General features: G+C 38.7%; 2 protein-coding genes and 1 long non-coding RNA gene across 3 annotated transcripts; 2 read left to right on the top strand and 1 right to left on the bottom strand.

Annotated features, from left to right (window-relative positions):
- Window positions 1-38,797: 38,797 nt before the first annotated feature.
- LOC113317911 (putative vesicle-associated membrane protein 726) lies at window positions 38,798-42,120 on the bottom strand. The gene is made up of 5 exons (XM_026566024.1): window positions 41,715-42,120; window positions 40,340-40,481; window positions 40,107-40,227; window positions 39,866-39,928; window positions 38,798-39,250 (listed from the first exon to the last, which is right to left on the bottom strand). The coding sequence occupies exons 1-5, from the start codon at window positions 41,902-41,904 to the stop codon at window positions 39,107-39,109; spliced, it is 660 nt and encodes a 219-aa protein (XP_026421809.1). The 5' UTR covers window positions 41,905-42,120; the 3' UTR covers window positions 38,798-39,106.
- A 10,297-nt stretch (window positions 42,121-52,417) lies between these two features.
- LOC113316053 lies at window positions 52,418-53,195 on the top strand. Its single transcript, XM_026564286.1, has 2 exons — window positions 52,418-52,462; window positions 52,791-53,195. The coding sequence occupies exons 1-2, from the start codon at window positions 52,439-52,441 to the stop codon at window positions 53,193-53,195; spliced, it is 429 nt and encodes a 142-aa protein (XP_026420071.1). The 5' UTR covers window positions 52,418-52,438.
- A 1,872-nt stretch (window positions 53,196-55,067) lies between these two features.
- LOC113317159 lies at window positions 55,068-56,140 on the top strand. Its single transcript, XR_003343296.1, has 3 exons — window positions 55,068-55,083; window positions 55,709-55,784; window positions 56,048-56,140. It is a non-coding gene; the product is annotated as an uncharacterized LOC113317159 (long non-coding RNA).
- Window positions 56,141-72,089: the final 15,949 nt, after the last annotated feature.

The raw sequence follows: 72,089 nt of genomic DNA, 5'->3' as shown, positions 1-72,089 counted from the left end.
GATGTACTCCGTTGTAGCGTACTTTGATACTCCAACCTTTAACATCGCACCACACGTTGATAGAGATAACTTCATAACTTAGCATCCTAAGGAGAGATGTAGTGTGCGTTATTGTAACATAATAAGTTTCTCCACCTCTAATATTGTACCACGTGGCTCAGTAGATTTTTGGTATCTACAGTTTGCCCATTTTCTTGAGGGTTGTTCGAAGAACGATCCTTAAGAAAAAATCTTGATCCTCCTTCGTTTATTTCGCTGAAGTATCATCGAAGTATCGAATAGGTTTGCTGAGACACCTTCGAAGTATTTTGCTGAGGTACCTTTGAAGTATTGAAGTAGTTTTTCGATGTAGAGAAGTATCGAAGTAATTTACTATGGTACCTTCGAAGTATTGAAGTATCGAAGTAATTTACCGAGGTACCTTCGAAGTATAGAAGTATCGAAGTAATTTGCTGAGGTATCCTCGAAGTATAGAAGTATCAAAGTAATTTACTGAGGTACCCTCGAAGTATAGAAGCATCAAAGTAATTTGCTGAGGTATCCTCGAAGTATATAAGCATCAAAGTAATTTGCTGAGGCACTCTCGGAGTATAAGATTCTGATTTTAATATTATCACACAAATATGCGTATGTTTTTATATATGTATGCATGTATGTATGCATGTGTGTATGTATGTATGCATGTATGTATGTATGTATGAAGTCCACACCTTCGTTAGATGAAAGCTGAGATTGGGGTAGTGGTTTTCACCCTTTTAAAAGCAGAGCCTTCGCTCGCTGCTTAGGTATTTTTGCTAACTTTTGGGCTAGCCGTCATTCGATCAAGATATAACGGGGACAAAGGGTACCCCTTCTTAGCATGCAACTAAGTATAATCTGAGTTTGAGCTTATTGATTAGGCGTATATCATTTACCTTTTAGTTTTTCTGTCGGCTAAGGTGACTCTAAGATGTATTTTTACTTTCCTGGTATGGAGTTGTCTCCTGGTGTACCTTCGTTGTTGTAACTTCACTCCATTGCAATGGAAGTATACCTTTTGGAACCTTTATCGTTGGTTAAGCTTTTCGCCGTATTGTTATACCTGCGTAAATAAAATACGTACATACGCCATTTGGTATTTTTCACGTTTAGGTAATGTGTGTTATAGCATTTTGCTTGCTTTGTTGCACAATATTTACGTGCATGACATAGTATGTCAAGTTTGTTGCACAATCAAGACATCGCTCGGTGTTAGGGTATGATTAACCTTTGGTGGAACATTCATCGTCCTACCTAAGTATCCTTTGGCCAGAAGGTATCGTGGTGGCGAAGGTTCCTACGTGGGCAATAGTTTTCTTGTAGCCTTACGCGTTCAGTGCGAAGACTCTTTACTTCGACAAGGTATCTCCATAGGGGATATCTTAATTTTTCTTACTGCCTCATGAAGGGAGTTATTGCCCCGAGGATCCGAGTATTGACATATCCGCAGTTATGTCTTGCCTTGCCGCATCGTCAATTCTGACGGTGGGTGTCATTTCGAACCCTTCGTTTTTGTCGTCAATTCTGATGGTGGGTGTCAATTCTAACCCTTTGTTTTTGCATGTTTGTTTTATTTCACACGCATTTAAAAGCTATATTCCAAGTCCAAGCTTTATATTGATTGCTATGTATATAAGCATACCTTACAATTGTATTACCTTCACCATGTATTTGTTGTTTTTAATTGATGTTGCAGAGGCGCCATGATTGATGTATGTTTGCCCCCTTTTGCTTTTGAAAGATGGTTCTTGCAGCTTTTGAAAGGAAAATTATATGTATTTATGGAGCCTTATTTTATGGAGCCTTATTCCGTGTAATTTGAGGTTTCCTCCTCGTCTTTGTCAGCTACATGTTCGCCTTGGGTGCCACAAGGTACTTTGCTTGTATTGAGATGCCCCTTGTAGGCTTCGTTATGGTTGTAGTGAGTTGCTTTTGTAGGCTTCGTTCCTGTATAGAAATACAAATTCCTTTGGCACGCTGTGTATTCGAAGAGTACCCTATAGAATTGAATTGTTGCTTCTTATTAGTATTGAAGAATTTCTTCTTGCAACGAACTGTCCCTTGCATTAGTCTTTGGCACTTCGTATGTTCCTCAGGTTGGAGAGTTGGGGTATACATATGTATACATACTTCGTTCTTTGCTGCATTTGAGTTGTGCACTTGTGGGTATACAAATGTATACAGGATCCGTGCATTTCTAGACTGAAAGCATCGAAATAGTGGTGGTTGACAGGTTGCGTCTGCTTATGCGTTGTCGTGTGACTCATCGTAGCTGAGTATGGTTTGTAGCCTCTTTGCGTATGCGTACGCCTATGCATACAGGCTTTGTTGACTTGTACATTTAATTCGTAACTTTGGATTGAAAATACTATTCTTTGCAATGGTGAGTCTGCCTTTAACAGGCTTCACTCACATACATGCCTGACGGTGGTGAGTCTGTCTTTAAGGGGATTCGCTCCCATGTATGCCCGAAGCTGGGGAGTCTGCCTTTAAGGGGCTTCGCTCCCATGCATACCTTCGGATTCAGACTTAAGTTGTAAAATACAACCATTGTTGATGTCTTTGGCTCCAATTATTATGACCTCCACCTTCGTTTGTAAGTCTGTTTTGGGGGGATTGACCTTCGTTGATGATGTTGATGCTACATACCTTACTTTTCCCCCAGAAATTCGCAAAGCGATAAGCTTAAAAATTTTAGACAAACGAAGCTTTGTCCTTCCATGCGAGTTTTATTTTGAACCTTCGTCCTTATGTTTCATCTTCGTCCTTAATTGCTCACACTTAGATAGTATGAGTCAAGGACAGTCTTTGGAGCTATCACCCTCCGGAGCGTTGTTAGTTCTTGTATCCTTTGGCGAGGGGGCTCCGGGAACCTTGAAGTCTTCGTTCTTCACTTCGTTGGTGTGCTCCCTTCTTCTTTTCCTTTCATGTTGTTGTTCGGCGGCTCTTTCTTCGTTCATCCTTACCTCTACTAGGTTGCATAGCCTTGCATCCTGTTGATCTCCCTTGATTTCCATATGAAAATACTCGATCCAAAGATAAGCTCCACTTTTGCCCCTGGATGCTCGTACTTAGATATGTACGAGCCAAGGGAAACCTTCATAATAGTCTTTGACTGTTGAGAACGTGAATGGACACGTTCGAGCCAAAGATAACCTTCGTATTTTCCCTTGGATTCGCATACTTAGATACGTACGAGCCAAGGACACTCTTTGTAATTTTCTTTAGCTGTTGAGAATGTGTATAAATACATTCGAGACAAAGATAAGCTCCATCTTTTCCCCTGGATGCTCGTACTTAGGTACGTATGATCCAAGGACAGCCTTCGCAATTGTCTTTGGCTGTTGAGAATGTATATGAATACATTCGAGCCAAAGATAAGCTCCATCTTTGCCACTGTATACTCGTACTTAGATATGTACGAGCCAAGGGAAGCATTCGTTATTGTCTTTGGTTGTTGAGAATGTATATGTATACATTCGAGCCAAGGATAAGCTTCGTATTTTCCCTTGGCTGTTCGTACTTAGGTATGTACGATCCAAAGGCAGTCTTCGTAAGAGCCAAAGATAAGCTACATCTTTGCCCCTGGATGCACGTACTTAGGTACGTACGATCCAAGGATAGCCTTCGTAATAGTCTTTCACTGCTAAGAATGTGTATAAATACATTCGAGCCAAAGATAAGTTCCATCTTTGCCCCTGCATACTCGTACTTAGATATGTACGAGCCAAGGGAAGCCTTCGTAATAGTCTATGGTTGTTGAGAATGTGCATAAATACATTCAAGCCAAAGATAAGCTCGGTATTTGCCCTTGGATACTCGTACTTAGATATGTACGAGCCAAAGGCATTCTTCGTAAGAGCTATATATAAGATCCATCTTTGCCCCTGGATGCACGTACTTAGGTACGTATGATCCAAGGACAGCCTTCGTAATAGTCTTTGACTGCTAAGAATGTGTACAAATACATTCGAGCCAAACATAAGCTCCATCTTTGCCTCTGTATACTCGTACTTAGATATGTACGAGCCAAGGGCAACCTTCGTAATAGTCTTTGGCTGTTGAGAATGTGTATAAATACATTCGAGCCAAAGATAAGCTTCGTATTTTCCCTTGGCAGCTCGTACTTAGATATGTACGAGCCAAAGGCAGTCTTCGTAAGAGCCAAAGATAAGCTCCATATTTGCCCCTGGATGCACGTACTTAGGTACGTATGATCCAAGGACAGCCTTCGTAATAGTCTTTGACTACTAAGAATGTGTATAAATACATTCGAGCCAAAGATAAACTCCATCTTTGCCCCTGTATACTCGTACTTAGATATGTACGAGCCAAGGGAAGACTTCGTAATAGTATTTGGCTGTTGAGAATGTGTATAAATACATTCGAGCCAAAGATAAGCTTCGTATTTTCCCTTGGCGGCTCGTACTTAGATATGTACGAGCCAAAGGCAGTCTTCGTAAGAGCCAAAGATAAGCTCCATCTTTGCCCCTGGATGCACGTACTTAGGTACGTATGATCCAAAGACAGCCTTCGTAATAATCTTTGACTGCTAAGAATGTGTATAAATACATTCGAGCCAAATATAAGCTCCATCTTTGCCTCTGTATACTCGTACTTAGATATGTACGAGTCAAGGGCAGCCTTCGTAATAGTCTTTGTCTGTTGAGAATGTGTATAAATACATTCGAGCCAAAGATAAGCTTCATATTTGCCCTTGGCGGCTCGTACTTAGATATGTACGAGCCAAAGGAAGTCTTCGTAAGACCCAAAGATAAGCTTCATTTTTGCCCCTGGATGCACGTACTTAGGTACGTATGATCCAAGGACAACCTTCGAAATAGTCTTTGACTACTAAGAATGTGTATAAATATATTTGAGCCAAAGATAAGCTCCATCTTTGCGCCTGTATACTCGTACTTAGATATGTACGATCCAAAGGCAACCTTCGTAATAATCTTTGGCTGTTGAGAATGTGTATAAATACATTCGAGCCAAAGATAAGCTCCATATTTTCCCTTGGCTGCTCGTACTTAGATATATACGAGCCAAAGGCAGTCTTCGTAAGAGACAAAGATAAGCTCCATCTTTGCCCCTGGATGCACGTACTTAGATATGTATGATCCAAGGATAGCCTTCGTAATAGTCTTTGACTGCTAAGAATGTGTATAAATACACTTCGAGCCAAAGATAAGCTCCATCTTTGCCCCTGTATACTCGTACTTAGATATGTACGATCCAAGGGAAGCCTTCGTAATAGTCTTTGGCTGTTGAGAATGTGTATAAATACATTCGAGCCAAATATAAGCTCGGTATTTTCCCTTGGATGCTCGTACTTAGATATGTACGAGCCAAAGGCAGTCTTTGTAAGAGTCAAAGATAAGCTCCATCTTTGCCCCTGGATGCACGTACTTAGGTACGTATGATCCAAGGGCAGCCTTCGTAATAGTCTTTGACTGCTAAGAATGTGTATAAATACATTCGAGCCAAAGATAAGCTCCATATTTGCTCTGGCTGATCGTACTTAGATATGTACGAGCCAAAGGCAGTCTTCGTAATTGTCTTTGGCTGTTGAGAATGTGTATAAATGCATTCGAGCCAAAGATAATCTCCATTTTTTCCCCCTGGTTTTGTTTACTTAGATAAGTATGAGCCACGGAGCAGTCTTCGTTATTTTCTTTGGCTGTTGAGAATGTATATGAATACACTCGAGCCAAATATAAGCTTCGTTTTTGCCCCTGACTTCGTAATTTTGACCTTTGTATTTCCGTTTCCTGAGAGTAAAAGAGAAAAGGGGGTAGGCTACGTTCCTAGTATCCCCAATACGGAAATGAAAAAAATTAAAAATTAAAACTCTAGTATAAAGCTTAACAGAGATATGTTTGCTGAGTTTGTATTTAATAGAACTGTCCAATGTTTGGGACTTAGTTCCTAAATGAACCTCAGATTCAAAAATGGCACAGAGTACTGCAAGCTGAGTAAAAGAAGGCGTATGCGAAAGAAAACGACCCTCAACTCATAAATAACCTTAGGGACTTTACTCCAAAACTTTTTACTGAGATTCCTTCGGAAACGGAGGTATCCAAATCCAGAGAAGGTTTGCTCGGATATTAAAAAATGACAGAGAATATCGCAAGTTGAGTAAAAGAAGGCGTATGCGAAAGAAAACGACCCTCAGCTCATAAATAACCTTAGGATTTTACTCCAAAACTTTTTACTGAGATTCCTTAGAAACGGAGGTATCCAGATCCAGAGAAGGTTTGCTCAGATATTAAAAAAATGACAGAGAATACCGCAAGCTGAGTAAAAGAAGGCGTATGCCAAAGAAACGACCCTCAGCTCATAAATAACCTTAGGGATTTTACTCCAAAACTTTTACTGAGGTTTTCTTGAAGACAAAGGTATTCAAATCCATAAAAGGTTTGCTCGTGTGCAAGCAAATAATAATAAAATAATAGCTTTTAAAGCTTTGAAAAGTGTTTTTAATGGTGTTTCATAACCACTTTTTATAGATCCGTAAGATTTCAAGTTTTAATACTCGAAAACTTGTCAAAGAATGATAAATCTTTACTAGAAAGTAAGATCCAACTCTCTTATTCTTAGATACGATCTTCTAACGAAGATCTAAGGAAAAAAGGTGATGAAATAGAAAAAATAACGAAAATCGAGAGCTTTTCGGTCCAGCTCGTTTCTAGCGCCTAACTGTGACTACTAATTTTCCCATAGTCCACGTAATATGAACAGCTCAGAGAATCTGATACTAAGTAGTATGGATACCTCAATTGAACTGATATTGTTGAGTAAATCAAAGATATGTTCGAAATAAGATCTACTCAGAAGATTATACACTAAGTAAGTAAAGATACTTCGCAAGATAAGATGTTAAGAAAACAAAGGTATCTCTGTAAAACAGAGATAAGTAAGCAAATAAGCTAAATAAAGAGATATCTCAGATGAACAGATAACTCAGAAAACATGGATAGTTCAGAATACAGAGATAACTCAGAAAACAAAGGTAACTCAGTAAGTAAATCTCTAAAAGAGAAGATAATGTAAGTGCATCCAAGTTATCAACACACAAGAGATTAGTGGTCGGTTAATCTTAACCTACGTCCACGGGTAAAGATGATAAGTTTATTATTGATCTTGTTACATTTGGGTGGAAGAACTCCATTAAAGAAAGTATGAAGCTCTAGTAAATAAGAGAGAAAGTAGAGAGATAAGTCTTTTCTCTAATCCTATCTCACCCCAAAAGTCCCCTTTCTTTGTTGGTGAAGCTTGGTATTTATAGCCTCTTCTGCTCCAGATATATCTTTGTTGTATTTGGGTCCATCACATCCTGATATATCTTCCGTACCAATGGTACCTTCGTTCACCGCAAGCTTTATCCAATCGGACTCTGCCACCTCAGCTGACCCACGTTCCTTTGGGAACTACCCAGCCTTAGTACAGATTGTACCTTCGTTGGTCGCCCACCATCTCCAATCAGACGATGCCACCTTAGCTTCCCCCACATGCCATCGTGAACTGTGAAACCTTCATACAAGTTGCACCTTCGTTGGCCGCGTACCTTCGCCAGTCAGAGGATGCCACGTACTCTGAGCCCACGTGGTTGACGACTATGCGTTTGTACTAAAAGTTGTGCAGACTGCTCAGCTACCTCTGACAGACTGACACACCCATGTGCCTATACTACAACCTATTGTTTAATAATTAAGCAATCTTGGTAGTGACTTGGTGTACTCCGTTGCAGCGTACGTTGATACTCCAACCTTTAACATTGTGCCACACATTGATAGAGATAACTTCATAACTTAGCATCCTAAGGAGAGATGTAGTGTGCGTTGTTATAACATAATAAGTTGCTCCACCTCTAACATTGTGCCACATGGCACGGTATATTTTTGGTATCTACAAGCCCTGAACTGAAAACCACCATCAACATTAAGTCCCCTGCTTAACACGTAATAGTGACATTGTTGCGGGGTAAGCAATGGATGGTGACATATGACATGGGATAAATACAAAAAAGGATAGGCTTACCGGGAAAATTCGACCTTCGACAGTGTGTCGTACGGCATCGGCGTATCCATGGGGCGTCGGTATAGTGGGTCCATCCGCCTTCCTTCGTGTTCTAACCAAAGGATGAAACCTTCTTCCATTAGAATTCCTCCAAACAATTTGTATAAAAGGGTGTCGACCTCCCCTCTTTTTTCTTTTTTTTGTATTCGTTCGTTTGCTCCAAATTCCATCCATGGAAGCTAACGTTCCCTTGTCGCCGCCGATAGCCGTTCCGTCGTCAAGCGTCCACTAGCAGCAAGGTAGGTGCTTCTTCCTCCTCTTCCTCGTTTCCTCTTCTTTCTTTTTTTTACATGTACGTGGATGTGAACCCTAGCCTTAGGTGTAGCTTTCATGCACTTGGAAACTTATCCCCATATGAATGATATCTCTCTGTTAGCAATATTGTAATGAGCTTCAAAATTAGCATCAATAACAGAGTAATCAACATCACTGGAATCACCGGCAAAACGAGCAAAAGAATCATAGATGAATGTCGTTGTTTGCTCCTTTCCCTTTTTTTTATTGTTTGCAAAAACCTATCTTTAGGTTTCGACCGTGGGTGTAATACCCACGAAAAATTTTGCGTTTGAGAGGGCGTAAGTCCCCCACTCGACCAGCCGTGGGCGTATATCCCGCGGTCGAAGAAAAATTTGCGCGCGGCCTCTTCCATCGTTCTTGCTAGTTTGTTATCCACATAATTCCCATCTTTGAGCTTCGACTATTAGTGATTATATATAATAAGTTATGTGCATGATTCCTCCTTTAGCATGAAGTAGTGACTCTTTTCCGTTTTGCTTCATTGTAGTTATTTGAAAGTGAACGTAAGGAATTCTCGTTAAGATGTCACCTGGAAATATTTCTGCCGCTAAGCTGAGACGTGTTAACAACTCCAAAGATATGCCAAACATAAATGATGAGCTTTTCCTCGTGCCTTATCAGAATGTTAGATTCCATCACGGTCATAAGATAACCCTCCTTACAGGTTCAAAGAATGAAGATGATGCTCCGTCAGTTTCTCCAGCGCGTGTGATGAGATTCTGTCTTTAAAAGAAAGAGTATTCAGCTTCTATATTGATTTCAAAATTTGCCATAATCCGCTGCGCTCTTATGAAGGATGGATGAGGCATATGTTGAGAAATGAGCGCATCAAAAATAACCTGACCAAAGCACAAGTTGTTGAAGCTGTCATGGCGTCTGCAATACTTCGCATTAGGAAAGATGTTGCAGGTTTGATCACTTTTATCTCTCGATGGTGTCCTTCCACACACACGGCCATATGTAGGTGGGGAGAAATGACCATCACTTTAGAAAATGTAGCCGTTTTGCTGAGTCTTTGATTTGCAGGGAATCTTGATTTTAAGTTGTCCACTGAATAAGAGGTGATGTTCGCCACTCTAGTGAATAAGGCGGAAGGATATAATCAGAAGGAAAATGATGAAAAATGATTTTATACTTGGTGGGTGTCTGAATGGTTTCCTTTGAAACCGAAAGTAGGCCAAGTGTTGGATGATATACTCAATGTTACCGCGTTCTTATCCTTGTGGCTATCTAAAGACGTTTTTGATGATGGCTCTGGAAAGAAGGCTATAATACGGAAGCTCGTCATGTTTGCTATTAAGCTGGAGCAAGGTGTAGTCCTCCCCTTAGGCAGCCTATTCCTTGGGTCTTTGTCCTCTCATCTGGATTCCCTGGAAGCAGACATGTATGTTTCTAACGGATATATGAAGGTGGAGTCGCATATTCACATTGCTTTTCTTCAAGCATGTTTATGGGAGCACTTTAAAGGTTATGCTCATATCCCTGCAACTTCGTTCTCCAGTCTGTATAGAGGTTCCAGAATACTCCGTTGGCAGAAGAGGCGTCCAAAGCCTGGGTTGAATCTTATTGATTTTTTCGACAGCGTGCATGCCATAGATTTTCTCCCGTGGGCACCGGTTCATTATTCTGTAGTCCAGAAAAAAACCTTTGTCGTCGTTCCTGATATAGTGTTGCACACCGATGGAGAGGATATGAATTTTTGAGAGACCATATTTATGCGAAGCTTCACACCAGGATATATTCCATATTTATTTAATGAATCCTTTGCTGCAGTTCCGTATAACATTGACAGGGCCGCTCGTCAGATGGGATTTGATCAGGGAATCCCGTTTTGTCGCCCGCCAACGCCTTCGGCGGATCTTTTGACATCTGTTTTCGATACTAGCGGCTTCACAACAAAGAAAAGCCTACCGTTCTTTCTCCCAGGAAGAAAACCATTAGCGACTGATAAGTATAAGGAATTCTGGAGAGAAGAGCTCTTAACTTTTCAAAAATTCGCGGAAGAAGTTGTGACAATCCCACGCGACAGGCCTTCTCTTGAAACTTTGAAACAACATAAGCTGTTGAAGTCGCTTCCTTCGGCCAAACGAACCAGGGCTCGTGTTTCCGAACAGAGTGAGGGCAGTCCCCAGAAAAAAGAGGCAAGGTCGAAGACGCATGCAGGCGGCATTCGAACGACTTCAACAGCTCCGGTAATTTTTAATTCATCCAATATGCAGGTATATACGTGATTTCTCTTAACCAGCCGATTTTAATTATTTCGAGGAAGCCTCGCTAAAAATATTCTTTCTTTAAAATCAGGGTTTCGGGAATGAGAACGCTTTTGATAGACTCGCACGTAGTGACAACATGGCGTCTCTAGAAGAGAAATCCGGCGATACTGAGTCTCTCGAAGATGAAGATGAGGCTGAAGACGAGGAAGGTTCGGAATTCGGCAGTGATGAAAGAAGTACTTATAAGCGTAGTAGAGAATCTAACTTTTCCAGCGAGCCGGAAGATGAACTGGTACGTCTTCTACACATTTTCTGAAAAATGGTTTGTTCTTTGACTTGAAGTAAACATTAACCAGTGATATTGCATGACGAAACCGTAATGGAAAATAATCTCGAGGTGGAGATGGATGATGATGCAGGGAACATTGCCGCCCCTTTTGATGATAATGGAGATGTTGCGTCCATGGCTATAGATGTTACTGCCTCCAAAGAACCTTCCGGAAATGGTACGGCATTAGTTGTGCGTTCCTTTGCTGGAGCCACTTTTGATCCCCCTTTTGACGTCCCCTTCACAGACCATGTTCTGGTTGGAGGATTTAGCGCGTCGTCTAGGTATGTGGAGTTGTACACCAGGATATGGAAGAATCATGGTCACATTGCCACTTTCAAGAAGATTAAGTGTCGTTTTCCACTGGTTAAACGTGTCGAAGAAGCTCTATCTTCTATTCATGAAATGTGCAGCGCAACTGTGTGCATCGTTTATGAGGAAATATTTCAAAACTGGGAGTTCCACCGGGATATGTTTGTGAACTTTGAGTTTAACGCCTCCTGGTTCTGTGAAGGATTTTCCAAAATCCAAAAGTTGCAGACTGAAATGACTGAAATCCCTTCCGCGGATTTTATTAACCAACAGGAGGCAGAAGTTGAGAAGTTATCCCAGGAGTTGAAGTTGAAGCAGGATGCTCTCTAAAATATGAAGGACGCTTTCGCCAAAAAGAATGAGCCATTGTTGGACGATTTCCCTTGAATGCTTTTACTTCATGAATTTTCTCCTCTTAGGTTTTTTTGTTTTGAAAAGGCAAAAAACGCATCTTTTATGGTTTTGATTTTCTGGTTATGAACTAGTAGGTGATTGCTCGGTGAGGACTTTTGAATTTGATTTACTCTTAAAATGATTTTGTGAGTAATTTTCTGGAAGTAATAATATTTGGATGAACTAACAAGTTGGAATGCAAATAGCGCAACTCTTTTGGAGAAATAGTGAATGTTACATGAAAAAGGGAAATACTAGAGTTATATGATATTTTTAGAATATTTGTATTATCGGCTCTATTCTCAACATGATCTGACGTATGCGTCGAGCCCCCAGTGAATTTCAAAACAATTGGTTGTGTATTGTTGTTTTACGAAACTTAATTGTTCACGAGAGCCAATAACAAAACTGGCTTTCCTGGAGAATCGCTTCAAATCCAGGTTATGACGCGCCTCTCAACAATGGGGAAGTCTCCAACCAATTCTTTTTTGTTGACTGCACGTGTCGTCTTGTAGAGAAATGGAGGATCTCCAGTTAATAGACGTAACTCTCCAGAGTTAATCTTTTCCTGGACGATGCGCTTCAGGTCGTTGCATTCACTGGTAGGATGATGGATGAACCTGTGATAGTGGCAATACCTCGAATATGTCGTTTATCGATCAGTTGGGGAGCGCCACACAAGAGGTAGTTCAACTACTCCGTCTCGTACCCAATCTTCAAGCAACTCCAGAACTTTCCTCATTGGAAGCGGGAAGCGCGGGTACCCTGAGTATGGTTTTTCTCGCATTAGTGGTTGTTTTCATGAGAACTCTTGTGGGCCTTGATACGAAGCTCGTTTCGAGAGTGGAGTTGAGGCACGAGTGTGCGTTGATATAGGCGCGGATTATTTAGTTTGGCGGTTTTGCTGAAGTGCAACTTCTCTCGAGGACCCTGCATCAGTGACAATAGCACTATGAAGTGGTTGAACTGAATACCGTTTGTCATCGCAATTCTTGTCTTCATGGAGGCCTTGGTAAATTTCCCCTTCTTCAGGCGCTTCTCTGTTCAGTAAAGCTAGAGCGGTCGTGGTTGTGGATTGTTGAACAACTCTCTGAACTTCTGTGAGGGTCTTGAGATACAGATTTTCCAGCAAAGCTTCATAAGCCGGTTCTTTACCCTTATCTTGTAGGTATTGTGACATTCCTGGCGAGTCCCTCCCCTCTTTGTCGTTGGCTGGATTTTGTTGATTGTTTCCTTTCGGCTCATGTCCGATGTGGCTACGCATTCTGTCTGCATCGTCATTGACGGAGGCACAGACTTCAGATAAAGATTCAACATTTTTTGTGTCACTTATAAAACTGGTGGCACTTCTAAAATTGGTGGTGTCTTCCGAGCAAATATTTGCTGATTCTTGCCACAACTGGTTTGCTATACTCTTTAAGAGACAAAACGTCTCATTTTGCAGCTTGACGATATCGGCCTGATTCGCAACAACGTGCTCCAGCATTTTCGTCATATCTTCCATGGTGATTGGATTTCGAGCATTCGTGATTTTGGAAGAGTTTGGCTGACCCGGGTACATCATAAAAGGGAAAGTTGTATCAGAAATGGAATTGAAAATTGAAATGAAATTGAAAATTGATCTTGAGATTGAGAAAATTGAGAGTTCGTCATATCTACCCTCTTGAAATTGAGAAAATTGAAATGAAATTGAAAATTGATCTTGCAACCGAGAGACTAATCTCCCACTGTGGTCGCTAGTTGTTTTGGGGTAAAAACTGATTCTGTTGTTTTTGGTAAATTTGGTTGTGTTGATAAGAAACGAATTCAAACCCTAAACAAATGTACTGCACATGAGTACTTTAGATTCGAGAGATAAATTTGTAAGACTCTGGCCTAAACCAAGAAATGGTCGTTCCAGATTCAATTCGGTCATAAAATGAAGGAAAAGGGTTGATCTTAGGGAGGGAAGCGAAGAAGGTGTTGAGATAAAAAATGTTGAATTTTTGAAGGTGTGGCTGTTTTATGACTTGTATCAGAATGTGGAACTCGCTTGCAGAATGTAATCTATCAGTTCTTGGTGTTTTCTGGATACTTGTGTTGATAACACTTTTTTTTTTTTGAAATAGGTTGAAAACCTATTTATACAAGTCATTGAGCGCACCCTGATCTCGTAGGAAGTGGAGGCAGTTAAGTAGTGGAGAAGTGGGGTTGTGAAAAAGGTGGTGATCATCACATTTCCATTATGAGGGAAGACTGGTCACCCTTTCACCCACTACTCTGTCTGTTAACTGTATGTCCTTTCCTAACACTTTCTCGTAATGGACGCTTTGCACACCGCACGTCGTAAATAGCCAGACCAATACCCTAGTGCATCCCCCAGTTTGTGACACGTTTGATGTCTCGAGTATTTTGTAGGGAAATATATACAGCAGGCTGTTGAATGAGTTAAGTCATGAGACTCGCTGTTTAAAGTAGCATATAGTGCTTTTAGGACAAATAATAAAATTATTTGTGAGATCAATATTCATAAAGCATCGTTTATAATTGATGCAAATGAAGCATCGCTTTTAAAAGAACTGCTGAAAAACAATCGATGTGCAGGAAGCATCGTTGTTTTAGAGTTCGTCCAAATTAGTTGCGAATTGAATGTCTGGAAAAAAAAGAGCGTGACCGGACACCTCTGGGCGATCGTTTGGGAAACTATGAGCAAGCCACAACTTGGCCGATCGTTCCCTGTGGAGGAGGGATGGTCGGTGATTACAGCGTTACCCTGTTGTCCTCCTGAAAATAAATCTAGACCATCCGACTAGGCTAGCGAAGTTGGATGGACGAGATGATTTGCGGCAGTTGCGTACTACCGTTGATTGAATTTAGGGTTTAGAAACCGTGTGGCCAACCCTAATTAGGCTAATCGATTCAAGGCACTGGATATTGGTTTGAGTAGGCCGATTGGTCAGATGCAAAGGCGAGCTGCCGGTGATCATGTTGACATCTATTGGGTCGCCTAAAATCGGATCTAAGCATTCAATTTGTCTTGTGAAGATGGACGGACGTGATCGATTTGCGACAGTAGCATGCTGCCGCAATGCAAATTAGGGCTTCCAAAACAGTGCGTTCACCCTAGTGTGATCAAGCAATTTGGTGTGCTCTTGGCTTTCCATGAGCAAGTCGATTGACCAGGGATGGAGTTGGGTCACCGATGAACACGCCAACACCCTTTTGATTATTCGAATAAAGATATAGATCATCCAACTAGGCTAGCTAAGTTGGGCAGATGTGATGAATTTAAGACCGTTATTCGGCCTTAGCTCGTTTGAGCTCCTTTTTCAACAACGCGATCACCCTGATTCTGGCTAACGTTCATAGGTGTTGCGGGTGAACTAAAGGAATTCCGATCGGCTGGGATGCTAGTGGGCCCGCCGGTGGAAATTATGGAGGTTTCCTAGTTCCGCTGGGAAGAGGCTAAGCTTGTTGAATTGTGTGGAAAAATCGTGTGGCCGCGGTTGCTCTTTAAGACTGACATAAACAGTCTAGATTTTCCTTAAGGAATTTATGCGCGTCGATCGTGCTAACTTTTAATTAAAAGGCGCGTTGATACGAAAAATCTCTTTATCAGAGAGTGGTGCATCCTATGTGAGTATTTTCATGCAGATCTCAATACTGACACTTCGGGAGATTCGTGCTACTCTGCTGCGAATGAACATTAATCGTCATGTCATGCCAACATTGAGAGTTCATCTGGGGAACATAGCATAGGAAAATACTAGGCGGGAGATGCATTAGTGAATAATGCTGGTGGAATATAAAATTCATAGGACGTTTGGGATTGTTGTTATATGCACCATTCTGAGTGAATTATATATATATATACAAATATATTGAATTTCTCAATACATTTGTGAGCGAAGAGGTTTACGCACTCATTACTTTCAAATGTCTTTTGTTCCTTTGCAGAATGACAACGCATTAAATATTGGGTTTCACAATTTTAACCCCAAACTGAAAACCACCATCAACACAATAGTTCTAAACTCTATTTCAATCATTGAAACTTTCTTAGAGGATGACTATAGCTATTTTTTCACACACTATTAGCATCAGAGCAATTTTCAAGTTATTGAAATAATCATAACGAAACATTCCAAGTCTACACCAAATGATTGTATCACACAAACCGTGTAAGATGTTACTCGGAAATTTTCATATGATCATCTTTTGACTTTTTTCAAGAATATAGGATGAACTTGGTTGAAGCGAAATCTTACCAACACATATTTCGAGAAATATGTAAGCGAGTTAATCTCAGCTCGAAATCTCAAATATGCATAATCGATAACTATATAGTAATATGCCTTTGGTATCAATATAGGAGATAGAGCATAAATAGACTTTCCAAGTGATAGATGAGTTTTAGTCTCCAATACCTTTTGTTGATGAAGTTCTACAAGCTCTTCTTAGTAGTTCTTCGTCTTCAATTGATGAACGCCATGAAATCTGATGCTCAACTACACAATTTATCCTAGTATGAGACATCATTATAAGTAGACTAGAAATCAAGACTTATAGTTTTTATAATTAACATTGACAAACAAGCTTGAGATAGCAATGCTTGAGAGTTCCACCGAGCAGTGCTCTAACAAATAGATTGGTTGAAAATGGCGATCTGAATACCAGATTATTTTCACACAAAGGCAACCATCAATCGCATAATAAACCACATACACCAGCTGAAGGATGATCATGATGTTTGGATACACAACCAGAGGAAAATAGCGACCATGATTGTGAACCACTTTGAATACCAGTATAATGCACCGCCACCTGTGATATATACAAAACTTTTCAACAATATTGCACCAAGATGATCGACTAACCAGTGCAACGCATTGATTATGCTGCTAACCAATGAGGAAATCCACAAAGTTCTACTCAGCATTGGATCAGAAAAAGCACCAGGTCTGGATGGATATCCAAGTAAGTTTTTCAAAATTTATTGGGAAGCAACAAGCCCACAGATCATTGACCTAGTAAAAAACTTCTTCGAAAATGCTGAATTGGAAAACCCTTTCAATCACACCAACATTACCTTGATACCAAAACAGAAAACCCCAACAAACCAAAGGATTTTAGGCCAATTGTACTATGTAATGTATTATATAAAGTCATATCAAAATTGTCAGTCAACCGACTAAGACCTTTACTACAATACATGATCAACGCATATCAGAGTGCGTTTATACCAAATAGAGCAATACATGAGAACATCACCATAGCCACGGAAATCTTCGATCATATATGAACACCACCACCAAAAAAGAACCCCAAAATAGTATTAAAAATAAATATTCAGAAAGCATATGATAGTCTTGGCTGGGGCTTTGTGAAACAAGCATTATGTTCTCTGGGATTTCTGGGAAAATTTATTGAATACATATCATTATATGTATTAGCTCTGTCACATACTCAGTGAATGTGAATAACACACCACAGGTATTTATCCAACCAAAAAGGGGGCTAAGTCAAGGAGAACCCCTATCACCATATATTTTCATATTGTGTGCAAATATACTGTTGTTGATGGTGGTTTTAGCTTAGGGGTAAAATCGTAAAACCATATATCTGACATGACGTCACTACGACCACTAGCGCATTTATCGAATCAATCAGCATGCCTACGTAAGAATTACCAGGGTACCTTTGTTTTTATATATACATGTGTCATGTTCCACGGCAGAACCCTTAGTATTGACTGACATTATCTTCGTATATACCAAACCCTAATTCTCGCACCACCGTGCCGATGGCAAACCATGCCAGCCACATCTCCGCGTCAAGGAATGCCAACCATGCCATCCGCACCACCGTGCCAATGGAAAACCATGTCAGCCACGTCTCCGCGCCAAGGCATGCCAACCATGCCAGCCGCACCACCGTGCCAATGTAAAACCATGTCAGCCATGTCTCTGCGCCAAGGCATGCCAGCCGCACCATCGTGCCAATGGCAAACCATGTCAGCCACGTCTCCGCGCCAAGGCATGCCCACCATGCCAGCCAAGGCATGCCAACCATGCTAGCCGCACCACCGTGCCAATAGAAAACTATGCCATCCACGCCTCTATGCCAAAGCCACGCCGACCCTACTACATGCCGATGGCTGCCAAAACGGAGGGTTGCAATGATCAACGGCAACCCTTCCATCTGAGATGCATATCTTAGCCGTCCAAGGTTGCCAGCCAACGCGTGGTAACCTTTGGCCCAATGCCAAGCCCTAATTTTGGCCGCGTCCAAACTATGCCAAAACCCTAGTTTTTTGGCCGCGCCTAACTATGCCAAAATCCTAGCTTGGTCATGCCTAAACCGTGTCAAAGCCATGCCGGCCACGCCTTCATGCCGCTGGATGCCAAAGCGAAGGGTTGCAACGATCAACGTCCACCCTTCCATCTAAGATGCAGATCTTAGTCGTCCAAGTCCGCCACCGAACTAAAAGACTTGTGTTAACATTTTTGCCTTGACGCCAAATTCTTTGGCTTGTGCCACCATAATATAACTTTGACCATGCCGCCATCCCTCCTGAATTCTTCCTGGTTTTTACTGTCGGGCTGTTTTCACCACCCAAACGAGCTCAAAACCTAAATATTCTCGCGAAAAGAGATAGAAAATTCTTTTCCAATCGAAATGGAGGGGCAGATCGTCAAAATCCGAGTCTGTACGTGAATTTTACGACGATTCTAGTAAAGGGCGCTAATTAGGGTTTCGGTATGTCAAACCCTAATTTAGACACAGCCGCACACTGCCAGCAGCTCCACTTCACACCAAAGCCATGTCGTCCATGCAACCATGTCGCTGGATTCCAAACGAATGGTTGCAACAATCGACGGCTACCCTTCCTCTTGAGATACGAATCTCATCCATACAAACTTGCCACTAATCGTTTTGTGGCAATCCTTTGGTCACGGCACCAACCTGGCTACGACGCCTATCCTTTGGTCACGGCACCAACTTGGATAAAAACGCCAAATCATTTGGCAACGCCTAAACCGCGCCAAGGCATGCCGACCATGCCACATGTGCCAATGACATGCCATGCTAGCCACCTTGCCGCGCCTAAACCATGCCAGCCTTTCCTTCACGACGTTGGCTGCCAAAACGAAGGGTTGCAACAATCAACGGCCACCCTTCCATCTAAGACGCATATCTTGGCCGTCCAAGGTCACCAACCAACGCATGGTAACCTTTGGCCCAAACCCTAGTTTTGGCCACGCCTAAACCACGCCAAGGCATGTCGACCATGCCACATGTGCCAATGGCATGCCGTGCCAGCCACCTTGTCGCGCCTAAACCATGCCAGTCTTTCCTTCACGACGTTGGCTGCCAAAACGAAGGGTTGCGACAATCGACGGCCACCTTTCCATCTAAGATGCGGATCTTAGCCGTCTAAGGTTACCAGCTAACGCATGGAAACCTTTGGCCCGACGCCAAGCCCTAAATTAGTCGCGCCCAAACAATACCAAAACCCTAGTTTTTGGCCGCGCCTAAACTATGCCAAAATCCTAGCTTGGCCATGCCGACCATGCTTTCATGCCACTGGCTACCAAACGAAGGGTTGCAATAATCAACGACTACCCTTCCTCTCAAGATACAAAATCTCGACCGTCGAAGGTCACCACCGAGCCGACACGTCTCCCAATCTCAACTTTCCAAACAGCAGCAACATGTTACATGTTTTCCACGAAAACACTCGAGACATCAACACATGTCACAAACTGGGGGATGCTCATTGGGGTATTGGTTTGGCGGTTTACAGCGTGCGGCGTACACTAGATCGTTACAAGACAGTGTCATAAGGATGAGGAGGTTAGTAAATACATGGAGTAATGGTGAAACGCTTTCCTTCATTATGGAACATCAATTCCAGGCGTTACCGGTTACCACCTCCTCCCATTTACTCACCCGTTTCTATTTCTTACGAGACCAGAGTACGTTTCACTTCGAATTGTATAAATAGGTCTTACCTTTTTCCACCGAACAACAAGTTTTGGTCAGGAGCATACAACACTCAGAAATCACTTGTTAGCTTTCTCATCTGTTAGCTTTCACTTTCTGATACAAGTCAAACAACTACTCTTCCAGAATCAACTATTCTGGTCTCAACACTCTCTTCGCTTCCCTCCCCAAAACCAACCATTCTCCTTCACTTTGTGACCGAAGCAAGTCTGGAACGGCCATTTCTTGGTTTAGGCCGGATTTTTACAGATTGATCTCTCGAATCTAAAGTACTCCCTTGCAGTACATTGTTTAGGTTTTAAGCTCGTTTCTCACCCATAACACACAAAATTACCGAAACAAGCAGAAACTGTTTTCACCCTCAAACAATTGGCGACCACAATGGGAGACTGATCTTTCGGTTACAATGTCAATTTTTAATCCTCGATCTCATATTTCGACCCAGACATCAAGATGGTAGAAGCAAACGATCCGCTCAGGGATCGACGACTCGGCTACCAGACGACCCGCTTATTAGTCTTGACACGGCAAGGGGTGACTGGGGACTGCCTAGAGGTTAAAAGCAAACGATCCGACCAGGGATCGAAGACTCGATTATCAGATGACTCAGAGACGACTGGGGACTTTCCACAATCACGGCGGTGTTTCCCACAAAACTCGATCTTACACCCGGAAGATTCCTTTTTCATCAAGAGATCCGAAAAACCGAGTAAGTCTTGCCTAGAAAAAATACATGGTTTACTATTTCAAATTTTCACGGGAATGATTAAACCGATAGCCATGTTATGTTTCACCCCATGTAATCTACCGACACGTAACGTTCCGGTTCCACAAAATTCCTGAGATATTTATGCTACTTATAATCATAACCAAAACAATGTTATCCTAAAACCATTCATTCCAAAGGATAATCCAAAACCCTCATAGATAACGGTTATCTATCAATTCAAACCAAACCATAAACCAGGCATTTTCCTTTCAAACAAAAAAGAAGAAACCCTAACGCCCAGTTCTTTGTGAAATCAATGGCAGTCACCTACCCGTGCGTGCCTACTTTGCAGAATAATGATTACCCGTCACTATTCATGAAGTAGCTGACGTTACTACGGTGATATTCGAAGAGGAATTGTTTATGATGAAATATTTCTACAAGTTTATGGAACGCATACCTACGGCTAGGGTTTACACCAGTTCAGAAGAACAATATTTCTACAAATTTATGGAAGGCATACCTATGGCTAGGATTTGCGCCAACACAAGAAAAAAAGAAAACAAATGGAAAGAGGCAACTGGGACGCAAGAACAAGCCAACGCCCATTCCAAGCCGATCCAGCGCTAACAACTTGCATCTTTACAGCGCCAGCAGCTTGCATCTTTACAGCGCCAGCGACTTGCATCCTTTCCAGCGCTAACAGCTTGCATCTTTACAACGCCAGCGGCTTGCATCCTTTCCAGCGCTAACAACTTGCATCCTTCCAGCGTTGCTCTTGAACGCCCAGTAGAAGGGAATCAGCATTCCAATTTCATCACACGTAAAGATCATGAATGACTTCTCCAAAATCGAGGCAAAGAAGATCATCAACCCCCCTGAGTTCACAAAGACTCTCTTCCTGTCAGGAGCTGCATGATTTCCGGGGACTTCGCCCACAAAATCGTGCAGTCTATGATGAAACACTTATGTGAGATTCTGCATTTCCCCAAGGCACAGCGTCAAGACATATTTGCATCCCTCAACCGCACTGCATCAGGGAAGCAGCTGTTTCCAACCAGAGAAGTCGTTCCCAAACCCCAACCTCTCCTGGAAAGCACGATTGATAAACGGAACTGGGGACTCCTAACCATTGTTCGCTTGAAGGGTGTCCAGTTTGAAAATACGCTGATTAACGCAGACGCTCTGCTTCAACGTTCGCTCCAACAACCACTTCACTTCAACGTCCTCCAGCAGCGGCTCCGCTTCAACGCTCGCTCCAGCAGCCGCTCCGCTTCAGCGTTCTCCCCATAAGCTGCTCCAGGATCCGAAGCCGAAGCTTCAGCGTTTGGCTTTTTAAGTTTCAACATCCTCTCCAAGGTCCGAAGCTTCTTCAACGCCGCTTATTCCTGCAAAAGGTCATACCACCACATTCCCCATGTCAAGGATCATGATCACAGTCAGCCATTATTCGTAGTCATGGCCGCCTTTTAATCCATCCCGCCAAAACTCGTGATCATGGACAGTTTGCTCGCTAACGCATCCAGCCAATCCTTTTACTTCCACGGATTCCCATACAATTCCAGCCAACCTACCTTGTTACCACGACAATGCAGTCTCTTCTGATTACATCTGCTACCAAGAACTATTGTCGTCCATTTGTTGATACCAGCCAGAGATTCACCACAGCAGCAATCACTACAAAGATGGAAAAATGTAAACCATACTTGGGGACTGAGGATATACACGGAATTCCTTCACTGTCAAAGCTCAGAATACACAGTCAACCAAAAGGCCATAGCCACAAACAAATTCATCTACTCTTCAAGGGTGCAGTGCAAGAATATCATCACCTCTCTGTATAGAAGAAGCCTTTGACACTCTACGAGTTCGCGGCAGATCCCAAGACTTCCCAGAGGAAACAACTTCAGAAACTAAAGAAAAGCGCGATTGGGCACTGATCATCGTAGTCCATCCCGACGACCATCAAAGATTTGTGAGATAACTCCAGAGACGCGGCTGAAATATTTTCCTGAAGAAACAGAGGGAGCCACGATAAACAACATAAATCTATCATTTTCTACCTCTTCGCTACCCAGAAAATTTCATCCATGTGATATTCTGAGCATCCCGACATCACATCCAGAAGAGTACAATAAGCTTGCATCGAATCATGTGGACGTGGATTCAAGGCGATGCAATGAAAGTATGCTACACATGGGGATTACCAACATGGGACTCTTTCACTCCCCTCAACCAGGATAGTACAAGATTCAGAAGATGGTTCGAAGGATGTCGCTTGGAACAAAGTCCTTGAAGACTTTGATAGCATACATCGGTAACGGAACGTCTCCCAACTCATCTATTTTATCCAGTGGCGTCGGAAGATTTCGACCATACTGTAGATGGTGGATTTTCGACAAAGGCTAAAATCGTAAACTCATAATTATACGAAGATCTGATTCAGCAATCAGAAGTGAGTATCGAGACACGGGCCTCTCATCGAATTCTCAACGGAGAGTACTTTCTCTCAGAGTACATGTAGATATGTAGTCTCACGACTGGACAACGACATATCTCATGAATACTGAATACTTTCGGTGATTATTTCTATATAGTATCACGAGATGGACGGCTCCTAGACAGCTTGCTCTGCTAGTATAGAGCGACAACGTCTTCAGGAGCAAACAACAAGTTTACCCTGACTATATAAAGGATATGACTTACCGAAAAGCTCATGTCGGGATAATTATGCTCCTAGACAGCTTGCTCTGCTAGTATAGAGCCACAAAGTTAATTATTCCTAATTAAGATTAATTCTGTCATGACATTCACTACTGAATTCCCAGAATAAATTATTGCTCCTATTCCATAGTCGAATCCACGACTGGTCCCATGGAATGGCAATAACAGTTGCTCCTATTCCATGGTTGAATCCGCGACTGGTCCCATGGAATGGCAATAAACAATTGTTCTAATTCTATGATCAAATCCACATCTTGATCTCATAGAATAACAATAACTATATTATCTCATTACTCCGATTTCATGATCGAATCCACAACTGGTCTCATAAATGGTAATAGATAAATCTTAATTACTCTGATTCTATGGTCGAATCTACGATCCCATGGTATGGTAATTCTCACTTTATTATTATGAATTCGTAGTCGAATCCTCAGCTGATTCTATGAATTAATAATAAATATCTTATTGCTCAGTTTTGTGAATTATTCTCCACCGAATTCCACAATTAGTAATAAATAATCAACAACTGGGCGTCTGAGCTACCTCTAAGTAAGCCGCGATTCAAATGGTGAAGGTGTATTCAACGACGATACACTAACAGTCACCGCACGAACGAGTATTTCAAAAATACAACGAAACGATGAACCTATGCAAAATAGAGAAGAAAATAATAAATAATTAAAAATATTGACCAGGATGCTGGGAGCACGGACACACGACCGACCGACCGTGTCGTGGTCAATCCCACGCCAGTTTTATATTTTTAATGCATTTTTATTATTTTCCATGATTTGATGAAAATTCTCTCATTTTATCAAATCTCCTTCGTCTCGAGGAAACTCCTCGGTTTCATGGTACTTCCATAAATCCATAAAAAATAATATAAAATTAAGAAAAGGAGTGTGGGGCGTGACCATTGGCCAACCGGCCAGTGCCTTGGTCCCAACCGGCCCCACACCCCACGGTTCCTTATTATTTTATTATTATTATTATTATTTCTCTAATTTCATGAAAAAACTCCTTGATTTCATGGTATTTTTGCACAAATCATCAAATAATAATAAAATTAAATAAATTAAATTATGAAAACTTGTGGGACCGGGCCTTGGCCGGCCGGCCATGCCCTAACCGGTCCCACACGCCCCTTTGTTTTATTTTTATTATTATTATTATTAGTTTTCCTTGAATTCATCAAATTCCTTGATTTCATGGTATTTCTCTCAAATTAGGAAAAATTCCCTCAATTCATCAAAAATACATGAAAAATACACAAAACAATTAGGGAAACTCGTGGGACAGGCCCAAGCCGGCCGGCCATGCCTTCCACGGTCCCACACCCCCTTGTTTTTATTATTTTAATATTTTTTGCTTCCTTGAACTCATGAAAACTCCTTCAATTCATGGAAACTCCCTAAATTCATCAAATTTCTCAAAATTCATGAATATTTCATAAAATCATCAAAATATTATAAATTAAGGAAAAGGCACCACGGGACCGTGCTCACGACCGGCGACCATGCCTTGACCACGGCGGTCACATGCACCCTCATTCCTTATTTTATTAATTATTTTTCATCATCTCATGGTGTTTTCCTCAGTTTCGTTGAAACCCTAATTTTGTCATATTTTCTCGAATGGATGCTCAATTGCACGCCAGAAAATATCAAAATTCTCAGGACTGAGATGCAGACGCCTTGGGGACACAAGAACGCTATCTTGACCGACCAAGATTGGCTCTTTGACTCACGGAAGCCGGTCCCATCAATTTTCACAGTTTTGACCTAATTTTCACAATTGCTCGTATTAGGTCCAAAACTCTTCCAAACACTTTGGATTTTCATGAAGTGATCGTCAGGCGGTCACGTGACAACCCAGGGCCGGTTTCATGACTCCATGTTCGGTCCCTCGCCTCGTCATAATTAATTAGGTTTTCACGCCTAAGGCTCAGACGAGCATTTTGAATAAATAATTAAGCCAGCATTTAATCATTCTTCCACCAACAAATCGTCAACTCTTCAGGAGTTTTTCGTATTTGCTCACGTGAGCATATGGACACTACATGGTTGATCCGCGGTCCCATGTAGTCGCTCCCTCCTTCGTCCCATGGTTGAAATTCTGACGAACCATGAATTGATCATCAATTGATCAAATTAGGGTTTCTGAATCCAAGGATCATCATTCCAGATTCCAACCTTAATAATTTTACGACGACCTCATGGTCATTAATCTTATTAATTATGCTCGGTTCAACGACCAGTATTCTAATTAATATTTTTGGTACGCTGCCAATAATCCATCAGATGAGCAACACATGCTCAGACGATTAAATATTCAACAATTCATCATATGAGCAACACTTTCTCAGATGATAAATATTTTCTCAAACCAAGGAATATTGGTTCAACAATCAATATTCAACGATCCATCGAAATGAGCAATACTTGCTCACTTCATCGTAAGAACTATACCTCTGTCTCATGACATGTTCAACTCATGAGTTTCAGAACATCATGTTCAACTCAGAATCTACATGGACTCATCGTCCCATCAAACCACGAAATCATCAATTGACTAACAAACCACGAGACATCAATCGTGTCACTTGGGGGATATCACTTAGGGTTTTGGAATGTGAGCAAGTCGTGCAATCAGTTGAAGGAATTCACGAGGTAGTGGGTGGAAAATCGACCAAGTCTCCACACGTTGAGCAACTGGTTTCAAACACGATCTCCACTTCCCCACTCCTTGATTCCATCAACTGTCACACTTCATGGAATCATGGTGTCTACGACTTCGGAAATATAAATAAGTCTCTGAATCATGATTGAATCATCGGCATCATCAGTATCATCAATCTCACGTCAGACTGACAACACGAGATCATCAACTCATCAATTGAGCAATTTCAATCATTCAGAGCTTATCATATTTAGAATTCACACACCCACAATCTTTGATTACCATTGATTCCACACATTTATCAGCTTGCCTCCTACAGATCAACCCATCCTCTATTGTGACCGAATTTACTCTGGAACGGTCATTGTCTTGATTTAGGCCGGAGTATTACAGAATGATCTTTCGAATCTAAAGCACCCCCTTTGCAGCGGTGCATCTGTGTGAGGTTTAACATTTCACTCGGTTCGAGGAGTCTCCTCCGTACGGTCGTCTCCTCAATTCCTTAAAAACCAACAAATCGTTTTTCCCCATCTAAACATACAAGCATTCACATCACATCATCATCACGGCCAGAAAGTCTAGGCACTGAACAACCTAAAGCCTAGGATTGACCAGCAACGTAACCACAATCTCCAATATTAGCCCTAACATGGTCGTTGTCGAGTACATATTTCATTCATCCGTCCTAAGAATGCGATGGAGTTCGGTAAATTTTGGAATCCATTGGAGAGACACTGCAGACAAAGGCGCGGATCCGGACGGGAAACAGAAAACAGAAGAAGGTCAATATCTCTTTTCATGCTGACGGAGTTTCTAGAATTTGAACAAAATAAAGATTCCTTCTTGCTCCATGAAACGGATGACTAGGCGCGACTACGCCACCTCGGGCCCACAACATCCCTCCTGAATTCTTCCTGAATTTTACTGTCGAGATGTTTTCACCTCCCTAACGAGCTCAAAACCTAAATATTCCCACGGAGGGAGATAGGAAATTCTTTTTCGTTCATAATGGAGGGGTGGCCGTCAAAATCCAAGTTCGTACGAGAATTCTACGGCGATTCTAGTAAGGGGCACTAATTAGGGTTGCAGCATGCTAAAATCTGAAGCAAGTTATTATCTTCCCGAAGTCAGTCTCACCTTCCCAGGGAACTGAAGCAAGTTATTATCTTCTCGAAGCCAGTCGTCACCTTCCCAGGGAACTGAAGCAAGTTGTTATCTTCCCAAAGCAAGTCATCATCCTTCCACGGAACTGAAGCCAGTCGTCATCCTTCCGAGGACTCAAGCTAGATCCACTCCAAGTCCAAGCCGACCAATGCTGACGACTTCCATTCCAAGCCAATCAAGTGCTAACGGACCCAACTCCAAGTCGACCAATGCTGACGGCTAATCCCAATCCGATTCAATGCCAGCGTCTTCCCTTCATGCCAAGTCTATGCTAGCAGCTCCGCTCCGCGTTCCAAAGCCTAACCCGGAAGGCGCGCAACCATTCCAGATTGAGGCCAAAAGCTTGCATCTCAACCGGCCTCTACCACTCCGCAACCTAACCTGCGGTACCACGAGAAGAATTTATGCAAAGCGCCAACACGAGCATAACGAACTCTCCTTACCTCTCGAAAAAGGTTAGCCGGGTCTTCCTGACCATTTTTCATGACTCGTCATTTCGATTTTGTCCTTGCATGTCACCATCTTATGCTTACCTCGCAACAATGCTCCTGTTCCGAGCTAAGCAGGGGACTTAATGTTGATGGTGGTTTTAGCTTAGGGGTAAAATCGTAAAACCGTACATCTGACATGACGTCACTACGACCACTAGCGCATTTATTGAATCAATCAGCATGCCTACGTAAGAATTACCAGGGTACCTTTTTATATATATATATATACATGTGTCATGTTCCACGGCAGAACCCTTAGTATTGACTGACATTATCTGCGTATATACCAAACCCTAATTCTCGCACCATTGTGCCAATGGAAAACCATGCCAGCCACGTCTCCGCGCCAAGGCATGCCAACCATGCCAGCCGCACCACCGTGCCAATGGAAAACCATGTTAGCCGCACCACCGTGCCAATGGCAAACCATGCCAGACACGTCTCCGCGCCAAGGCATGCCAACCATGTCAGTCGCGCCACCGTGCCAATGGAAAACTATGTCAGTCACGCCTCTGTGCCAAAGCCACGCCGGCCCTACTACATGTCGTTGGCTGCCAAAACGAAGGGTTGCAACGATCAACGACCACCCTTCCATCTGAGATGCAGATCTTAGCCTTCCAAGGTCGCCATCTAACGCGTGGTAACCTTTGGCCCAACGCCAAGCCCTAATTTTGGCCGCGTCCAAACTATGCCAAAACCCTAGTTTTTTGGTCGCGTCTAACTATGCCAAAATCCTAGCTTGGTCACGCCTAAACCATGCTAAAGCCATGCCATAAGGATTGGGGTATTGGTTTGGCCGCGTCTAACTGGGGGATGCTCATTGGGGTATTGGTTTGGCGGTTACAGCGTGCGGCGTACACTAGCTCGTTACAAGACAGTGTCATAAGGATGAGGCGGTTAGTAAATACAGGGAGTAATGGTGAAACGCTTTCCTTCGTTATGGAACATCAATTCCAGGCGTTACCGGTTACCACCTCCTCCCATTTGCTCACCCGTTTCCATTTCTTACGAGACCAGAGTACGTTTCACTTCGACTTGTATAAATAGGTATTACCTTTTTCCACCGAACAACAAGTTTTGGTCAGGAGCATACAACACTCAGAAATCACTTGTTAGCTTTCTCATCTGTTAGCTTTCACTTTCTGATACAAGTCAAACAACTACTCTTCCAGAATCAACTATTCTGGTCTCAACACTCTCTTCGCTTCCCTCCCCAAACCAACCCTTCTCCTTCACTTTGTGACCGAAGCAAGTCTGGAACGGCCATTTCTTGGTTTAGGCCGGATTTGTACAGATTGATCTCTCGAATCTAAAGTACTTCCTTGCAGTACATTGTTTAGGGTTTAAGCTCGTTTCTCACCCACAACACACGAAATTACCGGAACCAGCAGAAACTGTTTTCACCCTCAAACAACTGTCTTCAAAGTTGGCAAAATGTCTAAACCAGGAGGGACGGTGGATGACCTGCTCGTCACCTGCTTAGCAAACCAAAAAACATGTGACAACCTCAATAACATTTTACGCTCCTACTCAACTTCCGCGGGCCAGACAATCAATACAAAAAAGTCGATACTCATTCACCATCCAAAAAATCCACAAACGACAAGATAATGGCTATCCCACACATTCAACATACCAACAACCCACAACCTACCAACATATTTAGGAGTGCAATTTAAACAAGGGAGGAATTTGTCACCGATTTTTGCTCCACTTCTGCAAAGGTTAGAAAGGAAAGCAAAAGGATGAATGGAAAACTTTCTAAACCAGACGGGACGGTGGATGCTCCTAAACTCATCCTTAATCCCAACATCAAATCATGTGATGTAGAATCAACTACTACCAGTACATGTCCACAAAAAAAAAAAAAATAGATAAGATAACACAGAACTTTTTTTGGGGTCATCATACGAATACAAGGAAGATGTATATGATACAGAAGGATAAACTCAATCTCCCAGCCAGACATGGAGGTCTTGGGATAAGAGACTCAAGGAAGCACAATTTTGCTTTACTAGGAAAGAGAGTGTGGCAGATACATGCTAAACCAAATAAAATATGAAACAACGTATACCGAGAAAAATACATGTAGAACCAATCAATCTTTCCAACCAAGCCAAAGACACCGGATGGAGCAACTTTACATGGAAAAATATACATAAAGTAGCTTGGTGAAGATACTTTGTGTTTTTTTAAGCGTTTGAAAAAATATTTAGTTAGTAATGATACTAGCAGTGGCTAAGGGAGTTTTATCTTTGAAAGATTAGGTGTAGCTATTCAAAAAGGTGTTGTTGCTCATCTTGTTGTTAGGCTACCAACCAAAGAGCCGTAAAAACCTTGATAACATTATCTGTAATGTATCTTGGATTTCTATAGGAGAACTATACGGTGCAGAAGATGGAAATCAACAAGGATAAACGAGAAGTGGATATCCATGCATGCATATCCAACAATAGCGGGAGATAATGGACATAACTTGGTTATTACTCTTTTTGAAACCCCACTCATTTAATTGGAATGTTTTATTGCTTAACCAAACATTCACACTAACGATTACAAACACGGTTAGATGTCCACATCTCAGAACCGTCAATCCCAGACAAATCAATATGGCATCACTCCAAAAATGGACAGTATACGGAGAAAAGTGGGTATGAGGTATTAATGATAAACCAAGACCAGAACACCACAAATACCCGACCACAAAACAAGGCGTCATTCGAGGTCCACAACAATAAGAAACTTTGGCAAGCTAACTGCCCACAAAAGATCATACTTTTCATGTGGAAAGTCAATCACAAGGGACCGCCAGCCTTGGAGACATTACACATTAGAAACATAAGTAGCACCAATCTTTGCCCGATCTGCAACCAACTATAGAATCAAATCAACAGTGCATGTTTGAATGTGATAGAGAAAAACAAACATGGACACTCATGCGTTCTCACCTGAATAGCAACAACAGCTCTTACAACTCTTTACAACCAGATCAATCTGCCGGCACAACCAATACCCAATATGATATGCCAACAACCACAACGACGGGGTGCTACAAACATCAGCCAACATCAGAGGAGTCAACAGAGCAACCAAAGAACAACATGTTTGATTAAGGTGCCACGGGATTTCCAAGAGTTTATGAATATGACGGAAAGGAAAGAAGCGTTCACTCTCTGCTGCTTCACACTGTGGAATATATGGCTGGCAAGAAATGAAAGGCCAAAAAAAAAAAAAGACTCCACGGAAAATCTTCCAGATAGCTAGCCTTGATACTGAGCCAAGAATGTAACTGGGCACTTATACACAAACTAAACACCCACACTGAATCAGAGCAATAGTCAACCTGTACCCAACCGCATTCGAATATAAAGCTTGTATGGGTGAAATGTATACCACCGCCTCAACACGGGCTAAAAATCAACTCAGATGGAGCAAGCAAAGGACAACCTAGAGGACTACCGGAGATAGCAGGTGCAGGGTGGATGTGTAGGAACGCTCAGGGAAGGGTAGTGATGGCCATGGCGGCTCCAATTGAGATCACTATATCCTTGGTAGCAGAGACTTGGGCACTTCTATTGGCAACCAGAATGGCAGTAACACAAAAATGGACAAACATACTCTTTGAAACATACACAAAATATTTGTTACAGTTTCTGCAGAAGGACAATGAACAGACGCCTTGGATCATTCAAAATATGCTTCAAGAGATACACCACCATTTGCATCAGATTGGACAATTTCAAATATTACACTCATACAGAGAGGCGAATCAGGCAGCGGATGGATTGGCAAACTTTGCGACACAACAATAATTACAACTAAGGGGATATCCACACATGTATTTGGGATTACACGTGCTCAGATTTCCTCAATGTAATTGTAATGAATGATTCAATAGGAAAATGTACCCCAGAGAAGTCCATGATTAATAAAATCAACTACTCTTCAACATATATATATATTAGGTATCACCCCGGCCTACGGTTGGGGATCATCCTTTTTCGATTTTTGTTTGTTGTTTGGTCGGGCTGTCAGTATTCTTCCACAAATTATTTTGGCCAGCCTGTAATTGTCAAGGTCATGTTTAGTTATTAGTCATATCATAGTAGAGTGTGCTAGTTAATCGGGTCAAATTAACAAGGCTTATACATTAGCATGTCATGCAGGCCCAGTGTTTTATAGATCAGGTCAAATTAGTCGGAGCTTGCGGGCCCGGTCGTAAATTAGAAAGTTTACGATCAAACGTAATTCGCATATTAAAATTAGTCGTGATTAGGTTTAGCCTATAAGTTAGCCGGGATTGAGCCTATAAGTTAGTCAGGGCTTGGGGCCCCAGTGTTTTGTTGGTCTGGTCAAATTAGCTGGGGCTTACAGCCCCCGCCGTGGCCCCATAAGCATATTCCGTCGTTTTGTTGGTGGGCCCAAATTAGCCAGAACGGGTGTTTTGTTAGGCGGGTCAAATTAGCCGGGGACTACAGCCTCGGTCGCAGCCCTTAAGCATACCTTGGTGTTTTGTTGAGCGGGTCAAATTAGCCGGGGCTGGCCCCTTACGCATATCCCGTCATTTTGTTGGTCAAGCCAAATTAGCCGGGCCTTACAGTCCCGTCCGTAGCCCTTGAGAAGACCTTGGTGTTTTGTTGGGCGGATCAAATTAGTCGAGGTCTACCGTCCCGGCCATACCCTTAAGAAAACCTTGGTGTTTTGTTAAAGGGTCAAATTAGTCTGGACCTACGGTCCCTGTCGTAGCCCTTTAACAGACCCTGGTGTTTTGTTGGTCGGATATTTCTCATGAATCTTAAAACAATGTGTTTTTCCACGGACATGTACATCAATAGACAATGCCACCCATGTACTAACACAAGAGCACGAGCTCGAGATCCAAGCTAATAATTACAAAAGCTTGATGTACTCAAAATTGTTTGAAGGAAATATGCTATGTTTTTGCTCATTATCAAAAAGTACATAAGATATAATAGGTGGCACGCAGGCATCATAGACCCATCAATCTAGCTAACGTTCCTATATAAAAAGAGGATCAATGAAACAATGTATAAAATTGTAAACTGGGAAACAGTAAGTTGGATGCAATACCGTTCTAATGGGGGTTAAAGCTCGGAGTCCTCGTTTTTTCCTTGAAGCAGCTAGTAATTCTTTAAGACGCCCCGTATTTTCAAAAAGCAATGGCGCAGTCAGTACTTGATTATAGTCAGGCACCGTCTCCTCTAGAATTTGTTACAAAGGTTATTATCTGTCGAGGTAGAAATTGTTCTTCCTTATCCAATACTCTTCTTCTTCTCCTTCTTCTGGTTGGATACCTGACTCAGGAGTCACACATCATATCACTTCAGATTTGTCTAATCTCAACTTACATTCTGAGTATCAAGGTTCTGATCAAGTAAAAGTTAGAAATGGCTCAGGTTTGACTATAACTCATGTTGGCTCTTCTACATTACATCATGATTCTGTTAAGTTTACTATTTCAAATGTACTTCATGTGCCATCTATTACCAAGAATTTAATCTTTGTGCTTCAATTTACTAAAGAGAATAATTGTTACTTTGAATTTTACTCTGACAAATTTCTTATCAAGGATTTGGTCACCAACAAGGCTCTTCTTACTGGTCCTGTCAGAGATGGACTGTATCACATGGAGTTCACTAAGGAGCAACTGAAGCAAGCTTTCTCTTCTGGCATCTCTTCTTCAAATAGTTGGCACAATAAACTTGGGCACCCAGCATAGAAGACTTTAAGGCATGTTCTTTCATCAGTGAATGAAATTATTGATTCTCATTTAGATTCCACTATTTGCTCTTCTTGTCAGTCTGCTAAGAGTCGTGCTCTTCCTTATCCAACTAACTCACCAAATAATATGTATGGACTTCTGGATTTAGTCTATTCTGATGTATGGGTTTCTCCTTTATGTTTTGTGAATGGATATAAATATTATGTGTCATTTATTGATTCCTTTAGCAGATTTACTTGGTTATATCCAATTGCTTACAAATCTGAAGTACTTCCTACTTTTATTAAATTCAAGAATTTAGTAGAAAATCAACTTAATAGGAAGATAAAACTCATTCAGTCTGATTGGGGAGGTGAGTATAGAAATGTGTCTGCTTTTCTTGATTCTTGTGGCATAGGACATATGGTCTCTTGCCGTCATGCCCATGCTCAAAATGGCACAGCAGAGAGGAAACACAGGCATATAGTTGAAACTGGCCTGGCCTTGCTTAATCATGCCTCTTTTCCCTTGTCCTTCTGGTCATATGCTTTTGAAACTGCAAATTTTTTAATTAACAGACTACCAACACCTACACTGCATCAGTTATCTCCATTAGAATGCCTTTTTCATCTCAAACCTGATTACCACTTTCTACATACTTTTGGGTGTGCTTGTTATCCTTGCTTAAGAAGTTTCAATCATCACAAGTTGGAACCCAGATCTGTGCAGTGCATCTTTCTAGGATACAGTGCAATGCACAAAGGGTATAGGTGCTTCAATCCTAATACCAACAAAATCATAATTTCTAGAGATGTTAGGTTTGATGAGGGTAAATTTCCATATGCTTCATTATTTGCTATTGAGCCTGTTGGAGCTGATTTACCTACAATGTCTGGTCTACCATCTTCTCCAACTGCACCTGTGCCTGTTATTTCCAATGAACTAGATGAGTCATCTATTATTGCCAGTGCTCCTCTCACTGCAACAGATACTACTTCAGTTCCTTCACCTACTCCCACTGTGGTAACCAATGATCATCCTATGACCACCAGAGGTAAAATGGGTATTACCAAACCCAATGCAAGGATTTATGCTTCTGAAGTCCAATCAGTTTGTGAGGATATTACAGTACCTACATGTTACACTGAGGCCTGCAAGGATCCCAACTGGAGAGCAGCTATAGATGAAGAGATAAATGCATTGTCACAAAATGGTACTTGGAAATTGGTTGTTGCTGATGCAGGCTACAATGTCATAGGCTGTAAATGGATATTTAGAATTAAGAGAAGAGTTGATGGGTCTATTGAGAGGTACAAAGCTAGACTGGTGGCTAAGGGGTACAACCAAGTGGAAGGTATTGATTATCAAGATACCTTTAGTCATGTTGTTAAGCCTACAACTGTCAGAATTTTTCTTTCAATTTCTCTTCACAAGCACTGGCAGATCAGACAATTAGATGTGAAGAATGCCTTCCTTCATGGATATCTTTCTGAAGATGTTTACATGGTGCAACCCCCAGGCTATACTAACAAGCTACTTCCCAATCATGTATGTCAACTGAAGAGATCTTTATATGGCCTCAAGCAAGCCCCTAGAGCTTGGTTTGAGAGATTGAGTCAATTCTTGTTCAAGAATGGATTTTCTGCTTCCAAGACTGATACTTCTCTATTTTTCATAGTTACTTCCACTTCAGTCATTTATATTTTGATCTATGTTGATGACATGTTGGTCACAGGAAGCTCATCATCTGATGTGGACTCTCTCATTGCTGCTTTGAGTAAGGAATTTGCCATCAAAGACTTAGGAGAATTGCATTTCTTTCTTGAAATTCAAGCTGTTAAAAATACTGCAGGTGTGCTTTTATCTCAAGAACAATACATCACCAACTTGCTTACCAAGACAAAAATGCTTAATGCAAAGAGTTATGCTACTCCATTCAATTCTTCCACTACTGCTGAGTCAAGTCCTTTTGAAGATCTTGTTCTTTACAGAAGCACAGTTGGTGCATTGCAATATGCCACCATCACTAGACCTGGCATTGCATTTGCAGTTAACAAAGCTTGTCAGAAGATGCAACTTCCCTCCATTTCTGATTGGTCAACTGTTAAACGAATTTTGAGATACTTAGTTGGCACTATCTCTTATGGCTTGCAGTTTAAAAGATCCATTTCACTTCAGTTACAAGCATACTCTGATGCTGATTGGGCAGGTGATACAACTGACAGAAGGTCCACTGGTGGTTTAGCAATTTTTCTTGGTCCAAATCTGATTTCTTGGTGTTCTAGAAAACAAAAGACAGTCTCCAGATCAAGCACTGAAGCTGAGTATCGTGCTTTGGCAGATGCAACCTTTGAACTGGTATGGATTCAATCTCTCCTCCATGAACTACACTTTCCATCTCCAAGGGTACCTGTGTTGTGGTGTGACAATATGGGAGCTACATATCTCACTACAAATCCCATATTTCACAACAGAATGAAGCATATTGAGATAGCCTTCCATTTTGTGCGAGAATTGGTTGCTTTAAAAGCCTTAGTTGTGCGTTTCTTGTCTACTCAAGATCAAATAGCATATATCTTCACAAAGGGTTTGTCCAGTACACGTTTTGCTACTCTTAGACTCAAGCTCAGCGTCTCTGCTCCTGCATAGACTCTGATCTTGCTGGGGGTGTTAAGAAACAAATGCTAATCTGTGTCAACTGTACGTGTGCCTTCAAAATCATGTGTAGTGTGTGAGCTTTTGTAACTGCCAAGTGACAGCTTCTGTATGGGTAGCAACCTGTTGTAACCGGTCATTTATTTTCAGGAGGTTTAAATAGTCAACATTAGAGTCTGTGTCTGTAAATACTCTGAAATTGAATCTGTAAGAAATAAAATGAAGATTTTCTCACGACATATTATCTTCTAACACTAATCAATTTGGCTTTACCTCTCGACACCAGGAAGCTTTTCTCTCATTCTTATAAAAAACAATAGAGAGTTGGAACAGAGAAGCAAGGGATAACAACAGAAAAGCAAGGGAGAACACGGGGGGAAAAATTCTAGGATTTTGCGTGAGAGAGGAATATTGGTCGGGGGAAGGAATTTATCAATAGCCACAGATTACAACAGAGAAAACAAAATTTTAACAGCAAAAAACATTAGATTAGGTTGTTGCATGGAGTACTGGTTGAGGGAGGGATATTTATTAACACCACACTAGTTGGGGAAGGGAATTTTATTAATACAACGCAGATAATGATTAGGAAATCAATATTTTGTTCCAACGTTTTTACAGCATCTCCAACAGTAGATCAAAAAAATCCTACTTGGATGTCATTGTTAGACCCCCACGGATCTTAATAAGACCCTTTATACTAAAACTCATCTCCAGTAGTTAAGGTTATAAAATATATTTTAGATTTAGATAAACGCTAAAAAAAATGATATTTAGCTTGATTCCACATTAAAAATTATTTTTTTAAATAAAATTGATGATATGAAATTAGTTAAGGGTCATCCCGAAGGTGTAGTTAATACTTTCTTTAACACCTTCGTATTTAGTATTTGATCCTTCCTAGTTTGTAGGACCTAATCATTGGAGATGCTTTTATACTAAATGGGGGTCTAAAATCCTATGTGTTATTCAAAAAAAATATTTTCACCTTCTGTTGGAGATGCTCTTGGGGTTAGCTTAGGAAACAAATATATTAACGGAAACAAAAATACATCGGGAAACCCCAAGGATCGAATGGACGTCTATATAGAATATATAACTAATCAATCCGCGTTGTAGGATGACGAAATCAAGGGTCGTAATTATCCACATACACAAACACCACTTCTTTTTATAATATATATATATATATATGTATGTATGATTTGTAAAACAATATATATCGGTGCGTTTCATTGGTTACATCTTCTTCGACGGAAGCACTTCATATGATTTGTCATATTTAGAGTTGGTAAATCTATTTTGTACTAATATCGGTTTTTTTTAGTGTGTATAATATCAAATATTGATATAGCTATATAGCAAGTGTGGTTTTTCATTTAACTACAAAAAATTGGTTGGGGGAAGGAATTTATCAATAGCCACAAATTACAATAGAGAAAACAAAATTTTAACAGCAAAAAACATTAGATTAGGCTGTTGCGTGGAGTACTGGTTGGGGGAGGGAGATTTATTAATACCACACACTGGTTGGGGAAGGGAAATTTATTAATACGACGCAGATAATGATTAGGAAATCAAGATTTTGTTCCAACGTTTTTAGAGCATCTCTAATAGTAGGTCAAAAAAATCCTACTTGGATGTCATTGTTAGACCCCCCGTTTATTTAGATTTTATCTCTGGATCTTAATAAGACCCTTTATACTAAAACTCATCTCCAGTAGTTAAGGTTATAAAATGTATTTTAGATTTAGATAAACACTAAAAAAAATGATATTTAGCTTGATTCCACATTACAAATTATTTTTTTAAATAAAATTGATGACATGGAATTAGTTAAGGGTCATCCCGAAGGTGTAGTTAAGACTTTCTTTAACACCTTCGTATTTAGTATTTGATCCCTCCTAGTTTGTAGGACCTAACCATTGGAGATGCTTTTATACTAAATGGGGGTCTAAAATCCTATGTGTTATTCAAAAAAAATATTTTCACCTTTTGTTGGAGATGCTCTTAGGGTTAGCTTAGGAAACAAATCTATTAACGGAAACAAAAATACATCGGGAAACCCCAAGGATCGAACGGATGTCTATATAGAACATATAACTAATCAATCTGCGTTGTAGGATGACGAAATCAAGGGTCGTAATTATCCATATACACAAACACCACTTCTTTTTATAATATATATAGTAATATATATATATATATATATATGATTTGTAAAACAATATATATCGGTGCATTTTATTGATTACATCTTCTTCGACGGAAGCACTTCATATGATTAGTCATATTTAGAGTCGGTAAATCCATTTTGTACTAATATCGGGTTTTTTTACTGTATAATATCAAATATTGATATAGCTATATAGCAAGTGTGGTTTTTCATTTAATTACAAAAAATTGGAGCCCGGAAAATTGAGTTGATTGCTTGATTCTTAACCCAATTATGTGAATTCTAAGGAAAGAAAGATATATCAACGCATTTCCTTTATTACAACTTCTTTGACAGGAGCACGTCAAATGATTTTTGCTATTTAGAGTTGGTAATCTATTTTATATTTTGTCTTTTTAATGTATCTAATATAGTTATAACAAGTGTAATTTTTCATTCAAGTGCAAATAGTACTGATGCTGGCAATGTCGAGAACTACTTACTAATTTCAAAGGTTAACCTTCAAGGACTACTTACTAATTTCAAAGGTTAACCTCAACACCTTAAACAACATGTAAATTTTGAATTTGGTCCCAATTGTTAATCTCTTTTTTTTAATATGCAAAAGTCGGACCAAACACCACTCAACCTGCTATACAACTAATCTACTATAAACCTTTACGACGGTGAGGATTGAACCCCTGACTTACTGGAGTTGATGGGATTCCACTGATATGCTCTTGGACCCAGTTCCAATTGTTAATCTATTATACACTACAGTTGTTAATTGGGACCTCCTCCGGTGTGGGGGCAAAGCCTACATGGGTTACATACTAGCAGAATGTAAAAATTGGAATGCAAATTGCTGAAATGATCAAAATATAATGTAGCTCTTCTCCTTCCGCAAAATAATGAATTCATGCGTACATTTATCTATACACGCAAATAGTCTTACAAAATACAAACAACTACCGACCATAACCAGAAAGTAATCACAGGTAAGAAGAAGAAAAAAAGGACAAATAATTCACAGAACACGGATGGATAATGCACGCGCTAATTCTAGTAAAGAGTGCTATATTTTGTTTTTCCTAGTCAAGGGATAGAGTAGAGTAGCAACTGGAAAGAAAGCGAGACTGAATGATACGCTGTCTGTCTTCTTTGTAGGGGTACATCTAACAGTTGAATCCATGGCAAACAGAAAGAACTATGATCAAAATCAAGGCAACGAGAATACCAAGAACTATAAGCTTTATCTTCATGTTCTGTAGCCACATCTTCCTCCTCATCTTTGTTCCCTGTTGCCTGAAATCCTGTGCCTGCCAAGAGCCAAATAATACTGTCACTCGTTACTATAAAAAGAGAATAAATAGAGCATAATTCACTGTTCATACATAAACAAGCATAAGTTTTTCTTATGATGAGTTTCAGGGACATACAATTCAGGTTTACACAAATATATACAAGTTCGGCAATTACCAAACTAATAAAGTTATTATGTCATACAGTTCCAATGATACCAGCAATGGCGCTAAGTGAAACTACACTATAACAGCAGCCACACACACACTAACCTGTGATCGAAGGTTTCACCACATTCCAGAACAAATATATGGTTCCAAATGAAGTTCAGGTTTACACAAATACATACAAGGTCGGTAATTACCAAACTAATAATGATGCCAGCAATGGCACCAAGTAAACTACACTGTAACAGCTGCAGCCACAGACATACTAACCTGTGATTGAAGGTTCTCTGTTTTTTCACCACCGTCCAGAACAAATATATGGTTCCAAATGAAGTTCAGGTTTACACAAATATATACAAGGTCGGTAATTACCAAACTAATAAATTTATCATGTCATATGGTTCCAATAATGCCAGCAAGTGGCACCAAGTAAACCACTAACACAGCAGCCACATACACACTAACCTGTGATCGAAGGTTCTCTGTTTTGTCAACCAGAAGCTCAATTTTTTCACCTCGGTCAAGAACCTGCACGACATAAAGATTCATTTATAGATATGCAACCCACTACTTGAAATGTCCAAATGGAACATCCGACTTGTGCCTTGAATCAAGTGATTTATGTGAAATTGAAGAGAGGGAGAATCAGCTATGTATGACACAGCACTTTGCAGTTCAAATGAAGATATTACTGATTGTTATTCACCTTCTCAATATTTTCCATCATCACTCCCTTTACTTCAGTAACTTGAGCCTTAACTTTGGCAAGTTTGCTGATTTCCTCTGGATGATCCACACAGTACTGCATATGCTCCTTAAGCTTTGACCTGAAAATGTGGATGGCGGCGACAGGGTTTTAGCATTAACACACACAGCTATGATTAAAAAGAAAACTAACATTACTGTTTCCTATTGCCAGGTAAATTGTAAGAGAATTACCCAAACTCCTTGTTAAGGCTGTGTGCAACAGCAGTTGCAGCCTTTCCTCCTGCATATCTCTTGTTGAAGTCATCCTTAACACGTTCTAGGAATGCAATAGGTACTTGTCTACCGGCAGATTCGACTGCGACCACACAGTAGGCTGCAGAATTCATAAAGCATAAGAATCTGACAAACAAGACAAAGCTCTGACTGCAAATACAAGAGAGGAAATAGACTAACTATAACAGAAGTATCATAAAATGAGAGGTCCCAAAAAAGAAATGCAAAAGTTCGTTCAAGAACAGACGGGTACCCTGGCTTCGAGATCTCAAAACAGAAGTGAAGATATTAATCAATAGTAGGCACATCAGTGTTGGATGCGTTGACGAGATATTCCGACTAATTAAATAGCAGATAATGGTTTCAAAACTATGGTTACTTGTCCTCACACACATGATATTTTAACTTACATGAGACACTAAAGCATGCATAAAGAGATGGCAACCAAAATCAGACCATGCTATACTGTGACAAAATGAATGTGTAATAAAGAAAATCTAAGTGCCAACAAAAACTGAACTCCAAAGTTTAGTATCAAACACATAGAAATGCAAAATATTGGTCAGGATCAGGCACACTGGCATTACAGATCCAAGATGCTGCCATGTTAACTCAGAGAAGATAAAAAGACATTTCTAGTTAATACATCAAAAGCCTTGTTGCATAGGAGAGCAGCAACGCAGCTACATGTAATCACAAAAATGAGCCTCTTGAAACAAATCGAGAAAATGGTGTTATCACTACAAAACCAAGATAAGCATAAAACGCTCAACTAAAAACAGACTTTTCAGCAACCGAGACGCGCATACAACCATGACACCTACCCCCACTCCTTTTTTTCCCGCAACAATGAAAAGATAAGACAATATAACATGTTTCTAAATGAATACAACTAAAAATCCATATATTAATTCTCCTATTTAAGAACTTTACTCTCATAAACTTAAATTTGAAGATCTAAGAGATTGAAATCAGTAAGTATACCATACGAAACATGAACAAACTGAGGGCTTCTCTAAGATCTGAATGTACCAAGTTGACCCGTTTTCTTCTATTCTCAACATGACTTTTATCAATCCAGATAAATGAAACGAACAAAAAAGAGATGAATCGGGAACAAGGTGCAAACAAACAACAGATCAATGATCGATAAAAAAAATAGAGAATAAAACACCTAATCAATCACAATTTACAGCTGTGAATCGAACAGATCAATACTAGATCTAAAAGAAGACGAACACATAGATCAAATCAGAAACAAAGAAAAATCAAAAAAAAAAAAAAAATAAGGAAATCTAGATCTAGAAAAAAGACAAAGAATTGAGAAACTTACTAAACCCGTCTTCTACGAGGTAATTGAAGGTGTGATTATCGCAGTTATAGGTAAACTTATTATTACTAGCAGGTAGTTTTTGAAGACATTGAGAAGCAATTGTTGTAAAATTCCCTGTGAATTCAGTGTATTCGGCCAAGATAACTGTTCCTCTAGCAACAAAACTGTAGATCAATGACTGTTGTCCCATTTCTAAACACAATAAACCCTAACCCTAACCAACAAAATTAATTTCTTGTTAAAAAAATCAGAAAATTTCAGAAACAGAATTGAGAATCAGGAAAATAGTGAAGATCGATCTAACGAATGATCGGGGATTGATCGATTTTTTCTTTTTTTCCCTCTTCTTTTTGGGGGTAATGTGGAGAGAGAGGAGAAGAGAAATGTTCGGCGAAAAACATAAAATGAGTTCGATTTATATTTAAGTTTTTATTATGGTTGGATGAAAAGAGTGTGGTAAATGTGCCCTGTAGTTTTGTCTACAAGTTTACAATCTTGACCATGGATTTGTGAGGAAATGTCTGAGAATGCCACTGGTTTGACAACTGGGATCCACCGCTCCACGTTGTGAGATTCAGGAGTATGGGCTGACTCGGTCCACCCATTAAGGAAAAATGTATAACCGGAGGTCCAGAGGGAGTCGTGCTGTGATGAGATTATCTACGTGACAGTTACGGCAAAGGTGCACATTTTAACCATTGGATATAACATCATCAATACATCCATATCTCGAAGCATCATCATGGTTATAAAAAGACGTGGTAATTGACTCCTTGATCAAAGAGTCAATCGGTGGACAGGAATCACCGGAGAGGGTTATCTCGCGGTCTTTATCGTCCGGATTTCGTTTGATTTGGACGGCTGGGAATGATAGGTTGTGTTTTGATCAAATTCCCAAATTCACGAAACCAGAGCCACACTTATTGAACTCGGGAGTTCTAACATATCCCAAATTCACGAAACCAGGGCCACACTTATTGAACTCGGGAGTTTTACCATATACCAGCTCGGAATTTTAGCATATATATCAGCGCCCCCAAGAGTTTTATAACATTGATATATTCTGTTCTATCAGGCGGAAAACTCAAATTGAGTAATGCGGATGGAGATTTTTGTTGGACGGCTGGGAAAGACTCATAATATTGCGACTTGGGATACCATTAACACTATAAAATCAAACTCACCGATCTTCCTTCAGTGAATTTCTTCCACAAATTAATCATTCTGTAGTTGTTGGTATGCTTTTCAATCGAACAATTTTTCCTATTCAAAAAAATGAAAATTCTTCTATGTCCGCCACCTCTTTGCTTCTTCTGAATTCTACTCCGGAACCTCATGCAAACCCTCTTCTCGATGTAGTTTGTTGAATGCAGTTTGTTTGTTTTTTCCAGGGGTCGATGTAGAAACAGAAAGATGTGCAACTTTTTAGGGATAGCAAATTCGAGCTTCTGACTCAATTCCAAACCGAAATTTCACGTCCTGTAGTGGTTTGTGTCTCAATTTTGTTTTTTGTTTTTTTGTTAAGTTTTGATTAAGGTTTTTGATTATTCTTCTTGGTTGGATTAGGGTTTTTGACTTATTTTGTGACAGATGCGAGGAAAGGGAATGTTTTTAATAAGAATTATTAGTGTTCTGTATTTCAAATTGACTAATGGAGAACCCGTAGCAGAGAGACAATGACATTGCCCTTCATCAGCCTCTCTAGCCAGGAAAACAGTGTTGAAGTTTTCTTAGATGAAGATGAAAACTGGGATGAATCATGTACGTACTTTTTAACTTAAACTTTTACTTCATGCTCATACCCGGAACTCTTCTGAATCACGTATATACTTGCTCACTTAACTCCACAAAGAAAGAAAAACAAGAGGAAGATCATGAGAAAAAACCAAAGACAGACAAAGAAGGAGACAACGAGTGGAAAGTTCTCCATTACTTTTTTGGCTATATGGTTATGAAATCCTAAGGAGTGACTGAAGAAGAGCACTCAATATCCTACCAATACCTTGCTACGGTAAATTGTTGTCATTCCAACCTCTTCAGTTTACTTAACTAGAACTGAACTGATTTTCTCAATTATAAGTTGTTGATTCAAACGTGAATTTTCGTTTCTCAACAAGATTTTAGTGAGGACAAGCCGAATTCAAGGATGTTCCTTTTGTTCCTCCAAAAGCTTCTTAGATTTGTACGACAGTTAGTTCAAATTTAACTTGAAGTTATGTCAGGCATGTCTTCATCTCAGATGAATTTTATGATCTTCTACCCAAGTACCTAGACTTTTTGATGGTAACTAATTTGTTCCCCTATACTACTCATATAGGTTCGTTACGATGAAGGAGGCATATAATTAGATTTTAATTTATTTTTTGAGGTTGGCTTAGCGAAGAAGACTGCTCTAGGGATAGAAGTTGTTTAATTTTGATCGGTTTAGTTTATCCTGTTATTTTTGGCAGGTCTTTGAACCCAATAACACCTTGGTACTGTGATTTTGTTTTTGTTCTTTTTTCGTTATGATTTTTGTTGTTGTGTACATAAATAGAGAGAAACGTAATTTTTTTAAATCAACATTGGTACCCATCATAGATTGTTGTGTTCGTCGGATTAAATGGCCTGTGATTATTGTAAAGTGATGATAATGTTGTCGTAGAAATATTGTTGATGGATTGTTGTGTTCGTCGGATTTAAATGGCCTGTGATTATGCTTTTACCAATATGTTGTTGTGCTTATTATATATCCAAGTTTTTTTTCTGTTGGGTTCCCAGATTCGCAACAGCTGTTCCAAACATATCGCAACCAACCTTCAAATATATAGAGGAGGTTAAAGAAGTCAAACCCTAGATGGATTTATAATTACAATGTAAGAAACTTAAAACTAAAACTTCTTCCCTATTCAGCCACAAACAGCTCTGAATTCTCTTTTTAGCAACCTTATGCAAACTCTAGATGGTAACTCCCAATGGAACTTCTTAAATTGAAAGTCCTGAATTCAAATTTGAAGCATACTAATTGATAATCTCAAAACTTATAGAACGATAGGTTGCTGCCACTGAATCTGTAGGAAAAATGGCTTATTCCAGAACTCGAATTGGCGAGCGGAAAAGAGAATCAAGGCAGTAAAGAAACCCCTTGACCTTATTTTTTCTTTTATTCTAATCTTATGTAAACTCTCAGCCTCTCAGGGGTACTGTCAGATATATGTTTTGTTTCCAGTATTGTAGTAAGTCCTCTTTCTCTATGCTAAGTTCCTTTTTTGTTGTGCAGTTGAGATTCCCTTAACCCCCACAGATGGATTGTGTTACAAGTCTCAACATGAATATCACCATAGAGATTGTAAGTCCTTTGACATGTGGTTTACAGACGTTGGTCGGGACAAAGAGGTGTACAGCTTTTTTGAATTGTAAGTTTCTTATATCCTTGGTCTATTTAAACTCATTATATACTCGCAATAAGATATTTTGTGATTGCCAATGAAGCGTATACTGGGTTGTTCGAGATCCAGATCACTCAATACTTCACTTCTTTGTAAACTTCATTATTCTCTTTAAATCAATGTTGTATTATCAGTTTGTTGCCTGATAATTATAGCGACATTGGTTCATATTCTCCATTTTTGTTGGAAATAGTGTGGTGGCTCAAGAACGTGGTACCTCGAAGTTTTTGCATTCTTAATACTCGATATTTGTTTGGTCTTGGCACTCTCTCGAGCTTGGAGTTTGTTTAGTATATATGGATTTCATATATGCCCTGAAGTTGGTTGGTTGTTCAATTGCAATTTACCACTGTTTGATCAGTGCATAATTATTTACTAATTCTAACTCTGATTTCCAATGGATTAAGTGTTTGCCTTCTTATCCTTCATTTATAGTGTGCTAACTTACTAACACTTTCTTGCTTCCATAAGAATATAAAGACTCTTTACCTATGTGGTGCCTTTTTCATATCTTTGAAACTTCTTTTATTTCTCTTTATGTGCGCAGGTAGTTAAATCCGGTTCTCTCTATCGATTCGTGTAAAATTTCGGGGCTATAATGGAACTGGTTAGCGAAACAATTCGCTTCAATTGGCGTGCTTATGTAAGCAAGAGAAACCTCGGGTATGGCATTGAAAATTAGGACAGTGAGTTTAAATTAGCATGTTCATAAATAACTATGTGCTTACTGAATCCAAGACTCAGATTTAGTGATGCATTTTCGTGGAGTGTGAGAATCAACTTCATAAATTAGGACTAGCACAATGTAAAGATATTGATTAAAGAAAATCATGATAAATTTGAAAGAATTTAACTTTGTCAACGTCCTCAAATATCTAGCTATGAATATGTAAATTGTTTAATTAATTTGTTTGTGAACGTTCTTAATATGTTTGTATTCTACTTGCTATTGAAATACATATTACATTGTTTTTGAGGTTTTAACAATTTGTCTTAAGATGCGAACTCAAGTAAAATAAATTGTTTATTCATCTTGGTATAACATTTTAGGTCGAGTCATCGAGATCCAATCTGTAAGTGTATTAAGTCAGATTCAAACTATATTATACGCCAGGGGGGTCGTCACTCTTCAATTTTGTTGTTTGTTTGTTTCTACTTTCAAGTGAGGAAACTTAAATCAATTATGAGAATAGGGTTAGGTTTTGTGTTTTCCTTCTAAGGTATTTAGCGATCGAAAATCTAATAAAGCCGATCTCGGGATACTCTATGGAGTGGTAAGTTTTGTGATTCATTTGCACACCCATGAAATTAGTGTAAGTATACAGTATATGTAACTTGATGTATGTCATTTGATTGATGAATGTGTGATAAATCTAGCATTCATGAGGTGTAAATTAAGCACATGCTGTAGTTAGTTGTCAAGCATAGCAAAAAAAATAAAAAAACCGTTTAATGAGTTTGTTTGACTTTGATTTTGCTGCAACGGCTATTTGAATGGACACCTTTTGCAGTTGATTTTCTGACAGGGGAGGTACCTTATCGATGCAACCTGTTTGAAAGATGGCATGATTCTGCATGATGTAGTAGCTAGGTTATTTAGTTATGGATCTGTGGCGCAATGGTAGCGCATCTAAGTGCAACTCAGAAAGTTGCGTGTTCGACTCATGTCAGATTCATAGTCAAATTCATAACACAGTTTATAGATGCGCATCAAAAATTATTCATCACGTAAGTTATATATGTTGATCGGTTTATTTATGATATGATATGTATTGGTTTGTTGCTTTTAGTGAGTTGAGTTTCAAAAGATTGGTTCTCGCTGCTAATTTGACTTGAGAAGTTTAGTTTTCCTAGATATGGAATTCGGGTTAAAACTAAATCTTTGTTGTGGAAGCTATATCCCAAAACTTGAAATTTATTGTTGGAGATGTTTAATTTGAAGCTAAGCCCTTTCTGTTTCGCTGTGTTTGGCTTTGTCTTTGATCTTCTTCCCAACATATCTCAGTGCAAAGACGATTCTTAATGTGATCAATCTCCTGGTCAAAATAGCCACTATTATTTGTGCTCGAAGATGGATTACACGAAGCCAGAATTGATGATAAAATTTAGCAAGACCATTTCGTTATGAAATTTACTGTTGTTCGTCAGGCCACGATAAGCTCGACCAGCTTCATTCTTATCAAATACAACGATCTCACAATATTCTCACGGAATTCAAAATACTCCACAGTCTATAATTGATGTGTACAATTTACTTTATTTAGAGCTTCTCCGATGGTGAATGTGGATGTTTCATATGTGGCATCATTGTTAAGACATCCTTTTAATATAAAACTTTTATCTAATCTTAATCCTAAATATAAGGAACAATAAAGTTTTATCTCCAACCCATAAAATTTTCTATTATTTTTTTTAGTTATTTGTATGCATACAATTGGTTAAAATCCTTTCCATTTTTATTTTTCAATGATTTTTATTAATAAAAGTGTGACTAGGATGGGTAGACATCCTAAGTGAATGTCTAAAACTAGAGATTCACCCAGAGGGTATGTAAAAAAAATTGCCACATCATCTTCACATCCATCCGTTGGAGATGATTTTTTATAAATTTGGTTGTGGATCCTACGTGGATTAGGACTTTTTTCTTCACATCCAGAGAATACCAGAGGACGATCCAGTGGTTCACATAAAAGCCCCTTAACATCGGGATGGTAAAGGTTAAAAGCGGGATTAATCCCTTTATTTCAGTCGGAAGGAATTTCAAATTTCGAAAAAGGTTACAGTCTCTACTCTTTATAGTTAACTCAGGAATGCTATCTTTCATTACACTTAGACATCACTTAGGAAATATAGCGTAGAATTGAGCTACAATTGTATTATTAGCCCCGTTTAGTATGATACTAATTGAGAATTTGTGAGGAACATAATTTATGTGCATCTTTTGGCCACTCATGATAAATTTTGAATCCACCTTCCCCTAAAAAATTTGTTTGCCATAAAAATATTGATTGCGGGTGGAACAGAAACCAATCTGATCATCCATGGAAGAATGGTCAAGTCTTTACCCATGTATTTTTGTTGAGAATTCTTCCTTGAACATCAAGTTCTATCATCAAGGATGTTATCATCTGCAACTCCATATTTCCCATAAGTAACCATCACTGTCAAATAGTACACAAACTTTAGAACTCTAAGAATTGAACTTTATCCCAATAGTACTTGCATCAGTTTGAAACCAAGCAATCATGTGCCCAACTAATGGTTTGAAGTAATAGATTTATGGAACAAAACATTCGGACTATGGCTTCAACATTCGTTGGTTTTACAAAAAAAAAAACAATGCATCTGCCTGATAGGTATACCCTTACTATGAATTGCATTCGTAATCTTGATATTGTTTTTGATGAAACAAACATTCTTATGTCTATACTTGCAGGATGAGAAAAATTCATTGAAAGAGCAAAATCCTGATACCAGTTTTCAGGACTATATTTCTTCCTTACTCTTTGGTGATCAGTAACCGAATTACTGCATATCCTTCAATATATGTTGGATTTCAACACATCTTGACCCTAATATAATATCTGCGTGTATATAAGCGTGCTTTATATTGCATGGGTAAAGGTTAATAGAACACATCTTGATTCATTTGTATATTCGTGCTAGCCCAACCGTAGGAATCTGAATGATGTCGTATGCGTCAAAAATAAATTACTTTCTCACTACTCAAAATATAAAATATAGCAAGGGCAAGAAAGGATCGTTCCCACAGAGAGGACTAGGTTGTCAAGTTGTTTCGGTTTCCTATAAATAACAATGGGGGTTTTCTGATTTTTATATACTAAAATAAAATAAAAGCAAAACAAATAAATAAAGCACACAATTCAAATATGTGAAAGGATTGGTCAAGGATATCGTTTTCATCCACAAACATGCTTTTCAATAATAACTAGAATTGATATTTAATCTCAACTTTATTAAGAATCCTAAGATATCTTGATCGCAAGTATATCTCGCTAATTCCCTGATTTCATCACAACCACATTAAAAGATGCATATGTGAATTCTTCCTAGAAAGCAACCTAAAGTGTAAAAGCACAATTAAGTTTAACTCCCTAGAAGCATTGAGTTCTATGGAATAAGACTAATCAAAGCAATCGAACGTGTATAAGCACTAATCCTATTTAACAAAGGTTACGATCCACTTGTGACTACTAGGATGCATCACTACAAGCAATACTCACAATTATGCTACTTGCAATCAGGAATTATCACTTTTACGTATAATAACCTTAATCTAACAATAGAGATGAAAACTAATTCAACCGATTCGCGACTCGACTAAACATGCATTCAAATCATATAACAATATTAATAATGAATCATAAGCAACAAAGTATGGAGACAAAACTAATGCATTGCATAAAAACCATGGTTGGAATTCCAACGTATTCCTTAACCAAGATAAAATTATCTAAACATGTGAATGGAGTTCATAACAAGAAGGAAAAGAAAACCTATCATGTTTCTAAACCCTAGAACACAAAAGTAGAGACGAAGATAAGATCCTCCGGGTTAGTAAAGAAGTTCCTTTTATATATCTCCTTCTTTCTCTACCAATATTCTGTTTAGGTCACGCACAAATCATGGCAAGCTCGCCAAAGTCCAAAGACCAAGTCTGTCTAGCCCATACTCACGGCTACAGTTTAGGCCTTAACCAAAGTTCATAAGCCCATTAATTTTTCAAGCCTGTCAGTCTTGAGGAACTGACAAGTACAACTCCATCCCATCTGACCAATTCAATACATGCCCTGTAATCTCAGTCATTTCTGTCACAAGCTATGTCCCTAACTGCATCTGCGCTGGCCTATAACTCCTTGTACCTCATACTTCTCTTATTCCTCCAACAACACCTGCTCTTGCTTAGAGAGACCACTGCAAACCAGCCAGAAACTGTTGGCACCATCAGTTCAGTTGCAACCATTGTAACCACCATTCCGTCTCAGCTAACTGAACTTCTATTCTAGCCATCTCTGCCAACTGAACCAACACCCAGCTTATTACCTGCACTTCTCATACCCAGTAGCGACTTCAAAATCATTTCAGCTGCATACAACCGCAACACTGCAACAGCTTCTTCACTGCTTCCATCTCAAATCAATTCCTTGTTCCAATTGCATAATCTGCTCAACTGATATGTTCCCAACCAATTCCTAGCTCTCCATTACTGTAACACAACCACTTATTTCTTGTCGTGAACAACAACAACTCATGTCTTTTGTAGCTTCAATTCGATTTGCAGTCCCATTATCTCAACACAGAATTCAGTCCTTGCCTTCTACCTGCAACATTAACATTCTCCTCCATCTATCAGTAAACACCTGTCAACTCGAGCCTCATCCGCATACACAGATGTGTGTGTTTCTTAGCATCAGAACATCACCAGCACCTGCAATCATTTCAAATGCTCGTTCTCAACTGCAACATCAACACTATCACCTTAACTCCATAAACCCTTGGTAATCACCCTCAACATCACTGCAATCACAAGCACCTTAGCCTCAATCTGACCCTTCTGTAGCAACAACAACAATATCATTCCATGCATCTCATTCTCACTGCCTCAAAACCACAACTGCCATCACCATCTTGCACCAGTTGCACTGCAACCACCAGAAGTATACCACTCCACTGCTGCCACTTCCCATGAATCAACATCATATGTTCACCTCCATGTCTCATTGTAAACACCCATCTTCTTGTCTGCTCCACATCAAATTCTCCCACTCTTGCTTCAGTTGAGATGTAATTCAGTTGCATTGACCCACAACCCACAACACCAACCTCATTGCAGCAGCAACGTTAACAGCTAATATCCCTGCCAAGTCTCAATTCCACCACTGCAACATCTGCGTCTATCATTCTGGCTTCATATCATCAAGCCTCCACTGTAATGTCCTTCATCTGACTTGAATCAATGGCAACAAACCATGAACATCTCCTCTGACTCTAATTGCGGCTTCACTTTTTATCAGTAGCTTGCAATTCATCTGATTCCTTCTCAACCATCAAATCTAATTCAAAACCCCATTGCAGTTCAGGTTCACGGCATCAACGATTCTTCATTCCCTGTGAAATTTGTCTCAATCATCAATTCGTGACCAACCCATCTATGTTCTTCAACCAAAACCCTTGTATCTTCGTTTTCTTCAGTGTACACCCATGAATCGACAACAACCCCAAATCGAGGAAAGCCCTAATTTCTTCTTCTGATGCTTCAATTGATAGTAACAACAGCGGCATCTTCTTTATCTTCTTCTAATCACAGCAGGATCTCGTTCATCTCTTCTTTTACTCATCTTCTTGATCTCTGAATTTCCCTGCGTCTATAACTCTCACAACGCCTCTGAAGTTGAGAATGAACAATGATTGAAACACAACCCTGAATTCCAGGGTTTGGTAATATAGGAAGTACAACCCCACTTTCTTCCACGTCAATCTTACATAATCTTCCAATATTTACACTTTGGAACAGTAATGACTGCTCTCCCCTCTCTCCTCTTCACCTTACCTTTCCCCCCTCTCGGTAACGGCTACTAGGGCTGAACATGGTGTCGGTTAACCGTTAGAAACCGACCGAACCAGACCAATAAGCAAGAAACCTAACCAAACCATTTAGATTTGGATTGGTTTGGTAAAAGATTTTGAAAAACCGACAGTATTGGTTTGGTTTTGGTTTGGCCTGAAAATCGAACCAAAAACCATTGGAAAACCGATAAATATAAACCGTTGATTAATATCAGATAGATTCAATCCACACCCTTCATATTTCTTAAGTTATAACCCAAGTATACATTGATTTCGTCGACCTAATTTTCACTTCACATCTTCGCCTCCTTCTTCACTCTTCAGTTCATAGAACAGAAACTAAAGTTAGGAGAAATCAAAAATCAAATCATGAATCGTGATCTCTAAACTCTAGTAGAATCTAATCATCCCCTCATTCTTCTTCTTCTTCTCCTTCTCCTCCTCCTTCTTTTCAGGCGAAATCTGTTCATATGAGTTTGTAATTGTAACCTGTCAGTGTTAGCTAGGGTTTACTAGTAGAAGGTATCATCTTCATTCTTCAGACGAAATAAACAAGTGAACATCTAATTTCTTTTAAGAGATATCATATTTATGTAACTTGGGTTACTTGATTTACATGATTTATATTTAATCTAGGGTTTACTAAAATGATTTGATTTTGCATGTTTTGTTTTTTTGCAGGATTAAGTTGATTTCTTTGATTCAACTATGGAGGAATCAGGATCAACACCAGTAAGATATTTTTCCTCGAGAATTAGAAAAATAGGATTCTAAAATTTGCAGTCTTCTTTTACTAATTCGTTCAAGTGATTGGTACCACTGTGTCAATTCGTTCTTTTAGCTCTAGCTGAGAGGACATCCAGTGAATTTATCTACTCCTTAATTACAGAATACTTCTTTGTGCATATAAAGTGTATCATCTATCATCCATCCAACTCGAAAATAATTAGTATCTGTATATGTTTTTTTGCATATAAAGTGTATCATCTTCTTTGAATGCACTTTGATATGCTTTTTTTACATGTTATCTGATTTGAATTTCTGCCTTGTTTATATTCAGGCTTCCGTTAACTCAAATGCATTGTTGCCACCACTACATCCTCCTCCAAGATCTTCTAACGCCTCTACTGAAGTTAGTTCAGTTGCAAAAGTACCAACTGCTGGTGAAGCTCCATCTGCACCAGCTGCCAATGTTTCCGATGCTGGTACCATCACTGTCACTGCACCAGCTTCTAAGAAGCGGAAGAAAACTTCATGGGTTTGGGATCACGTTGATCTGGACCCTCCTCCTTCGATAATGGTAACTTGCAAGAAATGTAAACAGAGAATGAAAGCTGACTCTTCTACACATGGGACCGGCTCCTTGAATAACCATTTAAGAAAGTGTCTGAATCTTATTCCTAAGGATTCTGGTCAGTCGACTCTTTCTTTTGAACCTGCTAGGCTGGGAGAAGATGAAAGTTAGTTGTTGTAACTTTTGTCAGGATTCGTGTAGAAAAGCATTGATTATATTCATCATAGTGGATGAGCAGCCTTTTAGAATAGTTGAGGGGGAAGGTTTCCGAGAATTTTGCAAGGTACTTGAGAGTAGATTCAAGATACCATCTCGTATCACTGTACGAAGAGATGTTATGGAACTGTTTGAGTACGAGAAAGTGAGATTGAAGAATTATTTCAAGGTTAATAAAGTCAGAGTTTGCCTCACCACTGACACATGGAGCTCACTTCAGAAGTTGGGATATATGGTTATTACAGCACATTGGATAGATGCTAGCTGGAAGTTGCACAAGAAGATCATTAGTTTCATCCAAATTATAGGTCATAGCGGTGAGACTATTGGTAGGATGATAGGAACATGCTTGTTAGATTGGGAGATCGAAAATGTGTTTACTATAACTTTAGATAACGTTTTTGCCAACGATGTAGCTATAACATATCTGCAAAACCAAGTACTCAGAAAGAATTCAGATTTAGTGAAGGGTTTCTTACAAGTGAGATGCGCTGCTCACGTCCTTGCCCTTGTTGTAAAGCATGGAATGAAGGAGTATGACATCTCAATTAAGAGAATAAGGGCAGTAGTGAAGTATTGTATGAGTTCTCCTGCAAGATTGAAAAAATTTATGGACTGTGTCACTTACGAGAAGATTGAATGCAAGAAGGGTTTGGTCCTAGATGTAGACACCCGTTGGAATTCGACATTTACTATGTTAGACTCAGCTGAGAAGTATCAGCCAGCTTTTGAGAGGTTAGAGTATGAGGACAAGGCATTCAAGAAGAAGTTATGTTTTGTTGAAAGTCAAATTCCTTTAGTTTCTTCTACTTCTAGTACTTCCACCATTGATAACCAACCTGACTGGGATGTGGATGAAAACCAAGATGCAGACTTAAGTTCTGATGAAGAAGTTATTGCTACTGCAAAGAGAGGAAAGAAACGCTAGAGAACAAGTTCTGATAAGGCCCCATCAGCACCTCCTTTGCACGCGCCATACCCATCAGATTGGTCGTATGCTAGAGCCTTCGCGAAGTTTTTGAAGGTATTTTTTGATTTTACTGTCAAGTTCTCTGCTTCTACTCATGTTACTGCACACGAATTCTTGTTTCATGTGAGTGTTATTCATCGAACTTTAAACACATGGGCAAATCACAAAGATACATTTCTTTCTAGCATGGGTCTTAAAATGCAAAGTAAATATAACGAGTATTGGGGACGTTATGAAAAGATGAACAATCTTATGTATTGTTATATATGAATCCACAAGATAAAGAATTAGGATTGAAGTTTCTTCTTGGCCAGTTAGGAATTGGTGGTGGTTATTTGAGAACAGAACTAATGGATCTTGTAATGAGGGACTTTAAGGCACTTTTTGAAGAATAGTGGGATGTCCAAATGAGTGCTGGAAACTCAACAGTTGTAACAGATAGTAGTGGTGGTAATACTGTTGGCGCTGAACCAGATGATGAAGGAGATTGTGCTGCAGCCGCCCTTATGGCAGAGAGAGCAAGAGAAGAAGAGGAAAGTTTTGATGATGAAGGAAAAAATGAGCTGGAGACTTATTTGAGAGAGAAACGAGAACCGCGGAAAGAGAAAGTTTCTTTTGATATCTTAGGTTGGTGGAAGACGAACTCGACTAGGTATCCTACTTTGGCACTAATCGCAAGAGATATATTGGCTATACCCATCTCTTCAGTGGCATCTGAATCTGACTTTAGCACTGGGAGGCGTATTCTCGATCCATATCGAAGTTCTTTACTTCCCACAACAGTTGAGGCATTGATTTGTGCTCAAAATTGGTTGAAGACGCCGATTGATCTTGATACTTCTTCCTAGGGACCAGAAGAGGAAGTTAGTTCAGGTATTATTTCATTTGTTAATTTGTTTGTAGTATAGCAGTTTAGCTTATTGATGACATACCACAAAATGTTCAGATTATCTAGTTCATGTATGTCAGCTTATGGGTGACTCATAAAACTTCATATAATTAGCTCATAAGTCACATATAGGAATTATAGATCATTCGCTTTATTTTGTGAGTTGTAAGGTCAAAGATCAAGCTTTATCATTTCAAATCATTAGTTTAGAGTTTGTGATACTTATCTTTTGGAGGTAAAGCAACAATTCCAGTGCTTGCTGTAACTCTCTGGATTTTGCAAGTGGACTGGATTTCACCATTTTGAAATGTCTATCATGCTCCTGAGATTTAGAGGCTGGATCTAAACAGTCAAAATTGCGCTGGGGGATTTAAGTTGCAAGAACTGTAACTCTGTTGTATGCTATTGAGAGATAAATCTTCTACTTCTGAATTAGTTCTAGCCAAACAATTGAATTCAGATTCTCTTTTACTTTGATTAAATTTAACAATCATCTCAGCATCATCATTAATTTCTTCCCTAATTGAATTTCAGAAAATCCTAAACAATCTTCAATTTTTTCTCTTTCAACTCACTGTATACTACTGATCGTGCATTTGTTCATTGCAGAATTTTTGGACTCTCTCTCTAAATCCATGTTCGTAAACATAACAGATGATGATGTTGAGGACTAAGGAGTACCAAGGTAATTCATCTCACCAATTGGAAGCATGTTTTCTTTGGATTTAATTTAAAGTCTTAATGTGCTAATTTAGTGCCTCTTAAACCTGTTAAGTTATTACCTGTTCAGTTAGCAAAGAAAGATACATTGTCCTCCTGATGGTGTGTTTACATGTCACGTCTTTTCACTGTTAGCATTTTCATGTATTGCTTGCCATCATGATTAGTGGAAATATACGTGAATTAGATTCTAACTACCAGTTGCTTGCCATTTTCATATACATGCAGTCAGCAACCCTGGAAAGTCTGAAGCTATCAGTTGATTTTGTGGATGCATAGCTGGAAAGTGTCGATGTTGTTTAGATGTTATGGAGACTGTGGATCTTTTGAATTACTAATCTTTATCTTTTGAATTGTGTTTAAGAATGTTATGAATTTGGATTGTGTATGGAATAGGAATGTATGTAGCCTGTAGGTAGGTTTGAAAATCTTTAAACCATGTTTTTTTTTTCTTAGATTTGAACTGTCAGTTTCCTGAAACTGACATAGCAGCCGGTTAACCGATAACCGCTGGAACAAACCGAAACCGGCTAGAACCATTAAGAAACCGAACCAACGGTTAATGGATTGGTTTGGTTCATATTTTAAGAAACCGATAGTATTGGTTTCGGTTTTGGTTTGGCTAAAAACCGAACCAAAACCGACCATGAACAGCCCTAACGGCTACTTCCTACCGTTTTTTTTCTGTCCCATTCTTCCAACGTCTCTTTAACGGCTCTCTCTAGCCGCCGATCCCAAAATTTTTTACCGGAAACCTCCAATCTTTCTCTGCAAATGATACTTCTCATCTAATCTCAAGCCAAAACCATGAACACTACTCACAAGTCTCACATTTGCAACTGCAATTGCATCAATTACACAACACAAATCACAAATTCCACTCAAATCACAAAAAGCTCAAAAATCACTTGCAACACACAAATCACTGAATTCATAACTTACAATCAAAAGAATCACACAGGAATGAATGCCCAAACCATCAAAGGCCATTCTGGCATATCTCATGATTATTATGGCACAAAAGCTTTGATTCTCATTTTAATATGTAACAAAATCTCAACTTTTCTGGGTTCTTTTACAAAAACTCATACCCAATCTAGCCTAAGTCAGCATCTTTCAGTCTTACTGGAAAATTCTTATCAAAAAAAACTTGTCACTAAACTCACATTGCCTAGATTTAAATTACCCTGTTCAAGCTCTCAAAGTCATATTTTTATCCTAGAAAAGGAAGGAGTTTTTTTGAGACAGAAATCTCAACCAGTTAGTCTGAGGTTCTTTAGTTGCAAAGCTCATTGGGGAATCAGCTGGATTTCTACACCTCCTTCCCCTGGTATGTATCAATGTACTATCTTGGATATTTTGGCTAAACTTTCTGGAGGTGAGTGCTTGACTCTCTTTTTGTTTGTTTCTCTATTCACTGCTCCTAATTTGATCTTTCTAGAATTTACCAAAAGCATATGCTCTCTATTGCCTGCTATTCCTACCAAGTTCCTTAAGCCTGACTATTTCTTAAACCTTGTTAGCACTCATGATCTTCTCTATTGGGAAAATTGCTTATTTCATAACATGCTTTTAACTAGGAATCAACTACATTGCACTATTTTTTCTTTAAATAGAAATAAAAACTTGAACATAGTACTACAAATTACCAAAGTATACATAAAACATTTCCATAAACAGGATAACATCATTGTTTTTCGGCATCAAACTAAAAGAAAAGATTTCAGAATGTCTGGTACTACTAAATTCAGCATGTGCAGCTTGCCAAATCCTACCTGTTTAGTCTGCTTTTGGCCCCCCAGACTCAAGTGCAACATCTCTCACAGCTCTGGCCATCACTGCCTTATACACCCTATCTACAGCCCTTGCATCTGCTTCAGGAGGCAAAGTGTCATCAGCCGGGAACACAAGAAGCTGGGGCTCCTCACCTCGCATAGAACTAGCCTTTGCAGATCTGTAGATTTGACCCACAATCCTAGAATCAACTCCAGGAGTTACATGCTCATCTCGAGGAACTTCAAGCGGATGTGTGACTTCTTCAGCACCAGTCTGTGACACCTCGGCCACATTCTGAGCCATCTGCCTGAGAGTGGGAGCAAGAATGAACAAATTGGGAAATGTGATCTGACCTGGTTCAGGTGGCATTGTAGCTTTGATCCGAATCTGATCCTTGGCAGGATCAGGTATATGAGCAGAACAGAAGCCCTGCTGAGTCCCCCCACAGACAATCCGCTCATCATCTACCAATACAATGCCTTCCTTTATCACCCGGCGACCCTTTGTGGGGTGCAGAGCAAAAAAAAACCACCCATCTTTTACACCCACAAGTTCTCCATTCTGAATTCGGCCTTGCTCGACCTGTTGCGGTGGTCTCCCTCGCCTGGCAGTTGCATACACAGCCTTTTCCCCATTGCCTTCTCTCCCACCTCAATCTAGAGTAATCTCCGCGTTATCATCTTCCACCTCAATCTAAAGGATTACACAGGAACACTTTTTTTCTCTCAGAAAAAACTGATCCAAAAACTGATTGAAATTATCATCTCAGCGGTTTTAATCAACTTAAGAAGAGCAACAGCCTCTCAATCACAACCGTCAAAAATCCTCGGGAGTTACCAGACTTGCAGCGTTAACTTCCGGTCTTGCAACTTGAGGCGCATGATCAAGCCTACTGGCATCATTACTTGGCCTACTACAAGCAAAAAACCACCATTGGGTCATGCAAAGCGGCAACAGACACCTGGCAAGAATTCTCTTTCCACGTCAAAGGGTCAGTTTTGAGTAAATGGATCTGCAACATTCCCACCCGACAAGCCCAGATACAAAAACTACCTCAAACTTTTGAAATGACTCGGACACTTTTAACCACTCAGATACAAGATTTTCGAAATGACTCAGACACTTTTAACCACTTAAATCCTTCAAGCCGCAAGTACAAGGACCACTTCAACTGCAATACCAAGGACCAATTCAAAGAAAACCTCTTCATCAAAGACAAAGAACAAATCCAACTTGCATCAACATTTCAAAATTCAGCTAGACAAGTCGTTCTCAGTCATTATGAAGACTACACAATTACCATCTACTACCCCCAATGGGAAGGACAAGGTAAGACTCTAAACACTTTAAATAACAATTTTATTGTCCTTGTATGCAGGTACATGAGCCAGAACCCATTAGTCACGAGAGCCAGCAACAACTATCACCAACTGAACTACAAAGTGATGTCCACACCAACAGATCAGTACTTATCAAAACCAGTTTGGACTAACTTGAGTACAACCCACATCTATGTTCCAAAGACCAACATTACTGACATTTGCAAGAATCATTTTCAAATTAAAGCTTGGGTGGATGCCCCACACTACCACAGCTGGCCCTGCCTTGTTAGAATACACTTTGGTAAATATACCTACTGGTTCTTATTCGTTTACTACCCACAAATGGCTTCCTCATCAAATCCCTCCAACCCAACCATTGAAAATCTTGTTGATCAGATGAACAAAACCCTAAATATGCCTGAAGTAGATCTTTATCCTAAGGTTTTCTTAAACCCTGACAACATTAGAGCCAAGCAACCTTTAGATTGGAAATGGTGTTTTATTGGAAAACTCTGCAGCAATATCTGTTATGAAACATCCAGAATCAGTACATTCATCAATAACAACTGGGAATTTAATGGTAGAGTTGAACTAGATATTTGGAATAGAAGAAGGAATTTTTTCATCCCCAGACTCACTCATGAAGATGATTATGGAGGCACCAGAGGAGTTTTTGACAAGCTTATGGTTCTTGTTGGTGTCCCCCTTGGAGGCCCAGACTTAATTCATGAAGAATAATTTACTAAGGTAATGGTTTGGTTGCTCATCAAAAGAATCCCATCACACATCATACCAGATATCCAAAATATTCTACAACTTGTTGGAGTTTTTCAAACTTCCAAGAAACCTTATGGAAGAGACAGATTTGAAAAAAATTTAGAAGTTAAACTTACCATTGATGTTACCAAACCTTTGAAGTTTGGTATTGAAGCTTTTGAAACCCCAACTATCTCTCATTGGCTGGAGTTTGCTTATGCTCTCAATGGAATCAAATTCTGCAAAGTTTGTAGAATATTAGATCATCCATCCCCACCCTGCCCCATCCCACCCACACATTCAAAATCCCACTACTCAAATCACAAAAGCCTGCAAACACCTCAACCTCTCCCACCACCCCAAACTGCCTACCAAAAATCCGTTCAAGAAGGAAGAAATGTCATTCATAGAGGATACTCTGATGCTGATGCTGCTCAAGTCTTTGAAATCAAGATGAGGAATGCAAAACAGAAAGAATTGGAAAAAACAATTGCTAAATTTTCCCTCATCTTCAAAACACCTCACTTTTGGAGCCTCTGCTAGAGCTGATCCCAACTCCCCACATCCGGATGTCATTGCCAGCCAAATAAGGCACAAAAAACTTGAGCTCTCAAAGAAAATCTCCACCAACTACAGGAATCACCAAGCTAAAACAAAGATCAAGGAAGCAGCTAGAGCTAAAAATCCTTCAAACACTAATGCCAACCAAACTCTGGACACCACTGGTATCTTTCCAATCATCCTTCCCAAACCATCATAACTCTAGCTCAAATCAAGGAAAGAATGGATGCTGAAACTGTCCAGTTCAAAAAGAAGGCTTGGAAAGCTAGAAAGACAATTCACGTCTTCACTGAAGAAGATTCACCCTCTGATAATGACAGTATTAAGGATTTGGACAAGCAGAAAGTCATGCCAAAAAGGAAGCAATCAACTCAGGGTGCAGAGCCTATGGAAACCAATGAAACTGACAACACAAAAGATTCAAGGACTACCCAGAAAACTATGCTGAACCTTGGACTCAAGCTTTCCCCTTATGACTAATGGTGCTTCTGGCTCATCAACACCAACCCCTGAGGTAATTTCCTTCTCTATCTTCTATCTTGGATTAAACTGCAACCAACATTTTTTTCCTCATACTGTTACATCATAAGATACTATGATCCTATAACTAGGAGACCAACCTCTAAATACCCCCTGTATCCTATTTTTGGCAATTCTTTACTTCAATAGCCTGGAACTGCCAAGGTCTAGGACAAAAATATACTAAGAAATATCTTAATGATATGCTGACCAAATTTAATCCTGATATCTGCTTCATATCTGAAACCAAACAGAAACATGGTAAACTTTTAAATTCTATGAAACAGCTTAATATCCAAAAAATTTGGCATGTTAATCCTGGAGGGGCTAGTGGTACAGCTGGTAGATTAGTAATGATATGGAAGAACAATCTTGATGTTAAAATTCTAGACTGTTCAATTAACCATATCAATGCTAAAATACAGCCTACTAGTGGACCTCCCTGGCTCTTCACTGGTTACTATGGTAATTCTAATAATACTCAGTGTAAACTAAATTCTTGGAAAGTTTTGGAGTATACTTCTTCCAAGAACTCCCTCCCTTGGTTGGTTATTCGTGATTTCAACTTTACCTTACATGATTTTGAAAAATACAGTACCCAACCACTGGACAATGCTGAAGCTAATATTTTTAGTAACAAGATTATTGATCTGGATCTAAATGATTTAGGCAGCACTAGCTTCCCTTTCACTTGGACAAATAAGAGAAGTGGTCCTGCTCTCACTGAGCAGAGATTGGATAGAGGATTAGCCACTGAGTCCTGGCTCCTCCTATATCCAAACTCTATTATCACTAATCTTTTAGCTATTGGCTTTGATCACCATCCCATTTTTCTTAACACTAATCCTCACTGGAGTACTGGTAAAATCCTTTTCAAGTTCTTTGGTCCTTGGCTAGACCATAAGGATTGTAAGGATATCATCTTTGAATGTTAGCAGAGGAACTTGTATGGTTCTAGCGCTTTTCTAATTGCTAGAAAACTCAAAGAGGTCAAGCTGAAACTCAAAATATGGAACAAAGAAGTTTATGGCAACATAAAGACAAACATTGAAGAATGTAAGCAACATCTGCATTGGCTACAAGAAAACTACTTCAATCAGGACAGAAGTAAAGCCTTACAAACTGCAATGAAAGTTCTCAGAGAATGGCAAGACATTGAAGAAAATTTTTGGAAAATCAAAAGCAGAGACCAATATATCAAATTGGGAGATAAGAATACAAGTTATTTCCACAGAACTACAAAAAGAAGATTAAGAAGGAACAAGATAGATACCATCCAAGATAGTTTTGGAAACTGGATTGAAAACTACCAAGACATAAAGCAATGCTTCACCAACCACTTTTCAAAAATGGCTACTTCAGAATCCCCTTCTATGAATCCTTAACCTCATTCCTACAGTCATAACCACTGAAGATAACAAAAATCTCAATAGAATTCCTGAAGATAGTGAGGTCAAAGCTATTCTCTTCAGCATGGCCAAAGATAAAGCTCCAGGACCAGATGGATTCCCACCTAACTTCTTCCAAGCAAATTGGGACATTATAGGAGAGGACCTAGTTAAAATGGTCCATCATTTCTTCAAGTCGGGATACCTTCTCAAATAAATGAACTCAACCTTCATATCCTTGATACCCGAAATTGATAACCCTACTAGTCCCAGCCATTTCAGACCCATTAGCCTCTGCAATGCCACTTACAAAATCATATCCAAACTGCTAGCCCAAAGAATGAAACCATATCTCAACAAAATCATATCTCCCTATCAATCTGCCTTCATACCTGGAAGACAAATAGCTGATAATATAGTCATTGCCATGAAATTATTCATCACATGAGAACCAGAAGAGGTCTTAAAGGCAACAAAGGAAGTATGGGGATCAAGATTGATATGGCTAAAGCCTTTGACAGAGTGGACTGGAAATTTCTTCATACAATTATGGTCAAAATTGGCTTCAACTCTGAATGGTGCAGCAAGATTATGCAATGCATATCCACTACTTCTATTGTTGTCCTTCTAAATGGCTCCCCTGACAAATTCTTTAACCCTACTAGAGGACTCAGGCAAGGAGACCTCCTGTCTCCTTACCTGTTTCTTTTCTGCATGGAGGCACTATCCAGAATCTTATCTCATGCTGAAGATCTGGGTCTCATCTCTGGAGTAAAAATTTGTATAAATGCCCCATCCATAAATCATCTCCTCTTTGCTGATGATTGTATGGTTTTCTGTAAGGAAAACACTATTGAAGCACAGAATCTCAAGGATATCCTCAACATTTTTGGAGATACTTCTGGCCAACTCATCAACTTCAGCAAATCAGGAGTCTTCTTCAGCAAGGACACTGATCCAGCTCTTATGCCTATTATATGCAAGATGCTTGGAGTTCAAATTCTTCCTACAAATGACAAGTATCTAGGCTCTCCTTTATTTACCCATAGAAGCAAGATCCAATCTTTCAAACCAGGAGTGGATAAGATGAAGAGAAACCTGTCTAGCTGGAAGAATTCCCCACTGAACCCAGCTGGAAGAGAAGATATAATAAAATATGTCACCTCTACAACGAGCATCTATCAAATGAATTGTTTCATAATCCCAAAGCAAACCTGTCAAGATATGAACAAACTACAAAGAGATTTCTTCTAGGGCAAGAACCTGGAAAACCCCACAGTCTACTACCCAAAAGCCTGGACAGCCATTTGCAAACCTAAGGAGCTTGGTGGATTAGGTTTTATGAATATGAAGTTTTTCAACAGTGCCATGATAACAAAAATAGGATGGAGATTGAAGCAGGACAAGGATTTTCTCTGGTACCAACTGATGGATGCCAAATATTTATTGGGAAGAAATGTTCTCAGCATGAACACCAAAGCTAAAGATGGAGACTCCTAGATATGGAAAGGGGTTTTAGAAGGTATTCAGAACATTCAGCAACACTGTGAATGGAGAATAGGAAATGGCAACACAATAAAAATTTGGGAGGACTTCTGGATACCTACTTCAACTGACAAACTAATCAAACCTGCAAACTTCCCCAATGATATCCAACTGCTAGCTCATCTAATGACAAATCAAAGGGAATGGAATATTCAGATCATACAACAAATCTTTAGTTCTGATACTGCTCAAGTCATCATTAATCTTGATATTCACCCCAGAGAAGAAGACAGTATTCACTGGAATCTCACAGCACAGGAAAATGTTCTGTTAAAGCTCTATACAAAGCCAAAATAGAGAATCTCTATAGAAATGATCAAACAACAAGAGACTGGAGAGCTATATGGAATTTGGAAGTGGCACCAGCTGTCAAAAATTTTCTCTGGAAATGTGCTCATGAAATTTTGCCAACAAATGCCAAAATTGCAAGCATTCTCCACTATATTGATCCCATATGCAAATTATGCAACAGTGGGGAGGAAACTATGACACACATGTTCCTCAACTGCCCTGCAATCACTGAAGTCTGGCAACAAATGTTAGGTGGAAATCATGGCTTATTTGATCACCATATTGTTTTCATGGACTGGATTAATGACTGGTTTCACAATGCAAACATCAGTCATAATGTCTGCATCTATGCAACCACTATTTGGAAGGCTAGATGTGATCTAGTTTTCCAAAACATCTCTCCAAATGCTAAGAATACTACTCTCATCATTCAACAACATCTCTGTGATTATAACAGAATTCACAAGTTACATTTCCATGCCTTGAATACTCAGGGGCATATCATTGAAAATGAATCCCATATAGCTACTCTTGGAACTCATGTTGGGATCCAACAACACAAGCAGAGCTTTGGTTTCTTAATCAAAATCTGTACTATTCATGATCCCAACACTTATCAGTTTTTCTCTGTCCTAACTATTACTGATTTTGCAGGAAACTATGTTGATAGCAGAGGACACACAGGCCAATGGGGAACAGAAGGAGCCACAGGAGGAACAGACTTAGCCTTTCAATGGGCAGAGGAAAAGCAGCACATGAACATAGAAATACATGCTGAAACAAGTGAAATCCTGGAGCACTTCAACACTATCTACATCCAAGCAATCAAAGGAAGATTCAGTAGAAACTACCAAACAGACGTCGAATGAAGAATCCCTGTTACATATCAAACCTGTAACTTTTGTTTTACTGGGTCTTAACCTGTTACATAGAACCCAAAATCTCCAAGATTTGAATTTGTCTATAACTTGTAAGAACCTTAGCAGTGGGTCTAATGTTTGTCTAATCAATGACCACACTTGCATTATTAGCAATACAAATCCTTAGGCTCTGCCTAAGTTTTCTTAAAAAAAAATGAAGGTAATATAGGAAGTGGAAATGATTGTGACACCCAGTGAACTGGATAATGAACCACATAATATAATCACATCCCAGAAAATGGGAAATCCAATAACTGAAAATTAAACCACAACTACACAATGTTAGGTCAGTTAGCCACCATTACTACGTGGTTCTTTGATCTTACTCTTTTCTTTTATCATCTTAACCACTAATTATTATATTTGATGAATTCTCAAAATACAGAAGCCTACCATTTATCAAAAGTTTTTAATATTGGAAAACAAATTTTTTCTTTGCGCTTTTGGCCTCTGTCTTAAGACTGAGATAGTGATACTTGTCGTCTCTATCTTTGTCAAATTCGTACACTCTACGATGTTGATAAATCTTGGTCAGCCAATTTCTTCAGAGTTACAAAACGATCGCGTCTTGGTAACTTATTTTGCATCATCTAATTGTAATCTTACTCCAAACTTCACCAAAGATTTCAGTCTTGCAGAAGAAAACATTAGAGAAAAGGTACTTAATTTCTCAAGGTAATTTTAATAATTGATTTTGTACCTATGACAAGCGGGGTTTATGCATGTGGAAAATGAATAGGATAAGAAATTGATTTGCAGAATCCTATTGACTTTGGAAATAAAAACAAACTTTTGGAAAATATATATTTCATATCCCATCTTTTCCGGACGTTGGATATTTAAGAGACTAACTTGGAGTGAAATAAGAAACGCATATAAAACCAAAGAACGTGAACTTGATAGAAAAAGGAATAGAATCGTGACAAACCCTTACAAGTTTAACCTTTGAAGGCCAATAAGGTTCGGCGAAGCCAAAACTGCAAAATCACACATTAACTCGTTGTTCGGTCATTTAATATTAAGGAGCTTGATGACTTTCTCGATCATTTAATAAGGCATAAGGAACTTTTTCTGTGAAGTTAATTTGGGGTTTCTTGGGAAGAATTGGCTATGAAAGAAAAAATCAAGGTTGAAGAAGGAACTAGAAATCCTATTGTTGCTAGCGCCAGATTATCTAATATTACTGATTGATGGAAGTTGATGAATGTGGTGCTAGATTCTTAGTTTTTTTCCTACATTTTTGTTTATGTGTAATTTGTAAATAGACTTTAGTCTCTAAGAATATAATTTTGTTTTGAAAAATAAGTTGAATAGATAATTGGGTACCTAGGTTTAATCCTATCTATGTAGTTTGTGGATATTATTTTTTTTAATCTAGGGACAAGTTATCTCCTACATGAAGGATTGAAGATATTTTATTTAGATAAATGAATTTATTAGAGATGCTTAAAGCTGAACCCTAATAGTACTGGCGTATATTTGAATTCATCATTATGTGTATAAAGATGTTTTTGAGCTGTTATCATAAAATCTCTTTGTAAGAATTTGAGAAAGACATACAAAAATAAGTGAGAAAGAGGAGCAAATGAATTAGACAGTGTTACTTCAAATGATGAAACTATCCTTTACCGGGAAGAAAAAAAGGTAAAAAATCAAAGCGAGAGCACCATATAAACCATAATTTAAAAGATTGAGTCGGGTCCATAGGATAAAAGAAATACCTTATCCAAATGATGGGCCTGACACAAAAGAACTACATAGAAATCTTTGCAGCGTTAAGAAAATAGACGATTTCTATTTTCCAAGTATTTTTTTGAAGAAGAAAATACTAAAAGAAATAGACATAGAAGTGATTGCACTCGTAGGAAAACAAGTAACATAGCATATATGTACAGAGCGTGGTAATATGAGTCTTTTCCTAGAACAAGGAATTGAAAACAAATAGAACAATTTGGGTAACATTATTACAAATATGAGCGGGAAAAAAAACACGCAGGATGTGAACATTCAAAGAACATCTACAACAAAAATACAGTGTAAACATGGATAAAATCTGTGATCAAGAAATAATAAAAATATGAAAATAAGGTCTTATAGTATATAAAACCAAAGAAAGAATATGGGAAGTCGTACGCAATTCAAGCACGTATATACTTGATTTCGGGTTAAATGACTATTAGAAGTCAAATATAATTAAAAGGTAATGTCACGCTACGTTTTACGTTAAATATTATTGTTGTTTTTATGTCATCTTTTAATCAACATATACTAATGTTTTCTTATTTTGGTTGAACGTGTTATATGTGCCAATGCAGACTACAATAGATATGAATATGTACCTATCAAGATTTGATTACTCTTTCCAGTAATAGCTTCTACATTAAGGTCAAATCACATTTCTTTATATTTTCTAAGTTAGAATGTTTTTGCTCCTATCAAATTATTTGGCATGCTCAATGGGTTATAAATCTATGTTTATATTTTTGTAAGGATTATTGATGTTTTTTCTTGGAAACCTGTAGTGCAATATTTATATTAACTATGTTTATGGGAAATCAAGTAAAAAAAAAAATTATTTTCCGGTGATGCTTATTACAGATTGTTGGGCCAATCAGTTACAATACTCTATTGTTTAACATACTGTCCAGAGTTCGACGATAGCTGTGACCACACCGTGGTAGATTAAATGAAAAACCATTAATCTACAAACAGTGTAAAAAGCATCGTTCATAATAATACACGTACGTAAACACAAATACATGTCCAGTTTGTTGAGTTGGTTGCTAAAACATTAGGGTTCCAAACAGACAGGACATACTAATTCCAAAATACCTAAAAACTATAAAAAATGTATCAAACAACCAACAAAGTTTCCTAAAACTATATGATTTCAAAAATCAATTAAAACTTTTTATATACTCAAACATACGAATCACAAACGCGGATCAAAAATAGGTTATACAAACCAACATAATAACAAGGTTTATTGCTACCCAGACCGGGAAAATAATAGGGTTTTCATATTACAACAACTGAAGTTTGAGAACAATAAAAAGTATGGTAGTGGGGAACAGTAGAAAGAATAAATATCTCTCAACAACAAGATAGTTCAAACTTGGGATCAAAATAGTTCAATAGATGAAGAACAGATTGTTATCAAACAACCAATATTAATTACGGCACGACAAAATAAACCCTACACATGACGCCCTTATTTCCTTAATAGAAAGACGATGGATTCCTGTGACAAATATGAGTTGGAATAGTATATACATAGAGAAGGGTATGAGTACAAGACTACATTTTTGCAGTATCATCCCATTGAGTTTTATGAATCTAAAAAATATTGGATTAAAGATCATTATTATATGATCATATATATGCACAGTGGAAAAAAAAAAGTCAAAAACACGAGCTTACAAAAACAAAAACAAAAACAAAAACAAAACAAAAACTGGAATGACATCTTGTTTAGCCAATTTTTAGAATTGAATGACACTGACGAAATCAACAATGCAAGAAAAAAATTCTATAACTCACCAATTTTTGCATGACAGTAAAATGCTTGAAGCTTATTTAGTAGAGAAAATTTTCAGAGTTTAATGAGGGGCCGGATGCAAAAGAACTACAAAGACAATATTTTACTGTTTACTATAGTGTTCGGAGTTCGACGATAGCTTTGAACACATTGTGGTAGAGTTTTTTTCTTAACAACTAGGTTACATAGGTTCAGGTGTGATCCTAACAGCTTAAACCACCAGTCACGGTTCGGCCGATCTCCAACTGCTCGCAGCAACCAGCACACTTCACATTTAATATAATTAAGGTATCTAGAGTAGTCAAGTTAATATCTCCAAGTGTTAGTGAAGTTGAGAAGTAGCAGTTTGTCTAAGTTATAGGGTCACTTCTTGCAACAATAAATCAAACTTACTGAGGCGGAAAAGCAATGTTCACAATAACCGGGTATAGTTCTTAATGATGCTTGGATATGTCGCAATGTAACAAAGGATATGTGGTTACATTAACCTAAATTCAAGAATAAACATGCAGACACTCAACAATAGAATATAGAATAAATGGTTGTAATGCCATAACTATCACATTTCTGTAATATTTTCTCTTTAATGTTCCGACACTTTTGGGGCATAAGATCTATAGACTAAATGTAAGGATATAATTCCCAGCCAACACAACTAGATCAATTTATAAAAAAAACTTAACCTTAAGACAACACAATGTCTAAGTTTCGATGAATATCTGTATACACTTTATCGTGTGACTTTGTGAATTTTGTTAAATTTCGATGAATAATACCTCAATAATACAAGACGAACTTGTAACTTAACTATTGAATAGTACTAACCTATTAACTTTACCATTCCATAATAATACACGTACATAACACAAATATACGTCGAGTTTGTTGAGTTGGTTGCAAAAACATTAGGGTTCCTGACCAATCATACACACTAATTCCAAAATACCTAAAAAGTATAAAAATGAATCAAACAATTTATATGGTTTCCTAAAACTATATGATTTCCAAAATCAATTAGAACTTCGTATTTACTCAAGCATACAAATCACTAGGGCAGATCAAAAATAGGCTATACAAACCAACAAAATAACATGGTTTTCATATTACAATGACTGAAGTTTGAGAACAATAAAAGGTATGGTTTTGGACAACAGTAGAAATAGAAAATATCTCTTCATAACAAGATAGTTCAAATTTCGGATCAAAATAGTTCAATATATGAAGAACATATCGTTATCAAACAACCGATGTTAATTACGACATAACAAAATAAACCCTACACCCGACTGCCTTATTTATTTAATAGAAAGTCTATGGATTCCAATGAAAAATAATATGATGGAAGTGTATATACATGGAGAACTGTATGGGTACGAGATTACGTTTTTGCAATATTATCCGATTGAGTTTTATGAATTTAAAAAAAATGGATTAAAGATCCTTACAATATGATCATATATATGTACAGGGAAAAAAAAGATAAAAATACGACCTGACAAAGTTTACACAATATCAAAAATTAATAAAAAGGCCGGAATTGCATCCCGTTTAGCCAATTTTTAAAATTGAATGACACTGATGAAATAAACAATACAGGAAACACTTAACAACTCATCAATTGTCGCGTGACATTAAAATGCTTGAAGCTTATTTACTAGGGAAAATTTTCATAAAGACTCAGAGATTAGTGAGGGTCTGGAAGCAAAAGAACTACAAATACATGTTCGCAACTTTTTAAGAAAATAAACAATTTCCGTTTTCCAGATTTGTTTTGAATAATAAAATACGAATCAGCGACAGAGTTACATGATATACAAGGCATAAATTATGTATAATTTTACCTAACTTTAACTTGGGTGGAACAATTTGTCGCAAAATATCATCTAAACATTTCATGTATCTTTCAGCCGCCATATTGTGTGGTGATTCTACTTATGACTGTGTATATATGTACCCCCAACTTGATATTCTTGGCTGCATCGTTGACACTAAAAGAAATAGATGAAGAAATGATTTCATCTCTTGGAAAACAGTTAACATGACAGATGTCTAGATGGCATGATAATAGGAGTCTTTTTCCAAATCATGTTTCTGAAAAGCAAATAGAAAAATTTGGGAAATATTATTACACAGATGAACAAAAAGTTTGGGAACTATTATTAAATTTGGGAAATATAAAAAGAACATGATGTTTCAAAGAGCATCTAAAGTGAAATACAATATAAACATGGATAGAATTTGGGATCGAAGAACAATAAAGAGATGCAAAAAAGGTCATACAACATATACTTGAAGAAAAAATATGGGTACTCCAGACGGTTTAAATGGCCAGCATAAGTCAAATAAGATTAAAAGGTAGTATCATATTGCATTTTACGTTAAATTTTATGATTATTTTCATGTCGTTTAGATTAGCTATCACTATTTTCTTATTTTAATATGGTCACCAGCAGTTTATGTAAATGTATTAATCAAAACGACATGAAACAATTTTTTTTTAAAATTGATAATATGTACTAAATTTGTTTTAATCTGAAACAAAAATAAAAAAAACACATGACCATCGTTACAAACTCAATTTCATCGATGGGTAAAACAAATACGGAAATTAAGCAATTGAAGAAGAAAAATGAACCCTTCCTTAAAAATGTAATCGATGTGGACGAAAATTGATTTATTTAGTTGTTCATATCTAGACTAAGGAAATCATTCATTTTGTGTTCGGAAGAATGAGAATTATATTGCATCCACAGGTAATCATGAATTTTGGGGTAGTTGTGTAGGTCGTGGAAGTGGATTTAGGAAACATGCTAAAGTTAGTTTCGGATGTTTTTTATGTAATATACTAGGTAGATAGTTGTCGTAAATACTGAGAAGGTCGATAACCCAGTGGCCCTACTGTAGACTCGCCTCTAATATAAGTTTATTGTATCCTAGACTAAGATGTAGTACTTTTAAAGTATCTCGATACATCAACTAAGTTGTAGTCTTTTTTAATGTATTGGTATAGAAAAATAAAATATGTAACTTAACACTATAAGGAGAGGTTCAGTCGGGGCCTTATGGCCCCGGTGATACCTAGTATTTAATAAAATAAAAATATATTTAATGATTTTTATTATATTTTCGGTGTATTCATATTCACATATTTACAGGGGTGTATTGGATTAAGGTTGGGAAAAATATTGTTTGGTCCTTTTTTAGGTGGTCCCATGTCTGTTTAGTACTTTGAGAAAACACCTTTACTGTTTGGTCCATAATAATTTAAAAATATAAAACAGACAAAATTACCCTTCCGTGTTAATTTTTACTTATTTTCTTGTAGCAGTTCATTTGTCAAGATGAAATCCTGTTAATTTCTACTTATTTTTTTCAGAAAACATATAAACCAGAGTTCATTCCAGAAATGAACTCCATATAAAAACCTAAAAAAACCAAAGTTCATTCCAGAAATGATTTCCATATAAAAACCTAAAAAAACAGAGTTCATTCCAGAAATGAACTCCATATAAAAACCTAAAATAACCAGAGTTCATTCCAAAAATGAACTCCATATAAAAACCTAAAATAACAGAGTTCATTCCAGAAATGAACTCCATATAAAAACCTAAACACACAAATCTTCATCTTCTTCTTCATCGATTTCAACAGCAG

This window comes from Papaver somniferum, chromosome 10, assembly GCF_003573695.1.
Source record: "Papaver somniferum cultivar HN1 chromosome 10, ASM357369v1, whole genome shotgun sequence".
Taxonomy (NCBI): Eukaryota; Viridiplantae; Streptophyta; class Magnoliopsida; order Ranunculales; family Papaveraceae; genus Papaver; species Papaver somniferum.
This window is presented reverse-complemented; position numbering and strand designations above follow the sequence as displayed.

What these genes read in the sequence shown, in the direction of transcription:
- LOC113317911 (XM_026566024.1), bottom strand. Translation starts at nt 41,904, where the DNA reads ATGGGACAACAGTCATTGATCTACAGTTTTGTTGCTAGAGGAACAGTT. An exon ending in TGATGGAAAATATTGAGAAG is followed by an intron (nt 39,929 to 40,106) that starts GTGAATAACAAT and finishes TATGTCGTGCAG; the next exon opens with GTTCTTGACCGAGGTGAAAA. An exon ending in CAGAGAACCTTCGATCACAG is followed by an intron (nt 39,251 to 39,865) that starts GTTAGTGTGTAT and finishes GGCTCTTGGCAG; the next exon opens with GCACAGGATTTCAGGCAACA.
- LOC113316053 (XM_026564286.1), top strand. Translation starts at nt 52,439, where the DNA reads ATGGAGGAATCAGGATCAACACCA. An exon ending in AGGAATCAGGATCAACACCA is followed by an intron (nt 52,463 to 52,790) that starts GTAAGATATTTT and finishes GTTTATATTCAG; the next exon opens with GCTTCCGTTAACTCAAATGC.